This window comes from Lepidothrix coronata, unplaced genomic scaffold (genome assembly GCF_001604755.1).
Source record: "Lepidothrix coronata isolate B3197 unplaced genomic scaffold, Lepidothrix_coronata-1.0 Scaffold5, whole genome shotgun sequence".
NCBI lineage: Eukaryota > Metazoa > Chordata > Aves > Passeriformes > Pipridae > Lepidothrix > Lepidothrix coronata.
Genome location: NW_016690185.1, coordinates 11,735,056 through 11,807,144, shown reverse-complemented (window position 1 = coordinate 11,807,144; position 72,089 = coordinate 11,735,056). Strand labels below are relative to the sequence as shown.

General features: G+C 37.1%; 1 protein-coding gene across 2 annotated transcripts; it reads right to left on the bottom strand.

Moving 5' to 3' along the window:
• Positions 1-22,332: 22,332 nt before the first annotated feature.
• On the bottom strand, positions 22,333-66,312 carry ENPP3 (ectonucleotide pyrophosphatase/phosphodiesterase 3). Of its 2 annotated transcripts, none has more exons than XM_017830454.1 (26): positions 66,000-66,312; positions 64,180-64,258; positions 61,332-61,454; positions 60,019-60,144; positions 58,484-58,544; positions 56,243-56,340; positions 53,573-53,652; positions 52,894-53,013; positions 51,316-51,425; positions 49,796-49,861; positions 48,900-48,972; positions 47,497-47,605; positions 47,205-47,333; positions 45,794-45,825; positions 42,788-42,915; positions 41,005-41,071; positions 39,506-39,593; positions 38,589-38,758; positions 37,130-37,132; positions 30,851-30,899; positions 29,969-30,123; positions 27,926-28,055; positions 27,364-27,441; positions 25,910-26,042; positions 24,175-24,331; positions 22,333-22,685 (listed from the first exon to the last, which is right to left on the bottom strand). In XM_017830454.1, the coding sequence occupies exons 1-26, from the start codon at positions 66,114-66,116 to the stop codon at positions 22,512-22,514; spliced, it is 2,655 nt and encodes an 884-aa protein (XP_017685943.1). In that variant the 5' UTR covers positions 66,117-66,312; the 3' UTR covers positions 22,333-22,511. The 2 variants fall into 2 exon arrangements, with proteins under 2 accessions (XP_017685943.1, XP_017685934.1); XM_017830445.1 differs by lacking the exon at positions 37,130-37,132 and adding an exon at positions 38,440-38,462 and having other exon boundaries at positions 30,851-30,889; positions 38,593-38,758.
• Positions 66,313-72,089: the final 5,777 nt, after the last annotated feature.

Sequence of the window (72,089 nt, the reverse complement as noted above, 5' to 3'; positions counted from 1 at the left end):
ATCCGTGACAGAAGACATCATTGTGCAATGAATTAACTGCAGGGATTACTGAGGTTGCAAATCCAAATTCCAAAGAATTGGCTGTGGCCATTTCAACAGAGACCGAGGAAGCTTTTGAGGAAGCCAGGGCTGCTGCCAGCACAACTGCCAGCTTCAGCTGTGACTGAATCAAGCTGCCTAACCAAATGTCAAAGGAGAACAAAAGTAACACCAGCTTCATGTTTCCAGGTCTTATCTGTAAAGGGGGTCATAAGAGATTATCTGTAAAGGGGGTCATAAGAGATTATCAATTTTAATTTGCTGTTCAGTTGTTAGTGGCTACAGTGAAGACAAATGAATGTAAATGAGGTAGTAGGAGAAAAAGGTAAACATAGGAAATTTTCCATGCTGCTGCATGTCAGAGCTTGTAATGCTTTCTACTTGCATTTTTTACCTCGACAAAATCTCCATCAAATATCTGTTTCTTCTGGAGCAAATACTCTCATCTGGCCCCAGTTTGTGAAGTGGCTATGGCCCAAATGGGAACTATGGGCTAGTGACAGGGCTTGTAAATTGCACCAGGTTGCATAAGTGGACTATCCACTCACTCCAGACGGAGTGGGGAGACCTTTGCTGCTGTCACAGCAGGGGCACAGACTGAGCTTGTAGGCAGAGGAGTACCATCCTTCAAGGTTGCCTGTGATCACTCCAGGCTGGCTGAGTCCTGACCCTTAAACTGCAATATTAACCTTCTCCCAGTAGTTGTGGGAACTATTTCATGTTGCATTATCTATAATCCACAGTAAAATTTCTGTAGCCATAAAAAAGACAAGGAGCCCCAGAAAAGCCTGAAGCTGCTTGTTAAAGACCATTGCTGCCTAGTGTTAACACTGGACTCTTTACCTACTTGAAGCTCTGTTTCTCAGCTCCTGCTATGACGACTTCTCTGGCATTGTTGCATAAGATCTGCATTGTAAACTACTCTAAAAATCACTGAAAAACTGGTAATTATCTTAGTTTCTGAAATATCCTTATTCTAGGATATTCTTTGAGTTCTATTTAACACTCAAAGTATGTCTCAAACTTTAAAAAATGCGAGGAATCCTTAGTGAAAGAAACAAATTGAAGCTGGAGGTATATCTCAAAACTGTTATATTATGTCTGGGAGTAATGCCTAAGATGAAGTCAGAAATCCCGTGGCATTTATGGCCATTTTAAACTGTGTTTTTCAGATTTGCATCTATAAAACCAGCATCAAGGGATGATACACAACTGAGCAAAGATCCAAGATACAAGGGCAAGTTAGAGTTTCAACACACATGTTGCAAGTGTCAGGTTCTGAACTTTCCATGACAATGTCTTTTTGTGAGGAAAAACTACTTTGTGCTTTATAACTACTTGTTTCAGAATCTGTTTATTTTGCTCCTCAACATGCCCCTTTTAATAAGTACGCAAAGAAAATCGTTTTTGCAAAGAATTACCCATTTTTTAGGCTGTTTTACTGGTCTCCAAAAGAAAAAAAAAAGTAGGGGTAATAAACCTATCACTTAATATTTTTCCTGTCATTGAAAAATGGCATACTTGTGCCTGCTTTCAGTCTTAGTTTGTCATATATTATTGCAAGTTTAATAACTGTTAACCTAACAGTTGTTAGATTGCTGGCAACAGTACAAGCAAAATATGAAAAGTCTTTTAGCAACAGGAAATAATTGCTTGACAGTGTTTGCTTGTCTCCCTAGCGTATATTAAAATGCCTTTATTTGATTTTCAAAAAAATGCCTATGCACCTTTGAACTTTAAATCCTGACATGATAACATATTAGTAGTATTTGTTGGGACGCACATTATAACATGTTTGGATACTTTAATGCTACCCAAGCAGAAATTCATTATGCTGTTATCAGTGTAATCTCTCTAGCAAACACAATTTTAATAGCTGTGCTGGTTTAAAGGTAAACCAGCAGGGGAAATGAACCCAATTCAAAAGAGAGATTATAAATCAGAATAACAATTTAATAAAATAATACAATAAGTATGATTATACAGACAAACAATTGGTTTTAACCTACAAAACCCAAATGTATAACCCATCACCCTGGGGCATGAACAGAGTGGTGGTCATTGGGCCCCCTGAGTCCAAAATAAAAAGAGAGGGGAAAAACCTGTTGGTGAGAGTACTATTGCAGTCTGGTCAAGAGTGGTGGTTGTGGTCCAGTCGAGAGTGGTGGTCTGCAGTCTGGTTGAGAGTGGTGGTCTGCAGTCTTCTTCTGGATCCCATGAGTGGTTAAAAAGTCCCAAGACCCCAAGATTATATATCTTCCAGTTCAGGCAGGAATGCCCAGTACCTCCCTCAGGGCACGGAGTTCAAATATGGGTGTGAGGAGCATCCTCTTATCTCGCAGGCCTCTTAACACCCAGTTTATAGCCTGAGGAGTCAGGCCTGCCCTGGGCAGATGGTGTAAATAGTGTATTGATAACAGTTTCTGGGAAATGGCATGAAAGGCTATAGAATACACAGGTTTGGGTTACACCCATACAGTGATGAACTGGTCCTAGCTGTTCTAACTAGGACAATAGTTAATCTGCTGACCATTTCTGAGAGGTCTGCATAAGCAAGACTATTATCAGGAAGAATACTTTTGTACATGTTGGAAGAATTGTACGGTCTTCACCAACAAAAAAAACAAGGAGGGGGAAATACTGTATTTGAGTAACTACTCCAGTGGTTTCTTGAAGACTTGAAAGGTAAATTCCATGGTGCCTGTAGTGAGATTAAAAGCAGTATTTATCAATCTGAGGGGAGTCCAGAAAAAAGCAATAGTGTAGATACTGTAACATGCACTGCAGCTAGACGGTGATTTAAAGAAGATAAAACATTCTTTCACAAGTTAAATATGTTATGATTTAAACTAGATGTTCCCTTACATCTCATTGATTTTTGACAACTCAAAGTAAACAAGATTAGACAAAAAACAGCATGGGGAATAAAAGGCTTTCAAAATAGGTAGTGAGTTGAGGGCAGAGATTTGAAAAAAATGCATAAGGAATGTAGGAATGCACATACTGCAGCTCCATACAAATTTATATTCCTAAATCATATAAACAGTTTTGAAATCCACTTTTATTTCACCCCTAGAAGTACAACAACTGCTGTATTAAATTAGGATAAACAGCAGTCAGAGGTCTGCATCTAGAAGATTTTTGAGCCAAAGGGAAGGTCTCCCGCTAAGTACCGTTTGAGGTAATTTTTCATCCTGTCTAACCACTTTTTGAACACATGCACACTTTTAGGATCTACTTTATTGTGCAGTAGAAAATTTTGCATTTTAATTTTTGGTGCCTGAAGAAATACCTCTTTAAATTTTAGTATTTTTTGTCCTCATGTAAAATATGTAAGTCAATGTAATTTGAGGAAGTCCTGTGTCCTGTTTAGTAGCATTAGCATGTCTCCTTTCCAACAGCTACAGGCATTGACATTCACCACTTTTTTACTTGACTTGGAAACAAGTGCATGGAATACCAAGTTTGTATTTCACTGCTGAAACAACACCTATTTCAAATAAACATACTAAAATGTCATCAAGACAAGATTCTGGAAGAAATCTTTACTTTAGAAAAGTACCTGGAATGATGCTTTAGGTTGGGCTGCACTGAATTATCAAGGAAAAAAAAGTTTGTGATTTTCGCAATGCAAGTTGTTTCTTCCGGTGTTTCAATGAACAAACGATCCAGGAACTTGTTTCACATTTAAGGAAACATCTGGTATTGTAAAATATGAAATTACTCCATAAAATGCACACAAAATTAGAATACTGTGTTCAGGGATAATGAGAGAAGAAACATGTGTTCTTTTCAGGAAAAAAACCAAACAAACAAACAAAAGACCTAATGAAGGTATAAGACAGGATTTTAACATTATTAACATTATTATTAACATTAATATTCAAATTATTAACATTAATGTTATACTTGACAAGTATAATGTTAAGGCCCGCTGGAAAACTCAAGAGATAAAACTCAAAGATCTCCAGGAGTGAGGGAGGAAGGGACAGATGGAGAGCAGCACCTGGAAGGAAGGAGAAGGGAAGTTTTATCTTTGTTTTTTAATGGTACAGATGCTGTTTCTCATTCATCTGAATTTTAATGCCCTGTATGCAAGCATTGTAAGTTTAAGAGGTGATCTGATTAAATAGAACAACACACCTAACGAAAACATTTTGTTGTTTGAATCAAATTACCCCTCCACAGAAAGGATATCCATAAAGCCTTCAAGTAATTTGAATAGTTTGTGGTATTTCTGTGCTTCAGAGTAAAGACAACAATAAATACTTCATGTTTCTGAAATCTTGACCATCACAGCCTTCACTGGACATCTGGTTTTGTAATCCTGAGAGGTCTCTGCATGAGCACTTTTGAAAGCTTAAACACTGTTTAAGAAGAACATCTGTCTATAAATTTTAAATCAACCATGAATTTTAGAGCTAATAATAGCTAAGTGAGCTGACTAGAATCATGTTTTCTCGGGGAAACTAACTTTTCCAGTGGAAACTACCATCTAAATTAGAGTCTTACATGTTGTCACTGTTAGAAGTAAATGCCTGTCCTTGCACTGCCATGTCAGGCTATGCCTGAGTTCTTCGCTGGCACACATCTCTTGCTCATCTGTTCTGCTTCTGTTCTTTTTCTGACTTGATGCACATAAATAAAAAATCACCAAGCAGGGGAACACGGTCTCCTGGTAGGAAATGTTCACACTCTCATCTCCAAACAGTCTGAGTGAGTGTGGCCAGCACTTGAGCTCATCAGTCCTTGCTCAAAGCTGGAGTCTTCACCTCTGCCTTGTCATCCAGCTAACCTGTGCCGTTTCCTCTCAGACTCTCACAACAGCAAACTACCCAGAGAAATTCTGGGAGATTATTTTAGTATTATTCTTTTGGGCTCCATTACTTGCCTCCTCTGCATTTATGAAAATAGATATTTAGAAATATTTATAAAAATACAAGAGGATGCATAATTGCTTCTAGCAAAGCTGTTCCAGAGTGATAAAATTAAACCATTTTCTGGGATATGGCCCAGGCAAGAAGCCCACCAAGAAAGGGAAACAATGCATGCTTCAGTAAATATATTTGGAGGACCAGTATGAAGTCTCTAGCAGGATGCCTACTGCTGAATCCCTGCTATTGTATGGCCTGGGCATATTATGCCTGACCTGGGCATCATCAAAAGACTCTCTAGAGAGTCACCAGAGCTACGTGCAAGGAAGAACAGCTGTTTCTGACTGTGGAGCACACCAGGAAGTACATTCTTCCAAGTTTGAAGCAAGGTCTACGCAACAGACCATGGACATGATCTTCAGGAGCCCAGAAGATCACAAGGAAGGAGAGGGGTAAGGCAACCCCTTCCTTAAGATGAAGTAACAATGTGCTTCAACTATGCCCATGTTCTTCTTGCCATCAAAACTCAATCCACTGCTTTACTTTCAGAGCAGAATTTGAGTATGTTGTTATGAATCATAATATTGTTGGTGGACAAAGATATAGTGGACAAAGAGAACTGAAGTCTGCAGGTGAGCCTGACAGACCTCATCTAGGGAACACATGTTAAACCAGTCCTAAAGGGACACATGGTGAGTTAGTCAATACTGACTCCACAATTAGTATAAAGGAATACTAAAACCATAAGGCTTCCAATCTCTACTATTCTCCTTTCATACCTTCCTGTAGCCCATAAGAGAAATGGAAGGCAATACTCTTGCATCTATTGAGGAAGCAGAATAACAAAAGCCAGAATAAACAGAGCAGCCACTCCTCTGCTGACTACAAGCCTGTACTGGGTATTTCAGGCTGTAAGATCTCAGCCCATTCCCTACTCAATCTACTCTTCGTTCCAGCTTAATTTGCAAATGAATCTTTTGAGTAGAGTTAAGTATCCTTTATAAAATTCCCAAATAATTTATGTCAACTTTGTTAACAAACTTCTTTTTGCAGTTGTCTACATTCAACTAAATCAGCAATTCCTTATGTGGACATGCCACCACCAGATTATCTTCAGGTGTCAGAGACAGATTTGCTCATTCCATATTTGTTTCCCTTGCCAAAACTTCTTTCTCCTCAGTTTCTCAGTAGTCCATCACTTATGAGAGAGCAAATCTTGTCTAAGCATCACTCACATGTAATGCAGAGTCTGTGCAAGTGTTGCCTTCTCATATGAGGTTTTCCTACTAGGACTTAGAAACTGGAAAAAAGGAAAATATCTCAAAATGCAGGTGTATGAAATTTACCTGACAAATAACTCCTTGACAGCTAATTTTTGTATTATTTTTTCTCTTCTTATTTTTGTAAGAAGGTGTGAAGAAAAAAAAACCCAAAGAATTTTATCATCAGCTCTTTTGTAGGAATGCTTCTTTAGACTAATTAAAAACTAATTTAAAAACTAATATGTTCAACCAAACCAAACTATGTATTTGACTTGAGGGAGGTTGAATTGACTCAACCAGGATGTTGGTGATGTCTAAAAGTCATTTTATCCTTAACCCAGAAAGAAACTTAGTGTATTTTTAGTTAATGTTTATTTTTGTCTGGGGTTCCTTTTTCATGGGAAGTTCCAAGAGCTCTATTTACCAGATGTTTTGTAAACAAAGTTTACAAGTTATTGGTAAATCGATTTGTCTCTGAAGACTTGCTTGTCTCCAGAAGGTATCTTTCTATAACTCTTTTGGGGTGTTAACTAACCATGGGGTAGCTGAACTTAGTTACCCTAGTACCCTTCTTCTGAATTGCAAGATAATTTGCAGAGGAAGCATATGAACAGTAGTGATAGTGGCATTTTGAAGATGGCAAAACATTTGTGGTAAGGCACTTCTTTGTTATTTACCCTTTAGACATGCTTAGTATTGATAATCATGGTAGCATTAATTGACAGCAAGTGTGGTGGTTTGAAAAACCTTTTCTCTGAGGTAGTAATGGTTTGCCCCACTGATGATACTGGACCAATCAATAGTCCACGTGCGCCTAATGGAAATTACATGCCCACAGAAACGGAAGAGAAGGTAGTGAAGATAGGGTAGTAGGTAGGTAGCCAGGATCTGAGACACAAGGAGCAGGGGGCCAGTGAGCCCCTCTGGGGGCCAAGGGCTCCCAGCCCCAACTGAGGCCACGGGAGACCCGGTATAGTGTCAAAGCTGGACCGGGTCCCGTAATCAAGAGCTGGAAGAGTTTCCTTACTGTCAGCAGCAGCAGAAGACATTGAAAGCTGCAGCGGAGCAGTCCTGAACAGAGACAGCGATGGCTAAAAGCCAAAAGATAGCCAGTAGCAACGAGCCAGCTGAAAGACGCAGAGATGTTCCTGCAGGAGGGAGAGCTGGCAACAAAACAGAGGTAAACTCAACAGAGCTGTTTTGGGGTAAGACTGTATTATTTTCCCAAAACCAGAGGCTCTCTGAAGAGGAGATGTGGACTTCCAAACCCTTAGGGAGTCCCGAAATGCAGCAACAGCTAGAGAGAGGGAGAAAGGAGCTGAAAACCCAGAGTTTGTCCTGAGAGCTGAGCCAGGACGGAATGCGGAGGAGGTGGCCATGCCCTCTGCTGCTGCTGTTGCTGCTTCTATCGTGCTGGTGAGCTGAGACAGAGCAAAAGAGCTTTGGTAAGACTGAACTGAAAGCTGCTTTCAATGTTCTAATCCAAGAGGAGTGAAGATCTACAGGAAAATCCCCCGAAGGCTCGGGCTTGGGGTTTGGAATTTCCACAAAGTAAGAACAAAAAAATCCTGACTGCCATACTCATACTTAAATCTGCTGCCTCAGGAAAATGAAGGACACTAACCAGTGCCACAAGAAAACTGAAATGCAGGAACTGTGGCCTGAGAAGTGATAGAAAGACTTTTCTCTTTTTCTTCTTGGACTTTTATTGAAGGAAAAGAGGGATTTAATTGAATGTAGATATATATATATATATATGTGTGTGTGTGTGTATAAATAAACCTTTGTAAATATTTTCCCCTTCCCTCAATAACGAATGGTTGTGTTTTGTCTGAAAACTCTCCACATGGGGTGAAAAAGATATCAAGTCCATACCACTAAATCCTCTCGCAGGGGCAAACTGTGGGAGGGGGGCTTGAACTTAGATTCTTGGGAGTTTCAAACCAACACAGCAAGTTAACTCATAGTGATGCCTTGTGACACACAGTTAGAACCACTAATCAAAGAGCCAGACAAGATCTTATATTTTGAACTTCAAAATATGTTTTTAATCTACCTTATTTAGGGGAAGGTCAAGAGCATACTTTTAATTGCTCTCCATGGAGGAGAGGGGTAAGGCAACCAATTCCTTAAGATGAAGTAACGATGTGCTTTAATTGAGAGTAGAAGTGACTGACTGGTTTAGCAATCCACTATGCCCCATAGATTTTCAGATCATGTACAAAGAATTATGAAACAGGGAAAACTCTGGGCATAGCTCCATGTTCTTTCTGGCATTCTTAGAGAGCAATGGGAGTGTCTAAGAGGATTCTGTAAACGCAGATTAACTTTTCCATAGTAACAACACAGACTATTTCTCCATGTAGACAAACCGTGGTTTCTTTGCCTGATACCTCACAGAGACATTTCCTCTGGCTTTTTTTACAGCCCTCTTTGCTAGCACATTTTATAATACAGGAGCTGCAACCTTCTCACTTTCCACGTTTCTCATCTTTCTAACACAGGGAAATCCAGCTCAAGAACCCTGAAATCAATCAGGAAAACCAATCTCATAAGGAGGCTGACTTATACATGACCAACTCCTGGAGCTCCCACTGTGGCGTGGTCTCTTATACAACTATGAGTTCCAAAAAAAAAAGAGCTATTCAACTGGCACCAGTAATAAGGTGGGATGAATCTCAAAGCTGATGGTCAGTCCCAGCAGTGCTGCTGCCCTTGTACTCCATCCAGCCTGTACTTTGCTTACAAAAGCCTGTATGCCAGCAAGTATTATTTTTTAGATTCTCCGTTAATTACTGGGAGATAGATATTAAAGAAAGAAGTTTTGAGGATGCAAGGAAGATATTACTACACTTCTTTCTGTATGTGAGCCTAAAGTCTCAAAGTACATGCCACACATTGATCTTTTTACAAGTTTTATATAGAGAGCAGAGATAAATAAGCATTGATTGTACCCTATGAAGTACATAAATACTGAATCCTTGCAAGGCTCACATGAAAACTATTTGGAGTAAACTTTTTAAAGGTAAAAGCTACGAGGCAGTAAATTTGCTCATTATTCTCCTTTATGGTATAAAAATCTGAAGCTCCAGTCTATCAGTTTATCTCACGCATTGGCTTAAGTGTATAAACAAATTTCACTCTGATTTTCTTTCTGAGGTTGCTTATCAGCCACTGGTGTTTATCTTATGCATTGTGTGTCCCCTAGATAATTGAAAGGTGAACAGAAAGGTAGAATTTATTTTTCAACTACTCTGGAAGTCTGCAAACAATAAAACAGGCAGGTCTTTTCACTGTCTAGCATCCTAGGATAACAGCTGAGTAGTCTTCTGTCCCTAATGAAATAATGATACTGATGAATAGTGATCAACTGCTGCCCCCTGCATCCAGAACAAAAGATGCAGGGACCCAGATATTATGATATTCACATAATAGTCAGTCATCATCTCTCACATCTAGGTAATTTAATACATTTAATTGCTTTTGGTCTCTTGCATTTCTTCTCTGTCTTCCAACTGACTGCTCTCAGTGGATATAAATGGAAATGACCTGCAAGGCAGCTTCTCTGAAATTAAAGCTTCTGAGCAGACCACATCCTCCATCATGTGTCTGGTCTCCTTTTAGCCAGGCTGCCTTGCCTCAGTCTCTGTATATGTTCCAACAAAAATTCATATATTTTTCTTTTGAGAAGCTGGATTAGGATTTTGGCAAAGGAAGCAAGAACAACAGCATGAGTTTTGGATGTGCTGCAGAGGAAAGTCATGGCAGAAATGCTGTGCTGGAAAAAATTTCCTGTCCTCAGGGAATTTTTAGGACTTCAAAAACTCTCACATTCTGCACCAGGTCAGAGCAATCTTTCAGGTGTGGGGACACGTCAGACAGAAAAACAACAAAACAAGTAGCAGATTAGTTGTTAAGACACTCACTCAAGTTGTACAAAATCTGGCATCAAGCTTGTGCCTTCGAGCTGCTCCAACTATGGATTTTGTCAGCTCAGCAGGCCATGGAGCAGTGTGGCTGTCAGCCAGGATTCAATGAGTTCAGGTTGTTTGTCAGCTCAGGAGAAGTCTGAAAGAAAAAGTCATGGAGAGGATGTGTTGGCATCTAACCTTGTTCTGAAAATTGTTTGGCTGACAAGGTTGTATTGGGACACCACTGCAAGCAAATTCAGACTCTGCAAAATAATTTTAATTTGGTGATCTGACTAATTCATTAAAAAAAAAAAATCCCAAAACACCCACCTAAACCCTGACTTAGTTTTATTAAGTTTTTTCTGACCAGCTCTGTCCATGCCCTTTTCCCCTCTAATTAGTCAAAAACACTTTGTACAAATATTTTCTGACTCAGCATGACATCTCCTGATGTCATTCCAGAGAGGCTGTCTCATACATTTTTGAAGACGGTGTGCAAAACAGTTAGTAAAGTCAATACAGGAAGGACATATTGATGAATTGAATTACAACCCCAATCTTGGAATAAAGGACTCCTCCATTTCCCCACTGCCTTTTCCTTTAGTCAGTCATCCGCAAACATACTTCCCAACCTCACACACACAGCTGGAAGTAAAGCAAGTAGGGAACAATTTTCCTGTCAACGTATTCAGGAAGATGTTTCACAAGCAGCCAAAGCAGAGCGGGAGATAGGACTGGTGAAATGGTAGCATGAGCAGTGCTCGTACAAATCCTGGCAACACAGGTAGTTTTTATTTAAATTGCAATAAACCCAGGCAAGTTTCTCAAGTTCCTGGTTGTAAGAATAGAGGTATTAATTTCCATTAAAACATCCCTGAGTACTGTCTCAATCAAACAGATCTCGCATTACCTTTCTAAAGTAAAAATACCTTTTTTTCTTCATTTAATCATTATTCATTGAGGCAAAGAACACAGATCTTTTTGAGTCATCAAGGCAGTTGCCTGCTGTCATGGGTAACTGTGTAATTCAGGCTCATTCGGAGGTTGACCAAGTTCTTTACTTTAAAGTATTTTTGTTCATCCCTTGCAATTTTCGTAGAGTAGCTGTTCCAGAAGCTTACTGATGAGAATCTGTCATCACTACTATCAATCCTAGCAATACGGCTAGAAAGAGTGGTTTATCTCCTCTAAGGTTCTGAGTTTGCTCTGCTGAACAAAAACAAGATTTTAAAATCTCTTATTTTTTATGAAGTGATTCAAGTAGATAACCATATAGGGATTTAATTTTCCATGTCATATCAGAGCCTTCCTTTGCTCTGGCTCCAAATTGAAATCACCTCTTCTGTAACTGGAATTACAACGTTCCCCTATGTTTTGAAGCCCCTTTCATGTACTCAACGGCAACAAAAATGTATCATCAGTGTGCATTAGCCAGCCTTACATTAGCTCTACTCTGTCTCTACCTACAACATCACCTCTGAAGACCGTGTGGACAACTATTTGACCAGCTACTTAGCTACTGACAACTGGCAATCCAAGATGGGGAGGTGTCACCAGTGGTAGTCATACCCTTCTTCACTTTGAAGCAAGTTTTTTGTAAGGTAAGAGTCTTCTGAAGCCCTGGGTGCACTTTTTTCAGGTTTTAGGATGGCTAAGACCACTTTCTTGGAAGTTTCACTGCCACTGATGGTCATTCCAGGTCCACTCACAATCCTTGTGCCATCTAGTCTGAGCTGGCCAAACCTGTAAATAGCTATATATAAAACCACTCAGAATTAATATAGGAAGAAGAAATTATGCCATTCTTTATTTCCTCTCCTCTCCTTGGCCATTAGGGCATCACTGCAGTTGTTACTCAGTCCAGCCAAGTCCCCGTGGCTATATAAACACCAATACACATGGAACACCTCGTTTGTGTTCAAAGCAATGAGTACCAGTTGACAGCAGTTCACAAATCACACTGAGCAGTTAAAAAGCAGACAGATTATGAGAGACTAGGAGGAAATCACAGTTTTCTTCAGTCTAACCTCAAACCTCCATAAACAAGCCAAGATGTCACACAGGAAAATCCTTGAGCATAAACAAGACAGTGGTGTGTCATGTCCTGTGTGTCATTATCCCATGCTATAGTTGTCTAGAATGCTGTGCAGCTTGGTTGGAGAAGAAGTAGACTGTGGATTCAGTTATTCATAAAGCAGAAGCTTTATCCAGAACAAACTTTGTTCAGTGCTGGTTTACAGTGCAGTTATTCTGCATTAATCACAGTGCAGAAACATATAATAGAAAATACAAAATCAACTCCTATGAAGAAATATAATCTTTCTTACAGCAGGTTTCATAATGTTCCGAAGTTATTCCAGAAATCAGCTTCCCTTTTGACTTTACGTCATGCATCAAATGTGTTTCACAAGGTCCCATTTTTTTACAGCAATTAATCAGCAAATTTGTCAAGCAATACTGCAGCACTATGTCCGTGGTTATATTAGGTTATTCATAAAGGAAAAGAGGGAACTTTCCATAACTGCACTCACAGCAGGTAGCAATTTCTCCCTGCTGTTTTGAAATATGCACTGCTTATTATGCAAGATACAAAAAACTTTTATTCTATTTTTATTTCTATATGAAGTTATATAAAGCCTTCACATTTCTTTTATGCACTTTTTTTGGTAACAGTTGGTAGCTTTTAGTAGCTAGAACAGTGGGCAGTACAGCTATCAACATGTCCCCTGGATTATTTCTCTTAAACATTTTACTTCTGAGGAAGACATTAAAAGAAAAACTATATATACACTTCTGTAACCCACCATACGGTTTTTCAGCATTTCTAATGCAATGATGTTACTTAGAAGTTCTCAACAACAAGTTACTCAGACCAACAGAATTTTTCTAGCTAAGGGTCTTTTTTAGGGTACATTAAATTAAATCTGTAGCTCAGAGAACTGTTATGATGCCATACATGTTGAAAGGTTTTTGTAATTGAAAATGCTTATTTCTGAGCTTCCCATAGCTTATTCTATTTCTTTGGCAGAAGCCATCTGATTTTAATGACTAAATTAATCACTTTTATACTAAACTTTCTGAAAGTCCTGAGTTGCAGAAGTAGTAAGATTTCTGGTCAAAGAAAGTATGGGTGGCAGTGATCACAGTCCCAAAGACTGAGCATGGAGCTAGTTTACATATTGGCTTTATTCCCAATTAATCGTTTAAGGAGTATGGCTGGCATGTGAACAGTTGAGCCAAATGCTAAGGGCCAAGTTGGAGAAAGGAACAGAGACTCCTTTCCTTATAAGTAGCAACTGCTGGAGAAGCCAAAGATCACATTGAGACACAAGCGCTGAGAAGAAACATGACAGGGGCTGCGAAGAGAAGAAGACACACTGGAATAAGAGAAATGATAAGCTGGAACCATGGGAAATAGAAGATGTTAGACAGAAGATACAGCCAGTAACACATTACACAAAAAATAGAAACTTGTGTGGTTGTTTCTTCTACCCAATGTTATGGGTCTCTGCAAAGAGAGGTCACTGGGCAATCCTTGTGCCCTCCACAGCCCACAGTCTCCTAGGGAAACATTACCAGTCCTTTTAGAAACACGCCTCACTGCCATCTCCTCCTTTTTTCTCATTCCACAGCATTTCCACCAGACAGCATCCTGTTTGCTACCACTCCATCTGACAGTGCCTTCGGGAACCAGGATTATAGGGAATTATTTGCTGCCAAACCACCAAAAGCAAGTTTGATACACCAAACAGCACACAAAAATTGTTGAAAATGTTCACCAATACAAATCTACTGAAACAAATATGAGCTCCTATCATGTATGTTTCCTAAGCCTGTGCAGCTAAACTGTTTCCAAAACTGTGTACTGCTCATGAGATTAAGTCGCATACCACATAAAATGTGATCTAACTCATGACTGATTAAAAGAAATGAGGCAAGATTTCTCATTCTGTGGAAAGAATTAGAGTAAGCAACAGCTTGAACTCATTTTTCCCATGGGTTTACAGTTAAGGTCTTTGTGCTGGTTTAAGAGTTAACCAGCAGGGGAAATGAACTCAACTCAAAGGAGAGATTATAAATCAGAATAACAATTTATTAAAATAATACAGTAAGTACAATCATACAAACAAACAATTGGTCTTAACCCACAAAACCCAAATGTATAACCCAGTACCCCGGGGCATGAACAAGTGGTGTTCCTTGGGCCCCACTTGAGTCCAAAGTAAAGGGAGAGGAGAAAAACCTGCTGGTGGGAGAGCTGTTGCAGTCTGGTCAAAAGTGGTGATTGCAGTCCAGCTGAGGGTGGTGGTCTAAGTCTGGTTGAGAGCGATGAGATGCAGTCTTCCTCTGGATCCCACGAGTGGTTAAAAATGTTCCAAGGCTCCAAGATTATATATCCTCCAGTTCAGGCAGGAATGCTCAGTGCTTCCCTCAGAGCAGGGAGTTCCACAAAGGGTGTGAGGACAAGAGCATCCTCCTATCTCACAGGCCTCTTAATATAGTAATAATAATAATGGCCAGTCTTCGCGAGGTAGGTTTGTTTAGAGTGACCTTCTCTTAGATGGATGGGCCTTACAGGGCTAATGAGCTCCAGCCTTACAGGGCTAATGAGCTCCAGCCTTACGCTCCATCTGCCCGGGGGGCTGGGAATCGAGAATCGAACCTGGGTCGAAGCGGTGAGAGTCCTGCACCCTAACCACTAGACCACCAGAGGCCCCAGGCCTCTTAACACCTAGTTTATAGCCTGAGGAGTCAGGCTCTATGGGCAGAGGGTGTGAATAGTCTATTGACAACAGTTTCTGGGAAATGGCATGGAAGGCTATAGAATACACAGTTTTGGGTTACACCCATACCATGATGAACTGATCTCAGCTGTCCTAACTAGGACAGTCTTAAAAATACGAAGGAACAAAGATTTGAATATTCATTTTTTTTCTGCATTCAGACAGTGCTTTTTTTCTGCCCTTCTTCTTCCTTGTAACTGAACACTGATCTGGAATGCTTAATGGTGCTAGGGAGATATCTAGCATCTGTAATCTGAATAAAAAATTTAAAAGAATAGAAACTGGTGAGATGAAAAGATGTGAACAATGCCCCTTGGGGAAGAGAGAAAAAGTAGGCTGCAAAATAACCTCTTTGGAATATGCTACTGCATGAAAATGTGTTCCCAGATACAGAAAAGGCATCGTTTTCCCTCAAATGAAGGAGAAATTCATGAGGAGAAATTAAAACCTACTATCATTTCTGAATCCTGTTTCGCATTCTTGGCTAATGGGAATATCCTCCAAATGCTCTAGAGATGATAGAAATGGTATGCACAGCTGTAGTTTTCTTAGTTAGGCACACATCTATCAGCTTTTCCCCTGAAAACAAATAGCCATGGAGAAAAAAGGCCAAACCAGTACAGCTGAATAGAAGGAAATTATATTCACTAGCTTTCCTGCAAAGCAGGAATTTTTCTCAGTCATTCCCTGTAAGTCCTCTTTTTTCCCCTGGAGACCTGGTTGCTTTTGAGATTTGAGAGAGAATTCTGTGGATGACCTGTCTCTGATAACAAGAAGACAGAAAGATCGTTAGTTACCATAGCTGTAATGAAAATTTTTTTTGGTTGATCAAATTGAGTCTTTTATATTTACAGATGGCTGACATAGCTTCCCTCTGTGCTGATGACTGTTAAGCTGCTCATACAAAAAAGTCTGACATCTGAAATACAGGACTTTGAGAAAAAAAATCATCACAATATATAAAACCACTGCCTTCAAAAAGCATTCTAGAAAAAGCACAGAGCTTAGCCTTGAAACTTTTGAGGCGTTCCCATTGCTGAGCAGTCACTAGAGGTCTATACTGTATCCAGTAGTGTCCAACATCTGGATGATGAGGCAGAGCATACCCTCAGCAAGTTTGCTGATGATACTAAACTGGGAGGAGCGAGTGGTAACACCAGACAGCCATGCTGCATTCAGGGGGACCTCGACAGGCTGGAGAAATGGGCTGACAGGAATCTCAAGAAGTTCAACAAGGGGAAGTGCAAAGTTCTGAGCCTGGGTAGGACCAACTCCAGGTACCAGCATATGCTGGGGGCCATCCAGATGGAAAGTAGCTTGGCAGAAAAGGACCTGGGGCTCCTTGTGCACTAAGTTGAACACAGCCAGCAATGTGCTCTTAGGGCAAAGAAGACTAATGGTACCCTGGGCTGTACTAGGAGTGTTGCCAGCAGGTCAAGAGAGGTGATCCTTCATCTCTACTCTGCAGTAGTGATGCTGCATCTGGAGTTCTGCGTTCAGTTCTGGGCTCCTTGGTACAGGAGCCCAGCACAGACATACCAGAGAAAGTCCAGTGAAGAGACTATCTTTTCTGCAAGGAAAGAGACTGGGAGCCCCTGAGAGAGAGAGAGAGAGTGGTCATCCTGGAGAAGAGAAGGCCTGGAGTGGGTCTTAATCACTGTGGACAGATACCTAAACAGAGGGTGCAAAAAGGATGGAGCCAGGCTATTTTCAGAGGTGCCCAGTGACAGAACAAGAGGAAATGGGTACAGACTGAAACACAGGCGATTCAGCTTAAACATAAGAAAAAAATTCTTTCACTATGTTTGCAATGATCTATAAAATGCATCTAGACTAACCTTACAGGTCCTTTCAAGTTTTGCCTCCATCTTACCCTGTGGTGCCTTGTAGGCACCCTGCAATCCTCCTGAATTACTGTAGATATCCTTCCTGGATCTGGCTAAGAACACAGGTTACCAAAGGACAGAATGAGGGTTAAAAAGCTGGGAGTTTTAACGAAATGACAGAACTTAACTTTGGCTTATGCTCCCATCAAAATGTGGAGGCAGACCAATAGCTCATTTTTCTTTCAGCTACGTGGCACCACAGGCAGTTATGCAAATGATTAAAAAACCCTCAGTTGTCTTTTTTTGTATGCCTTGCAAGCACAGCTGGAGTTGATATGGTTGGCAAATTTGTTTGTAAACTGTTGATCTCACGGAAGTTACAAAGTGGTCAGGATTCACTTGTCCAGCTGTGGCTCTCCTGAGAGTGGTTTCTAAATAATGTCCTGCTGTCACTGTAACTGTGATTCTGGGATCTGTTGCTGAGGTATGACCAGCCAGAGAAATGTCATCCTTACTGCCAAATATCAGATTAGTTGAGCCTCTTCTTTGGTAGGAAGGAAAGCCTGTGCCCACCACCTGCCCAGATGAGGCCGCCCTGCCTCTTGGCTCTATACAGTCCCTAATCTTGTGTGAAACCACACATGCCTTTAGGGAGTTGTTCCATCTGTTAGGCAGCAATCTAACTCACTGATAAGAGCCAAGCTAGGCAGCAAAGCTCTGCAAGTTTGCCTTTCCTTGGAAAGCCTCTGGAAAACTGATGTCTTCTTCCCTCCAGCCATGTTTCTCGCACATGGAGTAAGAACTGGAGATCTGCACTTCCTTGGAAGTAGTATTGGGAAGCACTTTCTCTCCTTCCAGCTTCCAACCATTACAGGCAAAGCACACTGTGGGTGACCTTCCTGGACTGGGGGCAGGTTGGTTTATGCAACACATCGGTTGCCAGGTCTCCTTAATATACATTCATAAGCAATTGGTGTCCTTGGCACTTCTCCAACTTTGTGTCTGGTTATCTCAAACACAAAGCTGAAAGCTGTCCCAAGTCTTGACCCTGGATTTTTCATCCTTCAGAGGACAGTCCTGTTCTTTGATTCATGCTTCAGGGTCTGGGAAGGATTTCCTTCTTTCAGACTATGGTAAAGAAAGTCATTCCAGTAGTCTTCATTCCCTCCTCCCCATGGGAATTGTGATGGGACAGGGAAGTGCTGTTTGATTAAGAGGACACTTCTGAACCTAAATTTTTGCCAACACATTGGGTCCAGAGACATGACAGATTTCCCTGCCTCCCTATTGACATCTTTTTACCCAGAGATAGAAAATTCCCCATTGCAGAGAAATGGCACAGTGAGGATAGAAAACATCTGTACACAATTGCACATTTTGCATATGAAAATTCCCATCTCCTATGTACAAACTGTGGGATCAGCATAGGAGTTAATTAAAAAACCCAGGCCTTTCTATGTATGTCCATTGATACTATTTTCCTTTAAGGGAGGATGTTCAAGGTAGGAGTAAAGGGTATTCCACGACACTTCAATGTCTGCACTCAGCTTTGAGATAGCTGTCAGTGAGGTACTGACAAAAGGCAGCTTTCTCTATAATAAGTATTCAGCAAACAAAAAAAGGTTGTTTTATATGGTAACAGTCTCACAGAGCCAGGGCATGCTGTTAGAGAAACAGCAGCACGTAACAAAAAAACATCAGTTAAGCTTTTCCTTGCTTTGGTTTTTCTGGACCAGGGTAGGCTGTGGTTCCCTTGCCTGCTTTCTTTTGTTATTATTTTGCCTTGCTACAGAGAAAAGACCATATATAGGTAGTGCCAAATTTCTGTGTTTGCTTAGAGGTTTGGTTCTAATACTCTAAAACTCAAAAGGACCAAAGCATAAGAGAGGGAAAGAGCAAGGTCCTCCAGAGTTCAGATTTTCAATGTCTACAGGAGCGCTTAGTTTCTCAGCTTCAATATGGTCTATGGAAAATCATATTTTAGAGAATTTACATTTTTAATTCTCACACATCGAGTGGCTATCAGAGCTGCGACACATCAACATCTACTTTTACAGGTAGCAGATTTAATTTACATCTATTCTACTTCAGCTTCAGGAGTTTCAAAACTGCCATTTTGGGGATGCTATACCCACATCCCGTAGGAAACAGAAGTTTGAGACTTTCAGAAGCAGCATTATTTCTTAGTTTTCAGGATAAAGCAGAGTGATTATCAAAGGAAGAGTATGTTTTTAAATCAAATATGGGGGGTTATTATGTGTTATTGTCTATTTGTTGTTTCTTTATTTTAACTTTTGAATTTCTTAGCGTTTCAGATTTTAAAAAATGATCTACCTTATACGTTCAATCACTGTTCTTTTGTTCTGGTCTCCTATAGTAAGGAACATGTCCCAGGTAACTTCTTACAATGTCACGTACACTTTTACTGCCTTTGAAATGCAAGAGAGAAAGTTATTCCCCTCCTACCCTCCTCTACATACCAGAACTTCCATATATTTGGTAATGCATAAGTATTCTCTGCTTTTGAAATGCAACCTAGGACCACTGGTTGAAAATCTTGAAATACAAATGAGTGAAATGTTTTAGGTCATTGTTATTTGAATAAAATATTTTTTTTAGATTCTCAGAATCTTTTGTAGCTTTTGCATGTTTATAGCTTTTCCTCAAACATGAAATCTGTTTGAGGCAGCCGTTCATTTCTATCTGCATGCAAATTGCAGAAGTTACTCTATTTCAAAAAAGGAAAAGTTCCATATAAATGTCTTAGAGAACTGCATAAGCTTCAGGCTATATCTCTACCGGTAATGTAACTGTATGTACACAGTATTGGGTGTTTTCTTATGAACGGGAAAGATTTTTTTTATTTCTATAAATGGATACATTTATGTTCACATATAAACAAACTGTTCAAGGCTATGAACTTGTTAAAAATTTTAGATAAGGTTGCCAAAGCCCAAACACTAGTGAATTTCCCTTGCACAAATCTCCAGGGTTTGGGAGAGGAGCTCCTCCCATAAGCAGCTTTAATTATGTGATGCAAGGGTTGTACACAGATCTAAGTCTGTCCCCTAATCAACATTCTATCAACTTCACTAGTAGTTCTCCCAATCTCCAGCACAGGGACTGGCTCATGCAACTAGAGAAGGAAAAATAAGAAAACTTAGCCCACAGTTTTCCACCAAATTAGTCAGAAATTGAGATGTGTTCTAAAGCAGTCAATGACTCGACACCCTAGTTGAACTTAGTAATGATGAGAGAAAGAAAATTTTCCAGGATTGTTTGTCTAAGTAACAAAAAATTCATGAGGTTTAAGGAGGCCCAAAGCAGTTTTTATGAGAGTTTATGTTATGAGGCATGACAGAAGCTGTATGATACTGAATAGGGAAATGCCACTTGGAGACTCTGCAACATGAAGAAAGTACCCAGCCAGCAATGCCAAGGGAAGAATAAAGGTTCCTCATAGAAAAATTTCAGTGGGATATTACTGTGAAATGTCTATACTTTTACCTGTAAATGACCCACTTCACTTTTGAATGCTAGATATTATGACAGCTGAATGAATAGGGGGAAATAAACATGACTACAGCAAAATCACTTTCATATTTGCTTTCTTAGAATAACTGCAGTTTCAGACACCATTACCACAAAAGTTTGTGTAAAACCCAAATATGTGATCAAGAGCCTCTTGTGTTAGATGCTACACAAATACTGGAAATAAGTACAGTTTTTATCAGCCTGATAGGCAGGGACCTTTACACATAGCGGCTCAACTTTTATCAGCAGGATGGGGTTCTTTTGGGGAGAGGCTAGGCATTTTGATATGTAAGAATATTGAAAGAATATTGTGAAGGAGAACAAAGAATCAATTTTGCTGCTAAATCCAGTACCTGTCATGTGGGAGAACACAGATGAAATTAATATTCAGAAGTCTGCACAAAACTCAAAGATATTATTTTGTCATGCAGGTACCCAGAGATATATATAATTCAAAAATGAGTGTAACTGTTCACAAAGGCTTCTCTCACCAGAAGTTTGCTTTCATAATTGAAGTATTGTCCTGAAGCTTGTATTGCTGCCATGGTTGGTAATGTAGGGGTTAATTAAAATTTAAATATATCAAGTCACAAGAACATCACATCATTCAAGCTAGTTCAAATTGCTAATGTAGACGTACCAAATATTATACTCTTGAGAAACTCTTTCTTCTTATCTCTGAAATTCATTTTATGATTTAGACTAGTTAATGTACATGCCTAAGTAAGTATGTGTTGTGTAAATTTATTGATTAGAGTTAGGTATGATTTACTATGCAGTGAAAAATCAGTTGTAGTCTTAATTGGGGCAGTTTAGCATAAGTCTCTGATTTAGATGGGCAGACTTAGATGCTGTAGTGTTATAGGGTGGTGAAATACAATTCCATGTTCAAGGAGACAGTGTAGTGGCTTAACCAAAGATAAAAATCTTTGATCCCACATCATGATTTAAGATCAATATTGCTAAACTATGTTTGGAATGTGTGGGCGTACAATGATCAAGACCTGGGGGGAAAAAATGTCCCGGAGCGGGTTTGGATTTTTTGTGCAGACTTTAAAGTTTCCCTTTTTAAACAGATATACCTCTTCAGTACACAGTTAGGTACAGATTGAAACACTCTTTGACATGGTTCTTTAAAATGCCCCCACTGTACCTACAAATAAGACAAGTAATCAATTATCTGCTGTTATTCATACCTATATTTAGCAGCATTTTCAATGGAGTAAATCAGCTCAACACTATTAATGGGTGACATTTGTATAATAGCAGAGTCTGGGAGTTTCCACTGTCTTGTCCTACTTACCTGCCCTCAGTAATAATCTGTGTACAGCACAGTGTGAGTTAGAGTCTCTGTGTACAGTCTCTACAGAAAGGAGTACTGATTTTTTTTGTTTGTTTTTGGATGTTACTTGTAATTTTGTGCTCTAATCTCAGGTTTAACTACTTAAAAATAGACACAAACAGTTTGTCACCAGGCATTTGGAAATTACTGAAAATACAGGTAAACATCCAGACAAAATTCTTCTGGCTAGAGCATTTCTTTTACCTCTTCATGTTCAGAATGCTTTAAGATTTCTGAAGGGTACAGAGTATAGCTCATTTACTCCAACTTCACATTACCAGCATAATGAATTAACCCAAGTGGAAAACACAGAGGATGATCACAGAAGACATTTCCACAACATGCAAACTTTTTGTGACTCTGAATATGTTTTCATATGAATTAATAGGTGAGAAAGAGAACTTCAGAATATTTAAGGGAATCCTAGTATTAGATAACCATAATCTCTGTGATAAACACAAGGGAAAAACCACACATGCTCCTTTCAAACTGTTTCATTTTCCAATTCCATTATAGAAATATTTTCTATACAGTCTACAATTCTGGTATCTCTCTATTATAAAATACGTTCCTTTTGCAGGTCTGGATTTTTCCCCACGACTAATAAAATATCTATATTAATATTTTATATTGTGTATTTTATATAATGTTGTATATTAATTTTTATATAATAAAAATATAATCTGTATTTTGAAAGCCTGGCTCAACAATGATGATTCAATTCACTTTAGGTAATTTTTATTCATATTTTTTATTCAATTTCTATCGGCACAAAACCCTTGACCAAAAAACACAAATTTAAAAAAAGAAATTATCTCCTCTAAGTGTGTTTTCCTATAGGAGAGCTGGAGTCATGTTTCCCACATACTTTAGCAAGGAAAAAAGTGAAGTCACTTAAATTTTCTTTCTTCTATGTGCTGACACTTTTTTCACAGGTACTCAGTCATTTTCAGTCTCAAATATTGGCAAAAATGTCTTTAGCTTTAAGATCTCAGAGATGGGTTCATTTCTTTCCTGGTAAAAGTCAAGCCCAGTTAGCAACTCCACATCCCGAACACGTGCAGAATGAGCCTGAACTCTTTCTTCGACCCATTCGGAAAGTGTCTTATTTTCCTGTCAAAACAAACAAGAACAACGTTAAACACAAAAAAGGCACTCTGTTGTTTGGTGGTGATGCTAGGCAATTACCAGTGTTTGAACTAGTTTGACAGGCTAAAGGCCTCCAGTTGGTAAAACTTCTTTTGGGTTTTCCTAGGCATCTTTACAGCCTTGCTTTTAGGTATCTCATTTAAACAGAATCAAATGGATGCCTCCTCTTCCCACCTCCCCATTTTCAAAACCACAAAGAAGCAAATTGTGCTGAAATGGCAAGTATACCTTTAACTACTAAGTACATATGAGTCATGTTTTAAACACACAAGTAGGGATGGTTTTAGTTACAGTATAAATCAGCTGCAGTGCTCAGGCTAGTCCAACAACAGGCACCTGACAACCCGAACAAAGTCCTTACAACAGCTCAGTCTTGATTGTTGTACAGCAATAATAGTTGCTAGCTAGACGGGGAAAACAATGGAAATGTAATCACTAATCAATCAAAAATGTTACTGTTCAGCTCTTTTACTACAAAGGGGTTTTTTTTCCATTAATAATATCTGCTCCTAACACAAATGGCTCACAAAATTTATGTTACTGCAAGATGCAATGAATATGAAGTGCAACAATTTTGGGGAGTTTTGCTAAACTTTAGAAATAACAGTTAATTTCCAAAGTATAAAGGCTAACTAATTAATTCTAATTAGTTATTTTGTACAGTTAGTCAACTCTTAACTACCAAAAGGATTACACACACCACAAATGAGGAGACACGGAAGTTGTTTCCAAGTAGCACAAACTTGCACCTGTGTTGAGTTATGAGTTCAAAGTTATAAATAAACTAAAAACTGGCTTTAAGAGCCAGTTCAAGTCCATGCAGCTCTATTTTTGTGTCTGGTGACTCTGTAATACACACACTGAGTTAAGGAACCTTCTGTAATCCAGAGTTTGCAGAATAGATACTCAGCTGGCACAACAATACATATTAGACTCAGATAACTTGTTTTGTTTGCTACAAAACATGGGATTTACACTGTTAGTGCTAAACATAGATTTTATTTAATCCAAGTATGAATTTCAACTGCAGAACCATCCATCTAAATGCCTGCTGTCCAATTTCTCATAGAGATGGAACAAATGATTGAAGGAATTCTTCTAGCTACATTGAAGTCCTTTAACACCTCTGGAGTAAGTTTATGCTATAATCTTCCATAAAGCTACCTCATTACCCTGTTGCCTGTACTGCTATTCTTGGCTGTTCTAGGTGACAGTGTTTCCAAGTCAAACCTTGTCACACCTTCCTTTCTTCTTCTTTGCTTCCTATCAGCTGATTAGTTTCAGGCTACCTCTACTGGAGCTTCTTGCTCTTCCAGTCACTGTTTTTTGACTCTCAACTCACTCTCAACCCATTTGGAATGAATTAATTAAAAAGATTCTCCTGATGACTGGATTCCAATGGGAATCAGTTCACAAAGCTCATTGGCACACAGGAGCATAGAACTATACTTACAGCACAGCTTTCAGTGTTGTCAGGTCGGTGAGGAATGATAAAAGATGAAGCATCCAAGGACCCTAAACAGTTCAGTGGAGTATAGGACTTGTTCTTGCAGCTAGTCAGAACCACAAAGTAGTGGGTTGGGACAGGGATTTCTGTATTGTTTACATACCTACAAAATAAATATCAATTAAGACATTCATTGCACTATCAAGTATTAAAACCACTGATGCCATTAACAATGTATAGACTTTTTCTCAGCATAGATCTTTCAATACTACATGACTAAATTTCTTTTATAGTTGAAAAAAAATACCTGATGGGATAGGCAGCTTCACTATCTATTTCATGAACAGCATGGATTATTCCTTCTGCTACAAGCAGTCCCACTGAAACCAATAGGACTGCTTACAGGTCAATACTAATTTTTACAAAACCAGAGATATCTACATCTGGAAGAGGCGGGATAGAACATCATATTTGCCCTTCATTACACTAAGAATTTCAACTATGTGAATTGGAGAAGAGTGATGAGAAAATTAACTTCAGGTTCCTTGCCAGAAATGCCAAGAAATGCCAGAATTATGAGTTGTGGCTATGTGCTATAGAAACCAGCTTATGATAACCAATTGAAAATGTCTTTGCCACCCTTTTCTGACTATTCTGTGAACGTGGTCACTTTTGTGTATAAACTGATGAGGAGCTGAACGCTTCCCAAGCTTTCTGCATATCTTCAGTATTCAACAAAACACCATCCCTGAAATCATTATGCTGCTTTGTATGACTGACTAACCATGCTGAATAAAACATGCTTATTCCAAAATGTAGGCAACATTATGCGGTCAGCTGGGTATTACAGCATTCTGCTTGGAAGGAAGTTGTAGTTTCTCCTCCATTCCACGCTCCTACTGCGTAGCAGAGCTTATTTTCCTGTTCTCAAACCATTTTTAACAGATGTGGTATGAAGTCTAGCCTTGAATAAAACATCTCCAGTGACAGATTCAGCTGTGCAGATTTGTCAGCACCTTTCTACTCCATAAATGCTCTTACTGTCACAAGACATTTTCCTTAATTTAAGTTGTAGTTCTAATTCTGTTTTTCCTTCCCTTTGTCCTTAATCACTAACATAAATAAACAGTCTTTATCTTTTATGTGTACCTCGAACATGTCAGATGTTGAAGTGACCTGTGTAAGTCATAGCTATGCAAAAGTACCTCTCATGAATACTACATTTTGCATTCCCAGTTACACAATTCAGTGAAGGCAAACACAGAAATCTGATCTTTGATAAAACACACCAGTTAGATACAAAGGAAATAACAACAAATACATGAGCAAGCACAACATGAAAGTGAGAAAATTATGGTTAAGCATCTCTTCTGCATAATTAGATGCCATATATTCTCCTTATATTTCTGTCGCAGAGGCCCAAAATCTAAGGTATAAAACTTGGGAAACTAATTACTGGTCTGTATCTGTGCCTGTGTAGAGAGATACATATGTACCTGCAAAGCTTTTTACTCTTTACTGGAGCTTCAACTTCTACAGTAGTGTATCTGTTTGCAAGAGTATTTGCTGTTTTATGAGTAATAGTGGATGTAGGATTATAAAGAGAATATTCCATATATATTATATATAAATAATATCTCCATGATATTTGTTTATTTTTCCTTTTAAATAATAACTTGCTTAGGTGGAAATACAGTGGAAATAATACAGAATTTGACTTCTGGCTTTTTTGTGTACTTACTGCTTAATTTCATCAAGACTATCAAAATGGCCATCATTATTGTTATCAAATACTGGTCCACTGATAACATTTACACCATTCCTTTCTCTAGCATACTGCTGAAGAAGCACATTATGGAAATAGTCCCATATGTCTGTCATTAAAAGAAAATAAAAGCATAATTAATATAAATTTGAAGTCATTTCACCACAAAAAAAATATTTCTCTTTTTGCCATAGATTAATGATAAAAAATTCTGAAGTCAACTGCCTGTAAAATCAACTCTTTGTCACACAAAACTTGAATTTCATCAGAAGGGACATATTCTCACTCACCATTGAAAGAGGCACAGTAAATGCTATTATAGTTCTGCAAGGTAAATTGCACAACTGGAGATATAATGCATTCAATCTGAAATTGAGCTACAATTCTAGAGCTGAGAGATCGTTCATTTCTGCTCTATTTGTTAGTATATTACAATTGGTAGGAACTGAGATAATGGTTTTGTGAGGAAATATTCACCACCTGAGAGTCAGTTTAACTCTACAGAACTCACATCTAATATCACTAGACAAATTTGGCCTATTTCACAGATGTCATCAGAGAAAACACAGTTTGTAAGATATAAACTAGTGAGGCTAATCAAATATTTATAACTAGCATGGCAAAAAAGAACAAATGTGTTTTGAGGGTTGAGAGCATATCCTACTGATTTTCCTCTTCTTCATGGTCTAGAGAATTTCTCGTAGTTTTACTTGGAAAAATTTTTCATAATCTAAATGAGGTCTGAATGCATTAGAAAGCTAGTTACATCACTGCTTTTTCTCCAGCTTTTGCCTTACACAATTCCTCTTTTTATCTCTTTTCTAAGAAAATGAGCCTAGGCTTAAGAGTAAAACAGGATGACATGTAGTTGTAGAAAATTTCTTATCAGTGATTACAAACAAATGTGAGTCAGGCTTGATTAGAAAAGTTAATGTAGCTTATTACATTTGTATAATTGAAAGATCTATTATAGAAAAAATATTCCAAGATTAATTTTATCTGGTTTGAGTTTCTGCTTGATGAAACAGGCACATTATCAGGACACTGTTTACAAATTGTGTTCTGTCTTCTCTTGAGATTTTGCAAAAGGAAAAAGTGCCATTTTCATTCACGTTGGGCATTTTCCCAAGGGGATATTTTTATGAGAGTTTCCTAGCTATTATTTCATGTTGGTAGATGAAGAGAAAATTCAAAACTGAACAGGTACACCTAAGCAGAGATCAGACAGGACTATACACAGAAAAAAAAATAACTCGTGTAAGTGTGTTTCAAAGTTGCAAACATGTTCTTTTAAAAAGTTTTAAATGTATTTTCACAACATCTGGATATACAGCAGGCCATGCATATATGTTTTTAAGTCCTTGTGATAGCTTTATCAAATCCAGAGTTACAGAAAATTAATCATAATTAATAAAAATCTTGCAACCTACCTCTGAAAGCTCTATACATGGGAACAATATTGCTGGTAAGTAAGGCATCATACTGTTCAACAGCAGATGAATTGAAGTCTATATAAAAAGACCAAAGTATAAATGAATGGAATACTATACAAAGACAATATATCACTAAGAATTGCAGGTATATGTAATTCAATTACATTTTATATTTGAGCATGAGCATATGATCCTACTGCAAACATATCACCTTATTTGTTTGTACAATCTGTTCAATAAATAATAATTATCAACTTTGACAATAGGAAATTAATATTTATGGAGAGGAAACCCTTTACATCTTTCCAACCAGTTTTCATCACGTTCAAGTTGTTCCATTTTTTAAAGAAAAACTTAAATGTTCTAAACTGAAAATATTTGGATACAAGTAGCAGTTGTCCTGCTTTTAGTCAGTCTGCAAATACTGGAAACCTTTTTCTGCCCAACATGCTGATCCAAAAGAAGGTTTTTTTGGTGTTTGGGTATATGTTTAAACATAAACCCACATCCAGCTGATTAAGACTTTCTAAGGTCTAGCTATAAAAAGAACCATGCTCACTGGGAGGATAGAGGAAACTGCGGGTCAGCCCTTCTGGGTAGTTGGAACAATTTTGGCTCTGAGCAGCCGGGATTCTAACATCAGCCCGCAGACAGTCTGAAACAGTGGGAGGAAGAGAAGATGTGTTTTCCTGTGAAAAGGAAAAAAATAAAAAGGTATTACACCCACGGCTGTGGCTAAGCCAATGCTTTGTATGGTTTTAATTTTCTAGAATGGACTTCATTGAATCTTCTCCTATTTTCATAGTGAATCAGGTCACTGCAAGTAAGGGATACTAATGTTTTCTGGATAGTGTTTTTCCTCTACTTCTGTTTTTAGGTAATTCAGGGAAATCCTTATGCAGCATGTAAAATTGTAGTAGCAAAATAAGGTTATACCTTAGGCAAAAACAGATGACATTTGACTCATTTTTCTGGAAACACAAACTTGATGTCACATCCTCCTGGAAAGCAGCTAGTATACAAAAATGACACTATTATCTCATCTTAGCATCTGAGGATGCTGTCTCCATAAGAATCTGTGCTACTGAAGAGTTATAGCTAAAGAAATTCGTAGTAAATTTGGTACATTTTACTGGCTAGTTTCACTGAATTCACTGAGACATGTTAACATGTGTACTAGATAAGATATGGCCAAAAGTGATTCTGATGTGTTTAGTTGTTTCTATAACCTTAACTTTTGTTCCTATACCTTTTTCTACAACCTTTTTTTCAGAATTTTGCAATAGCATTAACTAAATAATCTGAATATGCTTTTCCGTGTTTAACTGCATTTCCTTTTTCATCCTGTACATGTAAATTTCATATAATTTATTTTATTTTTTGTAAGAATTGAACATATTTATTTGTTTTATACCTTTATAAACAGAATAAACATCTAAATTGATTTTCAGTAGATTGTTTATTTTGATTGGTTAAAACCAAGTAGAAATAAAGAACTAGAATGTTCTTCTTGTGCTTCTTTGTACTCCTGGATTTAAATTTTTTACTTTCTTTTGTCAAAATTCTTTCAGATGCCCATATTATGATCAGGTTGTATATTAATGGAAAACATATACATAACATGGAATGAAATATATAATACAAAAGTCTTTCTTTGCCACCTGAGCACATCACACGTCATTGTTAAGCAAATGTATATCCAAGTACAAATCTGATATCCAATTCATTTGAGCAATTTGTCCTTTATAGTGTCCAAATCAGTAAGGCAAGCTTAATGGATCAGGGTCACGGAAGAAACTAGTATTTTAAACTAAATGATTAAGCTGTGATATTAAACAATAGCTTTAACTTTTTTATGGTCTGTTATTTCCCCATATTTGTGCTGATAAAATAAGAAATCTCATAGACATCAGTAACAGACCTCTTCAGACGGGAAAATCAATGTAGAAGTTATTTCCTCAAGACAACTTAGAAAAAGGGTCAAATTATGGGGGAAAATAAGCCCATGAATGTCCACAAGTTTACTGACCCTGAAAACTCAAACCATTTATTCTGGAGCCACATATCCTTGAACCCCGAGAGGTTCATTCAACTATAATTACATTTTTCAGAAATGATATCATGTAACAGAGAGCAAATAAGCAGAACATACAGAAATATGCATTAGTACAAACTGTCTTGAAGAGTTTGGAAAAAGAAATAGGAAATTTTTTCCGAATTTTTTTCCAAATAGGAAAAAGATCACGATACTTTTAGGAAAGCTTAAAAGCTTCTGATTTTGGAAATCACAGCCTGCTTTTCCTCAGGAACTGATGGGCAAGTTGGAGCACTGTGTTGACAGCATATCCCTTTTACAGAACAGGCTGAAGGGAACCAGCTTATCAGCAGCTCTGTTCTTCTATACCTAAAAAATGGCCATTCCTACTTTTTTAAAACTATATTTTAAGGTAGCTGAAATTTAAATGATATCAAAGACACTTTTCATTTTCAGACGTAAGGGCCTTAGGCCATCAGTACTTAACCAGGATTCCTGATGAACGCACCACATTTTCAAATCATTATATCATATATTTAAGAATAGTACAGATATATGATAACCTACAGGCTTATTCACAGTGTATGCAGTCCACAGTGGCATCCAGATATCATAGCTGTATCCACTCACATACTGATGATGGGAAAGAAGGCAGTATTCATTTTTCTTCTGAAGAACTTTGGGTCTCCCATATGGCAAATGATGTGAGCTTGCCTTCTTTACTAAAATTTAAACAATAATTATTGATTTATTCTTCTCTAACATATTGGATGGCACAAAGGTTTGAGAAAAGAATTTAAATTAAAATTTTAATAAATAGAAATAAAAAACACCAGCAAACATGGATATATGTTTCTTTAAGCTTTTAGTTTATGAGTGGAATAAAAAATGTAGAAAATAGTTTTCTTATTATGTTTAATGTACAAAAGCCAATGTATCAGATTTTTAAATTCTTGTTGAAATCTCATACCAATATATATATATTTTGAACTTATCTTGCAGTGCAGTGAAAATGACATCTTATTTGGCTAGGAAGCATTACAATGTTTCCTAAAATTTCCAGAAACCACAAAAAAGCACACAGAAATATCTATGGGAATTTTTGATTAGAGAAAGACAAAGTTATGGATACAATGTAGGAAACGAGTTACAACGTATAGGCTGGAGGTACTCAGATTTTCTCCAAAGACCACTGGAACCTGTATAATTTTTTCCAAGATTTTAATGGAATTCAGATCCTATTCTCATATATATATATGTTGCTATAACAGTATCCATTGGCATTCTTTAAAGAAACACAAAGGAAAAAGGAAAAAAGGTATGCTTCTGACTTGGCTTTCCTACTTCACTTCCAACTGTAATTAACATTGCAAAAATCCCCACTGATACCAACTACATAAAATATAAACCAAGTGTAGATTTAAAAGTACTGATATACTTGTTACTTACTTTCTTCTGTAGTGAGATTTAACCTCTCATTTAGTTTTTCTTCTGGCATCTGTAAAGTATAAGAGAATCATTCAGAATTAATCCACAGTTTAGAAAAAAACAAAGAAAGCAGAACACACTTGAAAATGATACCAGAACTCCCTATTTACATGCATGCATGTGCATCCCAGTGCATCTTCAGGAATCAAACTGGAAACTTGACATGAAGAAGGAGGCGACTCTTCTTTTGGATGTGAAGGACTGTAAAAAGGTTTTCTTAAGAGGTGATTCAAGCTGCCATGTGTTCCATTGTTTGGTGCTGGTGTTATACGCAGCAAATCTGTTGGGACATTTGAAATTTGTAAACATATTTGAAGACTAAAATGGCATTTTCAAAAGTCACTCACTTTGCAATTCTACACACCTCCTATGCATTCTAAATGTAGAAGACATAGCTCTTTCCATTATCTAAACTATGATGGTAACTACTCCCATCAACCTGCAATTTTCTAGGTAGGGGGGTTCTTTGCTATCTTCCACTGCATCAAAATTTGGTAATTATAGACTTGAGTACCGTTGGTATAGTTTTATACATTTCCATAACATTCACAAGGTTAGATGATTTAATGTGGAGTACAAATGTGATTGCAACTGCGTTATACTGCGAAGCGTCCTAGCTATTGCATTTTTCTGTGAAGCTTTAATCCATATTTCCTGAGGCACATACTTCATAACTGCTCATTGCCAGGACTGCAACGATCCCTCATATGTTACAAGCTACAAGATTCTTATCCCACAATTCCGCAGGCATCATTTCAACAGCAAGCCCACATGGTAGGTATTGTTCTCTCTGATTCTTTAATGGAATTCTTCTGCAAACAGAAGAAACCTTCAAAGCAGAACAACTTTTGGCAGTTAACATTTTAGCACTGTACAGAAGGCATAAGAGCATTTCTTTAGTGTTTTGTGGGAAAAATCTAATTTCTGAATGAATTCACTGAATTTTTAGTTACTCTTCTTTTAGCACTTATAACACTGGTATTTGAAAACAGTTTATTATCTCAAGTACTGGATTGTTTCTACTCACCACACATAAGATTGTAAACCTCAATGTTTTCAAAAGCATCAACTTCTGTTTTCTCTTTAAAGCTTGGGCCATGTGCTAAGAATATAGCCTAGATTATTATTAAAAAAAAAAAAGGTCATCTAAAGGAATCAAAATTCAAAAATAATTCAGTTGCATTTTATGGAAACTGGAACAATGAAACAAAATAGTCTTTCTGCAGTCATAAAAGTTAAAAATACAGGATTGTTCTCGTAAAGAAGGCAAATTTTGGCCATTGCATATAATTTGAAGAAAACTGCAAAACATAAATTCATTTAGCAAGATACTTTGAACTATATAATGACTCTTGTTTGGGTTTGGGGGGCTTTTTTTTAAAACCCATTGCATTCTTAAGTCTTTGGGTCACTCAAGAGTCTATAGCCATGGCTAAAGCAGTCAGCAGGGAACTGTGGAGACCCATTCCAAGCTCAGCAAAAACTTACACCTGTATCACCAATGGTACAACGTAGTGCTGGATGACCCTTGCTGGAGTTTGCAAGCATTGTAGCAAAACATTGACACTACATACAATCTCACAGTAATTTCTACTACTTTATAACCCTCCTAAGCTCTCTGCCATAAGACACAGGAAACATGACTAAAATGGGCAATGACCTGTTCTAAAGCAATATTATGATTCCATAATAGAAAACGAATTTTTAAGTTATTTTAGAAAGATGACATACGCTCCTTTATAAAGAAAAAAATTGCATTGGTCATTGTGCCACCAGCATAAGGTTTTCTATGATTAATGTTTCCAGGGTAACCAGAATTTACCTTTTCTTTCCATACAAACATTCAGCGTCATTCTGATCAGTATACTGACATTTGGTTTTAAAAAAGTTGTGAAGATCTGGAAGAATTTGATTCTTGGACACAGAATATGGGACATGTAGTGGCATGCTTGATAATATTTAAAGGTTCACATCACAGAAAGTACATGAAAAATCAAAAGCTCAAAACCTCAAAATATTTTCATTGTAAACAGAAATAAAAATTAGATGAAACTACACTAACTTTTTTGTTCTGATGATATGATTAACTCTTGTAAGATAAGCACAGACAATGAGATTTGGCTTATTTAAGTATACAGGCTTTCAGATGCTTAGGTGAACATCCAGAGCCTATGGAGATTTCTCAGTCATTGTCTTGGTAGAAAAATGAAATAACAAAAGAATTCAGTGTCCCGTAGCTAAACATGGTGTACTTGATTTGCTGTAGTCTACCTGGCTCCCAGCAGCTAAGGTAAGCCCAGAGAGGTTTTACTACAGGACCCCAATGAAGCAGCTCTTGTACATACGGATGGAAGGCAACACAAATATGTGGACGTAGAATGTGTGTTAACAGTTTACATATCTTGTTGACATAGAAGAAAAAGCACACTGCAAAAACTATCATATATTCTGTATTCTGGTGGTTTACCTAGCAAACCATGATTTTGTATTTAATAAAGTGCAAGACTTGAATAGAAATCATCTTACCTCCATACTTTTAAATTCATTGTTATAGCCATGGTTACCCCCATCACAAAATGTGTAACTTTCATCCCTAAGGAGAAACCACCACAGAGTGTAAATAAAAATGGCACAAATAGAACCAGTTAATAACAGTCATTGTGACGCATTGGACACTGGATTGTGTCTTAAGAACTGACTCTGACATAATATTGCAGTACTTACTGCTCATTATAGTGTTCATTTTTATGAAGATGTCTTTCTCTTGTAACAGAAATTGCTATGGACAGAAATAAATTATCCTAGGTGGTTATAAGTGTACAGTGAAACAATGTTTTCAAAATAAATTGAAAAAATGGGTACTTTTGAAACAAGGACTTCACCTAGCTACGAGTTTCAGAACAAGTGTGATCTGCTTAGGAAGAATTCCTCAGTTATATTCTGTGGTGTTTGCATTTTAACAGAAAATTTATAAGGGGAGAACTCTGATACCAGCCTCTGCAGAATAATATAGATAAGAATGCAAGGAATTTTGCCTTACAAGACGAGGCATTTTCATCATGGATTCTGAAGGGTGAAGGTGAGATGTGGAAGTATAGGGTTGGATTATAGGATTAATAACATGTCAGAATAGTCTGACATAGTGACTAACATTTATTTTAATTTACCCGTTGCTGAGACACATGGAAAGATAACAAGATAGTCACCCCATATAAATTCAATGCACAAAGCACAAGCATCCTGTTTTCAGAGGATTGAACATTTGAGCACTGTTCAAAAAAGAGTGATTATAAGATTTTTCAGTGGACATTTCTTTTTATATGTCCAGGATGATTATCTGGTTGCATCAAAACAATCAAGTCATATATTCATTTAGATCAGGAATTTTCTACTCTTTTAGTAGTCTTGAAATTCCAAATTGGATCATGCTGCTTCTACTGCAATACTGTAACTCAGTAAATATAGTATTGCTGCAAACACCACAGATTTTGAATTGATTTTTCAAAGCCTTAGGTCTAAGGCTTGTCTGAACTGCTCTTGACTTGCTCAGAGCTATTTTTTTAATGTTTCACTCTTACAGCATTTTTTGGTAATGACCAGGTGGTTATGTCTAACTTGTTACCTTATCAACCTATCTTTGCACGATAATACAAGTACATCTGACACTTGTGGAATGCACCATATCTAGTGAACTGAGAAGTAATGTTTACTTGCAGATCAGCGAAGAATGAGCAAACTATAGTGTTAGCACACATATGGGAAGAACCTATTCGGATCACAGACTGAGGAAAAAACTCGGACACATTCCTTCTGGTGAAGGACTCATAATACTGTCATTGGCCATATCCACACATGCACCAGACTGAAGCTATCAACCTTAGAACCCAGAAGGGCAGCGGAGGGGTGACTGCAATGTCAAGAAAAGGGCTAGATACTAGAATGCTTTATATAACAATTTTAATTGCATTATTTCCAACCCAGCATATCTGTGACTCTGTGATTTTTGAGAATTTTGCTGTGAGGTAATATTCATTTCTTTACTTTCTTTTTACTTATTTTTTTTTTTGTAAAAATTTAATCTGAAATAATAATGATTCTTGTATTAGACTATTGAAGTTTGAATCACACTAATAACACATTCTTGGCTTTATGTATGAGGCATGTATCCTTTTTACACATAGTACAGATTTTAAATTTAACAAACATGGAAATGTAACAAGCCTAAAGGAAATGAGGTGTCTGTGAAGGAAATAAAAAGGATGAGAATGGGATGAAAAAAATAGGGTAACAGTCACACAAATTATGTTACCTCACAGCCAGCCACTGTCGATCCACCAAAAGATGAACTTTATCAATACGAATGTTGTTAGCATAGTGGAATCGTTTTGGCAAGTCAGGCGTCAGATAGGGCTTGAAGTGCTGAGGGGAGCTTTTGCACTGTGCAAGAGCAAAGAGTCCAGTCATGAGCTTCACTGTTTCAAAAAACCACCCATCATTCAAAATTATCACAAACATCTTAGTGACATGAATGTAATCACAGAGCCCATTATTCACAAATAGCTTCTCAGATAACCTGCAGATGTCATTTTTGGCCCAGAAAGCAATGGAAGGAAAAGTGGCCCTTTTTTGGAACTGTTCAAAAATATGGTATATATAATATGTATACCAAGTCCACAAATACTGAGGTAAAGGTACACCCAAGGCTGAAAGACATTCACTAGTAGTGTTTAGTCTATCTGTTCCTACTAATATCACTGGCATCTAGTTGGTAAGGTTACACTTTACAAGACAAAGTTCCCTGGCAGTTTGTTTCTGCCATATTCTGTTACTTCACCATTCAATAAATAACAAAGCAAGCCAAGTATACATAACATAGACTGTGGTCTAGGGTTTCAGCTGCAAGCCTGAACATGTACTCTCGTGCTATGTAAATGTCCNTTTAGGTAATTCAGGGAAATCCTTATGCAGCATGTAAAATTGTAGTAGCAAAATAAGGTTATACCTTAGGCAAAAACAGATGACATTTGACTCATATTTCTGGAAACACAAACTTGATGTCACATCCTCCTGGAAAGCAGCTAGTATACAAAAATGACACTATTATCTCATCTTAGCATCTGAGGATGCTGTCTCCATAAGAATCTGTGCTACTGAAGAGTTATAGCTAAAGAAATTCGTAGTAAATTTGGTACATTTTACTGGCTAGTTTCACTAAGTTCACTGAGACATGTTAACATGTGCACTAGATAAGATATGGCCAAAAGTGATTCTGATGTGTTTAGTTGTTTCTATAACCTTAACTTTTGTTCCTATACCTTTTTCTACAACCTTTTTTTCAGAATTTTGCAATAGCATTAACTAAATAATCTGAATATGCTTTTCCGTGTTTAACTGCATTTCCTTTTTCATCCTGTACATGTAAATTTCATATAATTTATTTTATTTTTTGTAAGAATTGAACATATTTATTTGTTTTATACCTTTATAAACAGAATAAACATCTAAATTGATTTTCAGTAGATTGTTTATTTTGATTGGTTAAAACCAAGTAGAAATAAAGAACTAGAATGTTCTTCTTGTGCTTCTTTGTACTCCTGGATTTAAATTTTTTACTTTCTTTTGTCAAAATTCTTTCAGATGCCCATATTATGATCAGGTTGTATATTAATGGAAAACATATACATAACATGGAATGAAATATATAATACAAAAGTCTTTCTTTGCCACCTGAGCACATCACACGTCATTGTTAAGCAAATGTATATCCAAGTACAAATCTGATATCCAATTCATTTGAGCAATTTGTCCTTTATAGTGTCCAAATCAGTAAGGCAAGCTTAATGGATCAGGGTCACGGAAGAAACTAGTATTTTAAACTAAATGATTAAGCTGTGATATTAAACAATAGCTTTAACTTTTTTATGGTCTGTTATTTCCCCATATTTGTGCTGATAAAATAAGAAATCTCATAGACATCAGTAACAGACCTCTTCAGACGGGAAAATCAATGTAGAAGTTATTTCCTCAAGACAACTTAGAAAAAGGGTCAAATTATGGGGGAAAATAAGCCCATGAATGTCCACAAGTTTACTGACCCTGAAAACTCAAACCATTTATTCTGGAGCCACATATCCTTGAACCCCGAGAGGTTCATTCAACTATAATTACATTTTTCAGAAATGATATCATGTAACAGAGAGCAAATAAGCAGAACATACAGAAATATGCATTAGTACAAACTGTCTTGAAGAGTTTGGAAAAAGAAATAGGAAATTTTTTCCGAATTTTTTTCCAAATAGGAAAAAGATCACGATACTTTTAGGAAAGCTTAAAAGCTTCTGATTTTGGAAATCACAGCCTGCTTTTCCTCAGGAACTGATGGGCAAGTTGGAGCACTGTGTTGACAGCATATCCCTTTTACAGAACAGGCTGAAGGGAACCAGCTTATCAGCAGCTCTGTTCTTCTATACCTAAAAAATGGCCATTCCTACTTTTTTAAAACTATATTTTAAGGTAGCTGAAATTTAAATGATATCAAAGACACTTTTCATTTTCAGACGTAAGGGCCTTAGGCCATCAGTACTTAACCAGGATTCCTGATGAACGCACCACATTTTCAAACCATTATATCATATATTTAAGAATAGTACAGATATATGATAACCTACAGGCTTATTCACAGTGTATGCAGTCCACAGTGGCATCCAGATATCATAGCTGTATCCACTCACATACTGATGATGGGAAAGAAGGCAGTATTCATTTTTCTTCTGAAGAACTTTGGGTCTCCCATATGGCAAATGATGTGAGCTTGCCTTCTTTACTAAAATTTAAACAATAATTATTGATTTATTCTTCTCTAACATATTGGATGGCACAAAGGTTTGAGAAAAGAATTTAAATTAAAATTTTAATAAATAGAAATAAAAAACACCAGCAAACATGGATATATGTTTCTTTAAGCTTTTAGTTTATGAGTGGAATAAAAAATGTAGAAAATAGTTTTCTTATTATGTTTAATGTACAAAAGCCAATGTATCAGATTTTTAAATTCTTGTTGAAATCTCATACCAATATATATATATTTTGAACTTATCTTGGAGTGCAGTGAAAATGACATCTTATTTGGCTAGGAAGCATTACAATGTTTCCTAAAATTTCCAGAAACCACAAAAAAGCACACAGAAATATCTATGGGAATTTTTGATTAGAGAAAGACAAAGTTATGGATACAATGTAGGAAACGAGTTACAGCGTATAGGCTGGAGGTACTCAGATTTTCTCCAAAGACCACTGGAACCTGTATAATTTTTTCCAAGATTTTAATGGAATTCAGATCCTATTCTCATATATATATATGTTGCTATAACAGTATCCATTGGCATTCTTTAAAGAAACACAAAGGAAAAAGGAAAAAAGGTATGCTTCTGACTTGGCTTTCCTACTTCACTTCCAACTGTAATTAACATTGCAAAAATCCCCACTGATACCAACTACATAAAATATAAACCAAGTGTAGATTTAAAAGTACTGATATACTTGTTACTTACTTTCTTCTGTAGTGAGATTTAACCTCTCATTTAGTTTTTCTTCTGGCATCTGTAAAGTATAAGAGAATCATTCAGAATTAATCCACAGTTTAGAAAAAAACAAAGAAAGCAGAACACACTTGAAAATGATACCAGAACTCCCTATTTACATGCATGCATGTGCATCCCAGTGCATCTTCAGGAATCAAACTGGAAACTTGACATGAAGAAGGAGGCGACTCTTCTTTTGGATGTGAAGGACTGTAAAAAGGTTTTCTTAAGAGGTGATTCAAGCTGCCATGTGTTCCATTGTTTGGTGCTGGTGTTATACGCAGCAAATCTGTTGGGACATTTGAAATTTGTAAACATATTTGAAGACTAAAATGGCATTTTCAAAAGTCACTCACTTTGCAATTCTACACACCTCCTATGCATTCTAAATGTAGAAGACATAGCTCTTTCCATTATCTAAACTATGATGGTAACTACTCCCATCAACCTGCAATTTTCTAGGTAGGGGGGTTCTTTGCTATCTTCCACTGCATCAAAATTTGGTAATTATAGACTTGAGTACCGTTGGTATAGTTTTATACATTTCCATAACATTCACAAGGTTAGATGATTTAATGTGGAGTACAAATGTGATTGCAACTGCGTTATACTGCGAAGCGTCCTAGCTATTGCATTTTTCTGTGAAGCTTTAATCCATATTTCCTGAGGCACATACTTCATAACTGCTCATTGCCAGGACTGCAACGATCCCTCATATGTTACAAGCTACAAGATTCTTATCCCACAATTCCGCAGGCATCATTTCAACAGCAAGCCCACATGGTAGGTATTGTTCTCTCTGATTCTTTAATGGAATTCTTCTGCAAACAGAAGAAACCTTCAAAGCAGAACAACTTTTGGCAGTTAACATTTTAGCACTGTACAGAAGGCATAAGAGCATTTCTTTAGTGTTTTGTGGGAAAAATCTAATTTCTGAATGAATTCACTGAATTTTTAGTTACTCTTCTTTTAGCACTTATAACACTGGTATTTGAAAACAGTTTATTATCTCAAGTACTGGATTGTTTCTACTCACCACACATAAGATTGTAAACCTCAATGTTTTCAAAAGCATCAACTTCTGTTTTCTCTTTAAAGCTTGGGCCATGTGCTAAGAATATAGCCTAGATTATTATTAAAAAAAAAAAAGGTCATCTAAAGGAATCAAAATTCAAAAATAATTCAGTTGCATTTTATGGAAACTGGAACAATGAAACAAAATAGTCTTTCTGCAGTCATAAAAGTTAAAAATACAGGATTGTTCTCGTAAAGAAGGCAAATTTTGGCCATTGCATATAATTTGAAGAAAACTGCAAAACATAAATTCATTTAGCAAGATACTTTGAACTATATAATGACTCTTGTTTGGGTTTGGGGGGCTTTTTTTTAAAACCCATTGCATTCTTAAGTCTTTGGGTCACTCAAGAGTCTATAGCCATGGCTAAAGCAGTCAGCAGGGAACTGTGGAGACCCATTCCAAGCTCAGCAAAAACTTACACCTGTATCACCAATGGTACAACGTAGTGCTGGATGACCCTTGCTGGAGTTTGCAAGCATTGTAGCAAAACATTGACACTACATACAATCTCACAGTAATTTCTACTACTTTATAACCCTCCTAAGCTCTCTGCCATAAGACACAGGAAACATGACTAAAATGGGCAATGACCTGTTCTAAAGCAATATTATGATTCCATAATAGAAAACGAATTTTTAAGTTATTTTAGAAAGATGACATACGCTCCTTTATAAAGAAAAAAATTGCATTGGTCATTGTGCCACCAGCATAAGGTTTTCTATGATTAATGTTTCCAGGGTAACCAGAATTTACCTTTTCTTTCCATACAAACATTCAGCGTCATTCTGATCAGTATACTGACATTTGGTTTTAAAAAAGTTGTGAAGATCTGGAAGAATTTGATTCTTGGACACAGAATATGGGACATGTAGTGGCATGCTTGATAATATTTAAAGGTTCACATCACAGAAAGTACATGAAAAATCAAAAGCTCAAAACCTCAAAATATTTTCATTGTAAACAGAAATAAAAATTAGATGAAACTACACTAACTTTTTTGTTCTGATGATATGATTAACTCTTGTAAGATAAGCACAGACAATGAGATTTGGCTTATTTAAGTATACAGGCTTTCAGATGCTTAGGTGAACATCCAGAGCCTATGGAGATTTCTCAGTCATTGTCTTGGTAGAAAAATGAAATAACAAAAGAATTCAGTGTCCCGTAGCTAAACATGGTGTACTTGATTTGCTGTAGTCTACCTGGCTCCCAGCAGCTAAGGTAAGCCCAGAGAGGTTTTACTACAGGACCCCAATGAAGCAGCTCTTGTACATACGGATGGAAGGCAACACAAATATGTGGACGTAGAATGTGTGTTAACAGTTTACATATCTTGTTGACATAGAAGAAAAAGCACACTGCAAAAACTATCATATATTCTGTATTCTGGTGGTTTACCTAGCAAACCATGATTTTGTATTTAATAAAGTGCAAGACTTGAATAGAAATCATCTTACCTCCATACTTTTAAATTCATTGTTATAGCCATGGTTACCCCCATCACAAAATGTGTAACTTTCATCCCTAAGGAGAAACCACCACAGAGTGTAAATAAAAATGGCACAAATAGAACCAGTTAATAACAGTCATTGTGACGCATTGGACACTGGATTGTGTCTTAAGAACTGACTCTGACATAATATTGCAGTACTTACTGCTCATTATAGTGTTCATTTTTATGAAGATGTCTTTCTCTTGTAACAGAAATTGCTATGGACAGAAATAAATTATCCTAGGTGGTTATAAGTGTACAGTGAAACAATGTTTTCAAAATAAATTGAAAAAATGGGTACTTTTGAAACAAGGACTTCACCTAGCTACGAGTTTCAGAACAAGTGTGATCTGCTTAGGAAGAATTCCTCAGTTATATTCTGTGGTGTTTGCATTTTAACAGAAAATTTATAAGGGGAGAACTCTGATACCAGCCTCTGCAGAATAATATAGATAAGAATGCAAGGAATTTTGCCTTACAAGACGAGGCATTTTCATCATGGATTCTGAAGGGTGAAGGTGAGATGTGGAAGTATAGGGTTGGATTATAGGATTAATAACATGTCAGAATAGTCTGACATAGTGACTAACATTTATTTTAATTTACCCGTTGCTGAGACACATGGAAAGATAACAAGATAGTCACCCCATATAAATTCAATGCACAAAGCACAAGCATCCTGTTTTCAGAGGATTGAACATTTGAGCACTGTTCAAAAAAGAGTGATTATAAGATTTTTCAGTGGACATTTCTTTTTATATGTCCAGGATGATTATCTGGTTGCATCAAAACAATCAAGTCATATATTCATTTAGATCAGGAATTTTCTACTCTTTTAGTAGTCTTGAAATTCCAAATTGGATCATGCTGCTTCTACTGCAATACTGTAACTCAGTAAATATAGTATTGCTGCAAACACCACAGATTTTGAATTGATTTTTCAAAGCCTTAGGTCTAAGGCTTGTCTGAACTGCTCTTGACTTGCTCAGAGCTATTTTTTTAATGTTTCACTCTTACAGCATTTTTTGGTAATGACCAGGTGGTTATGTCTAACTTGTTACCTTATCAACCTATCTTTGCACGATAATACAAGTACATCTGACACTTGTGGAATGCACCATATCTAGTGAACTGAGAAGTAATGTTTACTTGCAGATCAGCGAAGAATGAGCAAACTATAGTGTTAGCACACATATGGGAAGAACCTATTCGGATCACAGACTGAGGAAAAAACTCGGACACATTCCTTCTGGTGAAGGACTCATAATACTGTCATTGGCCATATCCACACATGCACCAGACTGAAGCTATCAACCTTAGAACCCAGAAGGGCAGCGGAGGGGTGACTGCAATGTCAAGAAAAGGGCTAGATACTAGAATGCTTTATATAACAATTTTAATTGCATTATTTCCAACCCAGCATATCTGTGACTCTGTGATTTTTGAGAATTTTGCTGTGAGGTAATATTCATTTCTTTACTTTCTTTTTACTTATTTTTTTTTTTGTAAAAATTTAATCTGAAATAATAATGATTCTTGTATTAGACTATTGAAGTTTGAATCACACTAATAACACATTCTTGGCTTTATGTATGAGGCATGTATCCTTTTTACACATAGTACAGATTTTAAATTTAACAAACATGGAAATGTAACAAGCCTAAAGGAAATGAGGTGTCTGTGAAGGAAATAAAAAGGATGAGAATGGGATGAAAAAAATAGGGTAACAGTCACACAAATTATGTTACCTCACAGCCAGCCACTGTCGATCCACCAAAAGATGAACTTTATCAATACGAATGTTGTTAGCATAGTGGAATCGTTTTGGCAAGTCAGGCGTCAGATAGGGCTTGAAGTGCTGAGGGGAGCTTTTGCACTGTGCAAGAGCAAAGAGTCCAGTCATGAGCTTCACTGTTTCAAAAAACCACCCATCATTCAAAATTATCACAAACATCTTAGTGACATGAATGTAATCACAGAGCCCATTATTCACAAATAGCTTCTCAGATAACCTGCAGATGTCATTTTTGGCCCAGAAAGCAATGGAAGGAAAAGTGGCCCTTTTTTGGAACTGTTCAAAAATATGGTATATATAATATGTATACCAAGTCCACAAATACTGAGGTAAAGGTACACCCAAGGCTGAAAGACATTCACTAGTAGTGTTTAGTCTATCTGTTCCTACTAATATCACTGGCATCTAGTTGGTAAGGTTACACTTTACAAGACAAAGTTCCCTGGCAGTTTGTTTCTGCCATATTCTGTTACTTCACCATTCAATAAATAACAAAGCAAGCCAAGTATACATAACATAGACTGTGGTCTAGGGTTTCAGCTGCAAGCCTGAACATGTACTCTCGTGCTATGTAAATGTCCGTTGCTCAGTTGTTACCTAAAGGTCTTAGCTTTTACATCCACATTTAATGTGTTAATATCATTCAAAACTGTTGTGTTAGTAGGCATGCCATGAATGAGCTTGGAATTGAGAGCCTAATGATAACCATATGACATACTGCAAAGACTTAACTATACATGGTCATTAGAAGCCATTCCAGCTGGCTGCAAGCATCATGGCAAAGTTTCAGAAGTGTTGCTCCTGATAGGGAATCCAGCCCTGGGACTCCACAGAACATCTAAAATGCTGAGGGAAGTGCTGTTAGCAAGATAGCTAAGCCACAGAAGTGGACCTCTTTCACCACAAAGGCTGTACAAACTATAGCATGCTTAGAGTCTGATCTGACATCTTCACCTCTAAGTACTTGAGTTGTATGGTCTGCACAGAATGAGATTAACATGTGAAGTAAGTGTGCCTCAGTAGTCATCGAAGAAGCATAGAGGAATCCATGCACATGAAAAATAAGGATTCAATGTGTTTGCTAGCCCAGGAGAAGAGGTTTAATTAAAGGGAAAAATAGAGGAAATCAAAATACGACTTTAAATCTGTTGATCAGCAATTAATATACAACACACAATTCCCTTCTCTGTCCAAACCCCTCATTCTAAGAACTTGAGAGGGACAAAATACACTAACCATTTGTGAATAGAAAAGAGGACGTATCCTGATCCCAGGCTATTCCCATAAAGGAAGAGATATCACATCTCTGCAACTATTAGCAGTAACAGCTTCAACTGAGGTTGAGAACATGCATTTAGTGATATTCCCCTCAGTGCTCTTTGATACAACAGACTCCATGTCATATAGTGAGGTAAGGGATGTAGCACTGAAAAGCTCTTCTGCTATTTCCAACCATTGGTATCCTACTCCTGCATCTGCTTTGGATGCTGGTGAATAAAGGACATGCTCCTAGGCATTCAGAATCAAAAAAAAAATTAAACAGGAAGGTTCACCGCCCTTTGAACTTCAAAGGCAGGCAAAAGCTAAGTGTAATATTGCATAACTGAGCTGTTAAACAGGTTAAAGGAAGACATCTAGTGGTGCTTTATCAGAGACATGTCCAATGGGGAGCCCAGAATTTTTCCAAACAGAAAGCATTTGTTCTAAAAGTACTAGAACTTCTGTCTACTGCTTGCCCTAGGACAAGTCATACAAAAGAATGAAGAAAAGAAAGAGAATTTATGCCAGCACATAGAGAGTAAGTAGTTTAAATTATTAACTCACTGTAAATTGTAAATGCAAAGAAATACAAAAAGACAACTGTCCTACAAGTTTTTTAGTCTGTCTACCACATTCATCCCAGATGTATTAATGTATATCTTGAACACTAAAAAAAACAAGGCAGTGAATTATCTCTCTAAAACAGTGTAAGAAAAAAAACATGCACTGTGACATCATCTTTCAATAAAAGAAATAGGCTTGGACTTCCTTTGTTTGGCACTCTGTTCTGCACTCCTTTGATTGCATCCTTCAGAGCTCAGCTGTCAAAGTGTACCCACAAAGAGCCATGGGAGCAATACGGGAGACACAGACAAACTTGGATCTGCCCTTATGTGCTACATCCACACAGCATGGCAGAGACCCAAGCAGAAATACCAGTATGGGTCCCAGGGGTGGTGCAACATACATAAAAGCATTGCAAGTATTTAAGTGATACATCATAAAAATCTTAAAAGAGCCACACTGCCTCATGCTAGAGGTCCATCTCGCCTGGTACTCTGCTTCAGATCAGATCTCCAAAATTCCCAGAATCAGATACTTAGAGAAAGTGTGTAAGAACAAGTATCAAGTATCAAATTAAGCTTCTTTCTTGTACCTGCTTGGTTTCCTGTAGGTTTCAGGAATTTTTTTCAAGTCAGAGGTTCCTTGTGGATCATGTTTATAAGCCCTTACAGGGTTGTCCTGTATTAATGTGTCTAAAATCCCCCTTTCCTATTTTTATTTCCAGCCTCTACAACACTTGTGGCAACATATTCTACAATGTCATTATCTGTTGTTTGGAAAAGTTACTTTAACCTAGCCTAGCTGCAGCAGTTGTGGTCCAGTGCTAATAGATGCCTGTCATGTGAAGCATCTCTGTGCTGTACTGTGTCTTATAATGAAGATATATCCTACTTTCTCCATGTAAAGTCCACCACTCCTCTTTCAAAGTGAAGTACAGAAAAATCTTTTGCTCTGAACAGAGGTCCCCTATGGCAAACCTTGGTGCATCATCTTTGAACAACTTCCAGAACTGCCTCCTACAGTACACTGGAGTTAGTACACTATTTAAACAGGCACTGTAGTCTCATTTTTTTACAAACTGTGCTAGTTCTATTAAGAGTAGCTATGAGGAAATGTTATGAAAATATTTACTCACTGTGAGGTTTTTAACAATTCCTTCTGAGTCAACTGTTAAAAAGAAAAGATGAATTAACACACATTCAAACAGCTGAAGGTCCAAAGCCTCATGAGAAAAATTTCAACATGCTTTCTGTCTCTGAAATTGATTTTCTTTACTAGTTTGTAAAGACATATCAGGTAGGAATGTTATGTTTCCAAAGGTAACTGTCAGTAACATAGGAATGTTACACTTCCAAGGGTAACTGCCTGTAAGCGTGCCTGTGGAAGTGCCTAGCTCTTTGGGTACATCAAGACAGACTGTAGAAAACTGCCATGGTGATGATTGCCAACACCTAAAGCTGATAGATCATCAGACCCAAGGGTTTTTGTTTCATCTAACCTCTGTTTAAAGTATAAATTTTTTTACATTGAGCTGGACCTGGAGTACTCATTTTGTATTCCACTTCCAGCAACAGTCACAGAAAAAAATTTCAGTCTGTCTTAGTACTTTCACCTTTCAAATTTTCAAAGAGTGACTTTTGACCATTTGATACTAGCTTTCTAAAAGCAAATCTGAGCATTTTACAGAAGAAAAATTCCTACAGAAAAGTAAGACTGTTAAAGGAAATAAGTCAACAATTATATTGAGATTGAGACACATACGAAACATCATTATTTTCTCCTCCCCTCATTACTCTGCCTCTGTCTGACTTAGACTGTTTTCTACTTAAACCAAGGAAAGGCTTCTTTATGTTGTATAAATATTGTGCCTACACGTATAAATACAATTAGAAAGGACAAATAAAAATTGCAATAGGGTCCCAGCTCTTACTTGAGATCTGCAAGAAATATGCCTCTAAGAATACTTTAAAAATTCTATAAAGTCTATACACAGAGCACTTCCATGATCTTACCTGCATTCTATTCCCTGACACAAAAAGGTTTGGGATTTTTTTTTTCCAGTCTGGTAGCAATGGTACCTATTTTAAGTCAGAGTCAGCTCACATGGTTTCAATTTTCTGTTCTTTTGTGACACTAGCTAAAGGGCTCAACCAAGGCTTAGGTTCCACTGTGCTAAGGTTCAGATTCTGTAACTTTGTACACCCAGTTAGAAATATTCTCTGCTTCAAAAAGATCGACTCTGCCAATGTTGTACAAGAAATCTGTGAAGAGCAATGCACTTACAAAGGACCTGAATTCTGGTTCAAAACAATAAAACTACCTTTGCTTCATCTCTCTATGCCAAGAAAATACAAATTAGAGTCTGAAACAAGCTTTTCTAACCTTCAATTTCATCTAAAGAGGTCATTCTTGCAAAAAATACCCAAACGAGTTTCATGGATGATTAGGTTCACTCTGTTGTTTATTACTGATTATCCATTTTCCTTATTTATATATTTATTTCCTGCTGTATTGATTATGCAATCCCAGGATTTATCCCCACTTACAGGTAAAATAGTCCTTTGGAACATTTTGTGCTCGAATGCGGGCTGCAGGCCCACCATACATGAAGAAATCAACCTGATTGAAGTAATTAGTCATATATTCTAACTGTTTGCAGTAGGTCTTCTCCATCCCTAAAGGACAATATAGAAACAGTTATTTTTTATGTGCAATATATGGCAAGGAAGATAAAGTTATTATAAAATAGATTAAAACTAGTAAGCACATATATTACACAGAGGAAGAAAACAGTTACTCTGTAAAATTCAGATTGAAAAAAAGAAGTATATATATTACCATGATCAGCTAAAACAATGAGGTTTACACAGTTGTGGAGGTTTCTTTGTTTAAGTCCATCCATAAGCATCCCCAGTGCTTGATCTGCTACCTGTAAGGCTTTAATTATCTGTGAGATAAACCAGTTACATTAGAATTTTTCTTTCTGATTTCAAGTTTTCACTTAAATGCAATCATCAAAGTCCAAAAAAGTGAGCTTTTCTATTAGTTTTCTAGTTCTTAATATTGCTTCCTCTTTTCTCTTTCCATTACCACTAGAGTATAGATGTGCAGAATTCCACTACTTTACCACAGTATATTCAACTTAAAAAGACTCACAAATAATTTTTTCTGCTACTCCAGAAAAACTAAGTGTTAAAACGTGTTTATTGAAAGGAATAAAGGAACACATTCAGATCGAATTTGTTCCTCACTCCCAAATTTATATAAAAATATCATATTTATAACATTAAATACTATTTTTGTTCTACTATGAACATGTCATCATACTAACAATAAGTGGTGCTTCAAAGATATTAACACACATGTATTATCTGTAAGGCCAGTATAACATCCAAGAAGGCACAGTGCCTTTGTCTCACACATACAGTCCCTTTAAACTTCCTACAAGAAACCACTGACCCCCACTGACGTAAAAGGAAAGAAATCCAGCACAGCCCACGCTGCAGCTGTTCACAGAGGATGCCTCTTCCTACTTGGCACAGCTGACTTATATTTCTTCTCTAAGTCCTACAGTAAGAGTGATACTCAATTGAGTCTGAGAGCTCCACGTCTGAGCACTGGCACCCTACTTGTTCTCCTAACTGCTGCACTCTTAAATGTCTTGTGTGCCTGGACAATGTGCACATATGCAATTACACATACAATAAGCCCTTTATGTACAAAAAAACCCTGAGCCTTTTGCTGAAAACCATTTTCAAATATATTAAAGAAGGCCATTCCAGGAAGGAGCTGATATCAAAAGTCCTAAGATCCTTAAAGGCTGAACGTTATGCCTGCATGCAAGTAGAAATATAATATTTTTGGGTAACAAATTAAGAAACATTGAAGTACAGTGTTAGGAATAAATAAAAGACAATTCTAAGGATTTGTCTGGCCACATGCTTCCAAGTATCACTTGGCAATATAATTAAAGTTCAGTCTGAACTTAATCATTAATATTATTTCTAATAGTATGATCTTAAATTGTTTTCTGCTAGTCTGTTTGGATACAGCTCTTTTGATTCACACACAGTGTTGGAATCATAACAGTGGGCTCAACCACAAGTAAAAGTTCTTAGTAAAAATTCATAAAACAGTCATGGCAATTTTTAATCTATTATCCAGGTATATAAATTGTTTAAATGCATAGTACAACACCATTTTTAGTGTGATTTAGTCTAAGAAAAGTATAAGCTACTTACACCACCACTAACTGGTCCAAATGAATGTCCAGAAGAATCTGGTTCTTCGATATATAAAGTGTAGAAATCAGGCCTCAAGTTAGAAATAAATAAGAATAGCATATTAAGAGGACTTGGAGGCAACATTTGAAAAGAACACTTTTACTTGAAAAATAAATATTAAATGAAACTTGAAAAGTCCATACAGCAAACCTTAAAAGCCCATACAGCAAATATAATCATTCAACTTCCTTTGAGTTTTGTAATTAAACAACACAGGCTATTACCATTTCCAAAACAGTACCTAGTGTCTTCAATGGTATCCAGAAATCACTCTGAAAAAATTCAAGACATCAGACACCAGAACAAGCTGTTCCTTTTTGAGATGTAAATGGAACTACCATCTAAAGGATCTCTTCCCGACTGAGCAGTGAGGCTCTAGAGAGCGTCTCCTAACTGCACATTAGGATTTTGTATATTATCATATAAAAGATTTCACTTTCTTACATGTCACAGAATTAACACCACAATCGGTACAGATATACAATTTCCATCTTGAATTACTTCCTGCAATTACTATCAAATATTTAACCTTTGTTGTGCAATATCTTTCATATGAAATCTTTTATCCATAGACCAGAAACTGAATGTTCCATGTTTCCTCTAGGCCATGCATCAAGAAAAAGGACACAACAATAAAATAAAACTTTTACAACAGTTCACCCCATTCAGAAATAAGTTCATTTTTTCATCTTTTGTATGTACAGCCTGATCCTGAAAATTATTAGCTGTTCTTATAGAACAGATTTAAGTTCTGCAAATTATCATTTGAGATGATGATTCATCTACAGAAATTTCAATTGTTAAGCATTAAAACCTTTCTAATCTATAGTCTCTTGGACATCACTAAGCATTACCTCTCAGATTTGTTATTATCAAGCCATTTCAATATTCCTGAAATTCTCTGTTCATATATAACTGAACTGGAAAAAAAAAAAAAAAGTTTATGTTAACAAGACTTTCTGATAAGTGCTTCTAATTCCAAGATACAGAGAAAGTGTCCAGACTCTAGTCATGTAATAAAGTCACAGATTTGGAACTCAAAAATTACGCATTTTAACAACATACCAGTCATTAGTTTTATTATTCTCATTTTTGCTTGACTGTTACTCACTTCTAATGGTAAATTAGACACATCCTGATTTTGCCAACACAAACGTGAAGTTGATGGGATTACTCATATGTTTATAAATATATGCAAGCAAAAGAAAGAGATTTCAAATTCAGGAAATAAATCTAAAGTATAAGTCAGAATAATTTTTATTCTTTCCAGCATGCATAAACCTTAGACTTTCATATTTTAAAAGTAAGTAATATCCCCATCAAAATCTTTGTGAGATCATGCTTTCTCTCCTGTGAAAGAAGTTACCCATTAATAGCTCTGCTTTACCTCAAAGTTGTGCACAAGCTTTATGTTACAGTACTCAAGTGTTTTCTGAGTACCAATCCTACACATCACTGCAAAGCCTGTTATCTATAGAGACTTACAGTTATGTGTTTGCTTTAGATTATCTTTGTAAATGCAAAGAATCAGGGAAATGTCCTGAAATCATCACGAAAATTTAGAAATAATTTACTAATAACAATGCCTTCCATAACAAAAAAAACCCCCAAAACAAACAAACAAACAAACAAAAAAAACCACACCAAAAAAACTCCACAAAACCCCAAACAACCAACCACTACCAACAAATAAAAACCAACAAAAAACCCCATAAAAAAACTATGAAGGTAATTGTTACTTCACATGTGGAACCTATGAGTTAGCTAAAAAAAAACCATAGAGAACTATGATTCAGCAGCAGAGTGCACATTATTAAACATGCAAGCAAGACTAGAGGGAGTTGATCTAGAACTCATCTTCCTTTAGTAACTTCCCTATCCAGCATCCTCTCTTCAATTACTTTCTGTCTCTCATAGCCTCTTGCCATGGCTTCCAAGTTTGTGTTCATTTTGTTAGGTTATAGGTTATCTGAAAGCTTATTCTCAAGTGCAAGTATTTTTAAAGACCTGTATAATATGTGTAGATTTTATGCATGGAAATATGGCAGTCATTGGAGCAGCTTAGCAGTGGCTACTAATCGGTTCCAGGATGCTTTCCTAGTGTTTTGCAGTTGGCTGAAACTTTCAAAACCATCTAGGAGAGCAGAATACACAGTACCCTTTGACTTTCTCATTGTGAATCCCCCGAATTGTTTTGAAAATTTCAACTATTTTTGGTAGTTCCATGGCAAAACCTAGATGATGTGACATGGCATTTATCTGTCAGACTTGTTTAAAAATCTTGTACTTAACTTCCTTCCTTCAACTGTCAAATAGCAATCTGGATTTTTGGAGTAATTTGCAGGAATTTAGTACAAGCCCTATTAAATCTTACCTGTTGAATATGGTGTACAAGTTCGGGTATGTTCCATTAATTTGAACATCAGAGCCTGGCCAAAAGAAAGTGCCTGCTTTCAAATTTTGGTACATTGCTGTCAGCCAGATCTATGGGTAAAGATACAAACAAATTATTTTATGTAATTTACATCACTGGAGGACCTCAGATCACTAAAGTAGAAATACATAATTGGATCAGAAATATGTGCTACAAGCATGCATTTTTCTTTTTTCATTCACACATCACACAGTTGCCTAACGACTATATCTGATTTGAAGTTTGTTTTTTATGTGCACATTCTGAAGAAAAATTAGTAGCATGGAAGAAACAGTGTTGTCATTTCTTCGATATTGTCAGCAAAGAAAAAAATCATACAAGTACTTCCATAATTGGCAATAGGCAATGATCCTTCTTCCTCTGGCAAACACCAGTGGAATGGATCATGAAGATGATGAAGAGTGGTTCAAAGCTGCCTCAGGGATATTCAGACTTGACAGCAGGAAACATTTCTTTTCAGATACAGTGGTCAAACACTGGAACAGGCTTCCTAGAGTGGTGGTTGGTGCCCTATGCCTGTCAGTTTTTAAGAGACATTTGGACAATGTACTTAACAACGTGCTTTAACTTTTGCTCAGCCCTGAACTGGTCAGGTAGTGGACTAGAAGATCATTGTAAGTCCTTTCTAATTGAAATTATTCTATCCTATTCTATTCTATTCCTATTTTTATTCTAAATATGGTCTAATTATATTATTTGATTATAAGAGAGAATATTTCTATTAATTCTAAAAAGTGCAGCTATGGTTCTGTTACAAACTTGATGTAATCCTTCAAGAATCAATAGCACCAAAATCCATGTATCTGAGTATATTATAAACATGACTACACAGATACACACACACACACACACACACACACACACACATACACATATCAATGTATATTAGTAGATGATATTAGTAGATGTACTATATACTGCTTATGTAATTTTTTTTTATTTTTAGTACCATTATTACAGCTTGATATCTCTGCTAAACTAATAATAGTAACCATAGCCATAGGTACAACTGGGGAGTGTTAGGAAATGTGCCATATGTTATACATAATTGTTAATTTTTCTAGAAATCAAGCTTTTTGCTATTCCCTTCCTTGCTTTTATATGCCTGAACATTTTAAGTGTATTTGTAAATTGATATAATTTGGAATTAGATTTTCAGATTTCATTTTGTAGTTAGTTGCCAAAAGACTAACAAAAAAATACCCCAAAATCAAATGATACCAAAAATTTACTGTGGCTCCTTGTGGCAAGAAATCCATTCCAATACTAGTCAAAATATTTAAACGGTTTTTTTTACTAATACCACTTTCAGTGAAAATGTTGTCTCAGAATTAATCTTTTAAGATTCTTTTACTTTCATAAAAAGCAAGCAATTTTGTAGGCAGTCTACAGGTTATTTAGTACTTACTGCAAATATATTGCACAGTTTTGCATTTTATTCCCTTTTTATGTGGTTTTATTGTATGACACATGAGTCACTCTGGACTTAAGAAAATGCTATAGGAGAAAGAAACCTACTGGTTGCCCTTTCCACCATGAAGGATTGAATTTTTCCATCCCTGAAAGTGAGAAATGCTCATTCAAGACTACATCATACATGCTGTTATCAATGATACCATGAGATTCTGGATACAATCCCTGCAAAATGAAAATAAACAAAATAAAATACTTAGTCTTGAAATCAAATGGAGCCTAAACTATGTTTCAAAGCAATGCTACAACACTGCAGGTTTTTTTGGACTTTATTATCAGAGAAACAGAACAAACTTTCCTAATTCACACAGATCATCAACTTCCTGCCAATGAATTTAGTGCGTCTGCCAAGTTTCCTTGAATTTCCATATTTTCTTCCCAGCCCCATTAAAACATGAGGTGCTATAGATTAAGTACCCCATATGTCACATGGCTGTGTATTAGCTGCTAGACTCATCCTAACACATACTGTCATCCACAGACTGTGTCTGCACCCATATTCACCCGTATCCACTTAGACTGACAAAGATCAAGACTAACGGGCTCACAGGCAGGGTCAGATAGCATACATATATAGCCACATGGATCATGCCTGCTTCAGCATCTCTGTCTCTCTTCTATACCTACAGCTTGAGTTCCCACGTCCCACAGAAAGACTGGCACCACAAAATCCTTTCTCTGTCATCCAGATAATGAAAAGGAAAAACAGCAAATTCTCACTTACTGTGACAATAGTATAGTGGTTTGGAAAGGTTTTTGTGGGGTAAACAGCTCTCATGTATTTTGAATGTGTGCCACATGTTTCTGCAACAGATCATGGTAGTAATATAAATTTTTTTATAATTTGTTTAATTGAAAACTAACAGTCTTAAAAACAAACAAACAGACAAACAAACAAAAAATCACCACAGGCAGCTGCTGTAGTAATAGATGGAGAAATATGACCCCAAAATAAGATGCCTGCATTCCTGGTGTCTCCTTGTGAGCTAAGCCTACTGTCCCATTGTACTCAGTGGACCTGGATGCTTAATTCAGCTGCCTAAATCCTAGAGGCCTAGGGTTGTTTGAAAAGTCTTTTATGATCCTGCCTGGCCTTAGATGCTGCTCCTACATCCTGTCTGCCAACCCAAATAAGTTTCTCAGATACTTCTGAGGTCCAAAATATCCTAGACATACATCTTTATGCAATGAGATTGAAGCCTGACATCAGGCCAAGCAAGATATTCTGCAGAGCTGATTGGTGACCAGTAGGGAAGGACCAGTTGCTTAAGCACTGGAGCTGAGTGCCTTTTCCAGATATCCTCTAATGTCCAAGGCATCTGCATGAAAGTTGGTAGATCTGTGTTCCTCTGATATGGTTGCTGAAGGCCATGGCACTCGGAAGAATACTAAATACATAGGTTAAGGCAAGAATTTGTCCTGTGGCACCCTTTGTCTGTCGGTTGAGCTGCCTTGTTCTCTAGGCTCTTGCACTGCACTATACAGACTGTACTAACCATGAAGGCACTGACTTCAATGAGCATTTCAACATCTTACGTGCAGACACCTCCAAGAATATGTCCAAATGTAGACATATGTAGACATGTAGGTGTCCTGCTATATAGCAAATCCCACGCCAGGTGTCCTACCTGTATTTCCAAACGTTGCATTACTTTTCATGAATCCAAGGTATGTAGCACCTGAGCATCTCTAATGTCTAAATCCACTGTAGTATCCAACTTATTTAACCACAAAAGAAAGATGTGAAGACTGGAAGATGTCTTAATGCCATTTTTAAATCTAAGTCTTAACTATATTAAGCTGTAGCCAGATGATTATTTCATTCATACTCAAATAATTTACTCTTTGATGTACAGAATTTCAGTCAAAGAATGGAAGCTGATTTCAACTAAACAATGCAAATAATGAAAGTCTGAAAGTTTTCAACAAAACTGTGCCAGTAGGTACTAAACAAAAAGGCTTTTAGAGTGTTTGAAGAAGGGCTGAATAATTGACAAATACATGAGAAAATCAGCATAATTTTTTATGGATTTCTCTTGAACAGTAAAGGGGATATATTCATAGTGTACATATTTTGTAACAACTAGCTTGGAAGCTCTATGGAAAGTTCTAGGTTAATGGAGTTAATAAAGAGAAAATATTTTATGCTACAAATCAACATTACATTTTCTCTTTTGCAAAGAAAGGAATTTCCATTTCCTGTAGATTTATGAGAAATATAAGCATGAATGTCCATAAGTAATTGACCACAAAGATGAGTAATGCTGAATAATATCTGTTCTTTTTTGAAAGTATTTTTTGGAAACATACTCATTGCATCGTATTCGTTCCTTTTGTCAATTTGGCATTTCCTTTTCACCTGTTTCAAAAGACCGGAACTGAGCACTACTTCAGCATGCATGATTTCTTCAATGATTCAGGTTCCTTCAAGTCAGAACGACATCAAAGAATAAACCATTTGCACAAGAAGTCAGGTTTGCACATTGCTTCAAGCTCAGGCTTCTGGATACTGTCATTATCCACAAAGAAGATTGTTAACTATTTAGTAAAATTTAGTACTTTGTAACATTCAGGCGAAGTTTTCAAATGAGCACTATAGAAATGTAATATGACATATTCAGAAGAGATACAAATACTGTCAATTTAGAATATTACTGCTGAGAAGAAATGAATAAATATGAAGACATTTTGTCCATGTACAAAGTGTCTTGAGAGCTCTATAAAGTGAGGAAATTTTAACCAAGTGTACACTAATGGCTCTCATTTTTAGAGCTCTTTAGAGCACAAGCTGAAGAACTTCAACTTACTCTTCCTCCCAATATTGAGTAATACTGGAAAATAGCTACTTGAGCCTTACTGCAATAATATCAAGATATTAAATTATACCAATATTTAATTTATATTTCATTTAAGTCTAATATAATCATATTCACTGTCAGACTTTTAAACATGGAGCTTCTCTTTAACATCTTAAAATATCTGACTTGAAAAAATCAATCTTTGAGGAAAATTTCCCAATAATCCAATGCATTTTCTCTTAGTATTATACTTTAATGTTGATCTCCTTAACAGCTATTCAACTGGTTTTCAATGCAGAACAGAGAATGCAGGAAATTCTTCCCCATAATTTTTTCTCAGTGTTAAACAACTTATTTAATAAAAAGGTGCTGACCAGTACTAAAGGCCTTGTTAAAAAAAAGTCATATTTGCTCTGCAGTCAAATATAAGAATTAATGTAGAATATATAATAATGAAAATATACAACAGATGAGGGAAACCTGATTTCTGATTTTTTTATTGCTGAGCAACACATATGCGTGACAGGAGCAAAAGGGACTGGAGAGGTTGCATGCAGATTTTAAAGAATGTCATCAAAGCACTCTTGGTAACTTACTGAGTTTTTCAATATTTGGCAGCAAAGAACTCCAAGTTTGCAAGTATTCTGCTCTAAACCCATCCATTGAAAAAAGAATAAGTGGTGGCAGATCAAAACTACAAGAAAATAGGAGTTTATCACGATAAAGAAGTTTGGAGTGTTGGTTACTTTTTAAGCCTGGAAAAAGAAACTGGGTTTTGTTAATATTTTAATTAAAGATATTTAATTACAAGTATGAATAAACAGAAATTCTGCAGACTAGCATCCAAATACAAACCCAGATTAAAGAACAGCTAAAGTACATATGTACATAGAAATGGGATAAATTCTGTCTCCTGAGTCTTAATGCATTTTAAAAAATTTTTCAGGGCAGCCACACAAGGACTGCAAAAGTACAGCAGTCTCCCAGCAAGCAGTTATGGTCAATTAGCCTCAGTGCTGAGAAATGTCATGTATTTGCAATGTCAGGTTTGGCTAACCCCTTACCTTACCACATTTCCTTTATGAAGACATCACTAAGCAGCCTGTGCTCTTTGTGGATTATATCTTTCAAGTTTCCCAACTCTCATGGAGCTGGAGAACACTTCTTTGCCTCCAGGCCCCTGACAAACTAAACTTAAAGCTACAAAAGAAAAGCAGCAGCTGCTAATGGGCTTAGGGTAAGATTTTAGGTAAAGAAACAAGGATAACAGACTCAGATCTGAATTCACACTGTAAGTACAATAAAACAGACACAAACTGCAGCTGATTTCTAGAACAATATTTAAATACCTGCTATAAAAATTCAAACTAGGAGGTGAAATAAACTTCAAAGTTATTAAGGATGCTTTCTTTTAACCAATGTAAAAGGACTACTAAAGAAAAATGGTTAGAAAAGTGGAAAAAAGTGGTTATGAAGTGCTGGTGCTATAGCACCTCTTTTCTTAATATCGAGTGACAAAATCAGTAAGATAAGTCATCTAGTTCTGCAAACTCAGTCTATTTTAACATCATTATATATTCTGCAGTCTCCTCAGAAACATATAAAGAAACATAAAAATTATGACCATGTAGTAAATGTAGTTTTGTAAAAATGTAGTTTGAAGCAGGCTTCACTACACATAGTATCTTTAAAAAGAATTAAAATCCCTATTTGTAATTTATAGGAATGGTTCTTTAAATAAGTCTGGAAAATATTAGAAGATAAAATGATTGATAAAATGCAGTTACTGATAACTGACTCCAAACCAGTTTTTTGAGTAATACTTTGAGTCATAACTATTAAAAAAAAGTTACATATTGACATCAGGGAGTAATCACTACCCTAGTTTGTTTTTCACTCACAGTGGTCTTTCCAAAAGAGAGAACTACACTGGCATCAATAGTTTGCATAAATACAGTTTGTATTTGAATCTGAAATTAAAGTAAGCTTTATATCGTAATGGTGTAAAGAAACCCTCCTCTCCTAGTTTATAAGCTTTAGCCTATGAAACTGTGTTAACTCAGCAAGTTATTTGTTAACCTAAAAAGTATATTTTTATACCTATGTCGGGAGGTGCATGCAGGAACCCATGAAGAAGCCACAATACTAATGGTCTTACTGCTATAATTAAACTAAATTGGCAGTAAAATACAATAATGGATAACATCACAAATACCATAACTGAACCAGAAATTTAGTCATTTGTCTTTGAGGACAACTTTAAAATTATGTTTCTGTCTATTCTCTACCTATGATTCTGCAACACAGCAAAAATAGCAAAATTGTTTTAGCATTTCTAGATATAAAGCTACTTTCATAGTTTTCTTTTTCACACACCTTTCTTCCCACAAATAATTGAAGCAAAAAAATCCCCAAACAACCCTGCTGCTTAAAGAATTGCAATCACAGATTCTAACACTTATTATTGATTGCATAAGGTGATTTATCTGAATTGCCACAGATACGATACGGTAACATAAAATGGACTATGAACAATTTGTGATAAATGAACCTTGAGATAAGTCTAATAATATTTCCAGGTCTTTGCAGACTGACTTTTAATCTGGATTTGAACTCCTGTACTCTGCTCTAAACTGTAAATGATCAATGAATGTACAACAAAATGACAAAGGTTTTAGAAAGAAAAAGCATTCCTAGCCACAACCACTTCTGTAGAATATTCCTCAGAGCAGGAACCTTACTCTCAGTAAATATGAAAATCTACTTCAGAACACTGCAGTATTTCTGACCATCACAAGGATTTTATTTGCTCAGAAGACAAAATTTTTTTATCTTACCCAGCTGGACACTGAGGAGTTTCAAGGGACACACATGGTTCTTCTGCCCAAGATATTTCACCTAAAAGAAAAAGAAAATACTGAGTTAGCATTGAAAAAAAAAAAACCACACCAAAAGAACAAAGAATTTTACTGAATGATCGTTTTAGAGTACTTCCTGGAATTTTTTCTGCTTTGATACAGAAATGTAGTGCTAAAGATGCCTTTGGAAATCAATTTATTAAGCCCTCAAATCCTGGAAGGGCTAATTGCTTATAATTATAAAAACAAAACACATATACTACAGAGTGAAGCAAACAAACAAAACGGAGAAGAAAGCACTATGAAAGCTTAGCTTAGTTTTTTTCTGGTTTTAAATGAAAAATATTTAAACTGTATCTTGTCCACACTGGATTACTGCATTTATCTTTTGCAGATACCACTTACACACTTAGGGCTCCCTTTAGCATTCTTTTTCTTTCTGTATGTCATGGTTTAACCCTAGCTGGAAGCTAAACCCCAGGTTGGCCAAAATCAGCACACTGTAAAGCACCCAAATTCCTTCAATCTTTCCTTGTTGACCACAGCTTTCAAATTTCAAGTAATTCTTTCTGTTCTCCTTTGAACGTTTTCCATGTACTTCACAGTTATACTTCTGAACTTTGCCCATCTCTTTGTAAGAAATAAGGGAGGTCCATAAGATACGAAAAAAATAAAGCATCTTAAAAGGAAAGATTATGAAGAAAATAGAAGAAGCAATGTCTGTTGAAGTTCTCAGTTCACCACAGAAAGCTGGTAATTTCTTTCTTGATAAGCAGCCAATGGCAGGGATGTACAGTAAACTTAAGTACATCAGCTCAATCAATTTAGCACCTACTCACACACCTGACTGCGTTTAGCTTCAGTTTGTGTTTAGATAACAAATATAATTTGGCTGGGTTGCCTTAAATCTCTGCCACTTCACAATATAACAGAATTCTGATAACAGATACCATGTCATCAGTATACTCCTCAGATATGGTTCCTGTAATCGAAATATACCAGTGCTATCCTTTATGTGTTTAGCTAGAACCTGTATGAAACTATTAGCCATAAACAAAGATATTCAGAAATAAGTAAAACATAAGAAATACAATCTGAAAATAGAGTTCTAAAAAAAGGATGGGAAATTTTAAATTAGGGATGATTACTACAATATGTACTTTGGATTGCATGAAGTTTGAAGCAGAAAAATGTCTCCATCTGTTCTTGGAAAAAAAATTAAAAAAAAAGAAAAAGGAAACAACCCAAAGCCCCCACACTTGGTATACTTCCGCAATATTCAAATCATTCTGTCTTTTTATGAGTGACACACATTCACATTGTGCTTGAGAAACTGTTTTTCACAGTTAAAAATACCAAAAGCTTTATCTCAAAACACCTTAATTTTCCAAAATGTCACTGTCAGACTCTAGTCTTGAGGAAAAAATGCATTAACATTTATATTTTCCATGTTTGCCCATCTATCTATTTCATGGGATAATTTATAATGAAAATTTTTTTGCATTTTTATTTACCTTTGCAAACGCTGTTGTAATTTACACAGCAGTCTTTTTTCTGCAAGCAATCATCAGAACAAGAACAGTAGCTTCCAGCTATCCTTGTCTCACCACAACGGAAATTAGTGCACCTCCAAGATCGAGCTGAAAACAGGAAGAAAAATATTATGGTTCAGGTCACAGAACCTTATGTAAACTCCTTTGTGTGGAAATCCCCCAGACAGGTAAAGAAAAAAAATTACAATTTGCATATACTGCTTGAGTAGCTTTACAAATTTTCTTTGAAAGGAAAACTCAACATTACACTTAACACATAAAGCCTATTTCTTTGGCCATTGAATTCTGTAATAGAGTTACAGAATAATTATTTTACAAAGGTGTCCCCAAAGTCATCCTCCTCAATGCCTTCCATCGTTCCAGGAAGATCTCAACCACTTCATATTCTCCTACAGAGAAGTAAGAGAAGGAAACTGATCTTTTTCCAGCTCTTGCACATGATTCCTGGCAGAGTGGAAAAAGGGAAGTAAGGGCTGAAGCCCACAGAAAAAGTAATAAAGATGAAGAAATATCTGACCAGCTGCTGGGAAAGCAGAGTCAGTAACTGGAGAGGAGCCTTGTCTTGATGCAGAGCTGGGCTGGTCCCCTGCAAGATAAATGGACTCCTCCAATCCCAGGCCCTCACCAAGGTCTGCATGCGGCTGGAGAGCATAACTGACCAGGAAACAATCATTTTCAAAAGCACAAATCGTTTCAAGGGTTCTGTTTAAAGATAATGTATGTTTTCTGCTCATGCTCATCTACAGCTTTATATGTGCCAGGAAATATGCACAACAAATGCTTTGTTTATCCATAGGGGACAAAAATACAGGAATCTGATTTGAGAAAGACATGAGAAGATTTTGTGTCCTGTCAGGTCACCAAGTTATGGCCTTCTAGCAATATGACTGCAGAGGCAGCTTGACACTGCCACATCCACCTGAACATGAGGAAAAACTTTACGTGAGGATGACAGAGCAGTGGAACAGGTTGCCCAAAGAGGTTGTGGAATCTCCTTTCCTAGAGACATTCACAAGCCATCTGGACACAATTCTCAGCAGTGTGCTCTAGGGGACCTGGCTTGAGCAGGGAGGTTGGACTAGATGACCTCCAGTGGTCTTTTCCAACATAAACCATTGTGTTATTTTGTGATTCTATCCCCTGAGGGAATATGACATAACTTCTGTAATAACTGCATAAATACAAGAATTACCCTTTTCCTTTTACAGTCACGTGAAAAAAACAAACTCAAAATAAAATGGACACCAGTGAGCACTCCTTGTAGGGGAACATACTTGGCTCCACGCAGGTGTCGTCATAGTCCCAGCAGCAGTCCCGACGCTCCTTGCAGCCACTGTCACACTGGCAGCCAGGCACGTCTTTCCTGCGTGGGTCATGGCACTTGTGCCTGCAGCTGACTGTAAGGAGAAGGCAGCAAAACCGAGTGTTCGGATAACCCTGTCCCAGGTAGGTCAATTAAATGGGTCATGGACATAGGCTGCGAGGAGAAACGTGCTGAATAATTTCCCAAATCCAATTCCCAAGTCATTTTCCAATGCAGCCACTAGCACACAAGCCAACGAGGCAAAATGGAAGCTGTAGAAATTCCTCTGAGTGCTGAAGGTCCTGACAACTGTTGGGACCATGCTGGCCCACAGCCTGTGGCAGGGCTGCTTCTGCAACAAGTCTCTCCAGGAGCAGTGGCACAGGAGGCAATGCCTGGGTGTTCCACACTCCCAGCATGAGCAAGGGGAGACTGGCATCTCCCTTGCTCATTTCTGGGTCTGAGACAAAACAGGAAAAGTGAGTCCCACTTTGGACGTTCCCTAATTTACCTGCCAAAAAGCTTCATGGGATGGGGGCTCCCTCAGGGCTGGGCACCCAGAGCCATGAGGGTTCCCCAGGGGCAGCTGGGCAGGGACCAGCAGCCAGGGCCCACCCCAGCACCATAGCCAGGACAGGGCACCTGGGGGACACCAGGGCAAAGGTCCAAACATCACCTGCAGGTCCACACTAGCCTCCACACGGACAAACCTTGCGTCCACATTCTCTGTACTGCAGAAATACTGTTTGAACCATGCTGAGCACCTGCATTTCCAGTTTTCTTCTCCACTCACAGTGTTAGACAGGGATAGGTATAAGTAACTACTCCGGTTTGCCAGTACAATTCTAACTCCCACAAGGTTTGTGCTTTTGCAGGGTGCACTGCCTACAAAATTTGGGCTTTCATATCCACTGTGTAGAAACCACACAGAGCTAAAAAGACTTTTTTCAAGCTAGACAGCTTGTTTCACATGTAGAAAGTTCTCATGTTGTACCTTGCACTTGAAGTGCTTAAATCAACAACTACTGTTCAACACAAGAAAGCCTTGCAAATAATTACAATAATAATAAAAAATATATTTAATGGTCATAAATGGACATGTCAAAAGTAGGGATGGTAAGAAGTAATTGACAGTTAAGTGTGTTATGACTGGAGTCTGTTCTGTCAAGAAGGAGTTAGAATTTTTCACAAATATACATAAGTATATGCTGTGCTTTTTTGGCTAAAGTTTAGAGTACTTAATTTTATTTTTTCTCTATCCAGTGGCTTTAGAACAACACAGAGTTGTTCAGGTGGTCTACGTGATTTAAAATGATACAGAATCATGAGTCTGAGTCAGAAAAAAATAAATACAAAAATATGAACCTTTTCCTCTGTTTGTAACGGAACTGTTCATACCTCTCATAATTTTTAGACCATGTTTCTAATTCTTCACAATATTTACACAACTGTGCAAGGTCAGGAATTTAGTACTTCATTAACTTTTATTTGATATAGTCAATACTATTACAGGAGCTATAAGGCAATTAACCTTGAGTATATAAACTCAAGCATATAAAAACAATTTTATTATCACCATACACAATCTCTGTGCTAATTTTTAAACATAGAGAATGACAGATAATCCTGATTCCTTTCTAGGCCCATTCTCCCAAGATCACAATCCCCCAGCACCCACCTCGACTGTAACTCCTTTTGTTCCTTAACTGCAACACTCTTTCCCACTGCACTCATAGCAAACGCAGCTGCACAAAGGTGCATGATGCTCAGGGCTGAGGTTGCACCTCCCAGTCTGCACTGCAATACCATGGGTTGCTAATTCATCTTTCCCAAGTAAGTCTGGTTATGAAAATTGCAAATAAAGTTAGTCAGTCCCTACTTAGGGTTGCTCTATAACACCTGCATACAGAGGCACCAAAATCATAACATGCTGATTTGGTGCCATTACTTACTTCAGCTATGAGCAAGTTCTTCAAGTAAATATCAGTGAAGACTCAACCAGTGAGTGTCTACACATTTTACACAGAAAGTTGTAATACAACACACGCATCATCAAAAAACAATTACAGTTCTACTTCACCTTATTTGCTAGGCCTATAGCATTGAAAGACTTCAGAAGGAGCTAAGACTTGATAAACTACTAGGTAAACAACTACAATGTGTTGGTTAGGAATGAGAAACAGACTGTGCTTCCTCAAACTCATCCAATGTGAGATTACTGTTGTTCTGATTCTAAAGAAAGTGTTTTATTTAATTCACTGTGTGCTGTGTTTGTTTGTTCTCATCTGGCTCATCAAAACACTACTTTGTTTTTCTAACTAAAAAATAACATTTCATCAATTCAAACCATTATGCCTTTTTTACCATAGCTTTACAGAAATTTAAGTTTTTAGAGAAAATTGGTGATCACTATAAGCATCAACCACCTGCACTAATATACTCAAAGTATGAGTCCTGAAGATGGTCCAATAAAATTTTTTCTACAAAATATTGAAAGACGTCATATGTAATAAGACAATGCATATCTCAAATTTCCCAAAAGTATCAATGTAATAAAACTTTCAAATCTGTTGTGAACTAGGTTTCACATTTCTGGAAAGATCAGCAAGGCACTCGGAGGTTTAGAATAGGTTTTTCGAGTATAGACTGTGAGTGTTCAGTTTTTACAGTCCAACTTGAAAAATGCAAGAGCTTTATTTTCACAGGTGGTGAGTTTCCACAGATCATTTACATTACACTATAAAAGAGCCTTTGCTGAAAGCCTTTACCAGATCCATCTTCATTGGTAACTATGCTGAAAGTATCATAAACATACATACCTTGCTCCTGGTTACCACGGTTCAGTCCTAGTCCTAAACCTAGTCCCAGGGATACAGCCACCAAAGCACACAGCAGAACCTGTTTCATAGACACAGGAAAACCAAAGTTCACAACTGTGATAAACTGTTAAGTTTATTAGAAATTACCTGTATGATTAATATTTCTATGAAAATGTGATTTCTTTTGAACTTATCCCTTCTCTGAACTTGTCAACCAAAAAAACGGAGACATTCTGAGCCTGAAGACAAGAGAAGCACAAGAATTCAGTTCACCTTGTGAACTGCTTACAAGTCAAGGACTTTTAACCTGTGGCTAGTCCCGTGTTGTAACTGGGGAGATTACATTTGTAATTGAAATTAATAATAAATAATGCCATAACTAGATGATACTAAATTGAAAGTACAGCTATTACAGCAGCAAGTAATTCAACTGCTACAAGTAATAAGACAGCTGAAGTTAATCCCCAAAACTTGTATTTGGTATACAGAGAAGATGCTGCATTTATTATAACATTTACACAAAGACTCTTGATTTTGGGACATTAATTCTTAAGGTGTAATAGCATTGATAGCACCTATTCAAATCTTCAAGATTTCCACAGCTAACTTCTATGTCTAAATTCAAGATTACAGCTACTTATGGATAGAAAAGTTGTTCCTAATGCATATACTCTGTTCTCTGGAGGATTTATTAGGCAATGCGATTACTGTTAGTGAGCATACAATTCTCTGCCTAAGCTTTCAGAAAAAAGTTGCCAAGGAAGTACTTCATGCATATAGTTTATCAAAAACATAGATAAACAGTGTAGAATATTAACAGTTTACACCTCCAGTATTTAGATTTTGGGTTTCGTATAAGTAGGCATTTGAAAACAAGTGCACGAATATGCACTTTACTCTTCTAAGTAGCGCTTTAAAGCATAATTTACTTTCCTTCACAGTCATGCATTTTTCCTACATTGTTTCTCATGATTCATTGCTTTTTACTGGAGACTTAAGGAAAAAAAGTCATATTTTTCTTCTTTATTTTTTTTCACAATTTCCAATATTTGCCTAATGTTTTATGCAATCCTTGAACAATGCAGCATTAAATAGGAAATCGTATCATATGAAATTGTTCTGATGACACAGAGCTGAAAAATATAGTATCTTGATTCTCTTTTTCATTGAGCTGTTTTCAAAATTAAGTCTTGAGTCTTTCTAAAATATATATATCTCTCTAATGTTTGTTTCTTGTGTGGTCACAAACAGAAGTTACAACAAAAGGTTTTAAAGCCATAACAAAACACATTATTATTTATAAGGCAACTGCATGACTCTTAAAACCTTGGGAAAGAGGGAAAGTTGACACCATATTTGAGATGTGGGACTGACAATACTGAACGAAATGGTTAATTAGGCTTTTCCCGTGCCTTGCTTTCTGAGTGTTTTTTGCCAACGTGTTGCCTACATGATCTGTTTTGTTAACGACAAATCGAAAGACAAAAAAGTAAGCAAAAGGAACTGCGGCTGTTTTGGCCACAAACGCATCTGTCTTAACTGAATGTCTAAAAATATTGAAGCAATGTCTTTGCTGAGCAATAAAGCTGTCAGGTTAACGAGGTAAAACAAAAACTGCCGGAAAAAAAAATAAATTGCTTGATAGGTATCAGAAGAACTTTAGAAATTTGCCAGTGAAGCTAGTGCAGTCATGCAGTAAAATTTTAACCACCGATTATCAAGGTACCCTGAATGATTATATTAATAGCATTAAACTTCTAAAAATCCTGCAGATTTGAGAATTGTTATACTAGCAGCACTGAAGAGCAGCACCTACTTACCGCACAGATGACTTTGTATTTCAGGACGTTTTTTTTCTTCACGTACTCTGTTGTTTTTAAAGATACTTCCTCCAAAGATCCTCTGTGATCCTTGGTGATATCATCCTCAAGCTCCATTTTGCCGAGATCTGCCCCTCAGCTGGGCGTCTTCTGCCTTCCCCAGCTGGGTTAGCTGCGAGTGAGATGGTACTCCTGCTTCAAGAGTTCTTAGTACTTTGCTCGTAAGTTTTTTTTATGAGATCTTAGCTTTTGCATCAGTGTCAGTTTTGCAGAAAGCCAAAGTAAGCAGGAAAACGACTCTGAAAGGTCAAAGGCTGAAAAGAATTAATTGTGTTCAGGGAACTCTTCAAGATAAGAATGGTACTGGGCAAACTCTTAAACGGAGATTAGGAGTTGCTAAGCGATAAAATGCAAACTCAAGTACTCAGCTATTTGGTTAAAATTCCAGAGAATTGTTATCTTTAAAGAACGTGTTGAATATACGAAACCAACATGAAAGGAGACAGTTTCTTACTTCGTGTTCTGTGTCACGCCTATGTTTTCAGATCCCTTCCCTTATTTAGCACCAGGGGATTCCTCCCGTTTAGTTTCAATCCATCTTTGTCTCACTCTTCTTTCAGCTTCTTATATGGGGTTTTTTTCAGTAGCTGTGGAGGTACTGACTAAAAATGAATGGTATACAGCCAAATCAAAGCCAATAAAAAAATAAAAAGTTTTGTGTAATCTATTTGTTTTTCAACTTGCTGGTTAATGGAAGGATTGGTTGTTATGAAAATGTACCTCTATAGTGTACTAGGGCTACACATATGTAACTATTCAGATGTTGATCTAATTCTAAAGTTGAGCACCACATGAACTGCAACTTTTAAGTAAATTTATAATTACAAAAAAAAAAAAAATCCCAAACATGATACTATGCAAACTGGTATGAAGAAAATTAACTCCATTGTAGCCCAAACCAGTACAATCTCTACTACATATTCTATATCATTTGTGTAATGCTCTAGTCCTACATTATCCAGTACATCTCCATTAATCATACACACGCACGCCATGTCCTTTAATTTATAGACAGATATTACTTCTTTAATCTATGGTCCACCCCTGTAAAATGTCTATGAAATGCCCATTGAGTTCCCTCCTTCCATGACTGGGGTTCCATCTGTTATGGTGATTGCTCAGGACAGGAGAGGCAGTGTGTTATGTGGAGCTACTGTTTGCCAAAACCTGTTCAATTTGGGTCACACTTGCAGGTATTCTTGTGAGGCTTGCCCTCTGTTCAGGTGGTTTCTGCTGTAGTACTTCCTATAACTCAACTCAAACAATGGGTTACAACAGTTTAAAGTTATATCCATTACAATCTCCACGCTTGGTCCCTTTGAACCAGGCTATAAGTTTTAATATTGCATTTAAATCTTCCCCTTGCCATGCTGGTATGGACTTATCCACAGGCTGCAGACTTTCCCTTGGTTGGAAAGCTACTTCGCAGAAAAGTACGTGGGACTGCTGGTTGACAGCCGGCTAAACATGAGCCAGCGGTGTGCCCAGGTGGCCAAGAAGGCCAAGGGCACCCTGGCTTGTATCAGCAGTAGTGTGGCCAGCAGAACCACGGCAGTCCCTCTGTACTCAGCACTGGTGAGGCTGCACCTTGAATCTGTATTCAGTTCTGGGCCCCTCACTACGAGACACACGTTGAGGTGCTGGAGCATGTTCAGAGAAGGGCAATGAAGCTGGTGAAGGGTCTGAACCACAAATCTTATGAGGAGCAGCTGAGGGAGCTGGAGTTGTTTAACCTGGAGAAAAGGAGGCTCAGGAAGGAACTTTATCACTCTCTACAACTACCTGAAAAGAGGTTATAGCCAGGTGAGGATTGGCCTCTTCTCCCAGGTAACAAGTGACAGGAGAAGAGGAAATAGCCTCAAATTGCACCAGGGGAGGTTTAGATTGGGTCTTAGGAAAAATTTCTTCCCCAAAAGGATTGTCAAGCATTGGGACAGGCTGCTCAGGGATATTGTTGAGTCACCATCCCTGGAGGTATTCAAAAGACATGTAGATGTGGTGCTTAGGGACATGATTTAGTGGTGGACTTAGCAGTCTTTTCCAACCTAAATGATTTTATGATTCTGTGATTCAGGGGTGTGCCTGCTTCACTATGGACCTATCCACATCCACAGACACTTTGAGGTCTATCTGCTCCAGCATGGAGTTATTAACAGGTCACAGACCCTTTAACCAGATTTCAGACTGTAATTACAGCATGCCTACCACAGCAGTATAGAAACACCAGCAGTGTCCAGCCCAGACACGAAGCCAGTGCTGTTATCAAAACGTTCCTAAGCACAGGAAGGTAAAATGAAAAGCACTACAGCAAAGGACAGCCAAGACCAATTGCTGCACTCCAATATAGAGTAAAGCAAGAAAGTCCTGTGGTGAGAGCAACAGCCTATCAATTAATAGCTAAACAGATGTACCAGCTATAAATCCAGTAGAGCATATTCCTATCAAATCTGTCATTATCTTGAATCCCTCTGGCCCCACACTGGGTGCCAAAAAGCACATTTGTTGGTTAATCTGAGCAGGCAGCTCAGCCTCACACATCCTCTCACACTCTGCTGTGGGAAGGGGGGAAGAACAGGAAGGGTAAAGTGAGAAAAAAAAGTGACTTCACATAAAGACAGTTAATAGATAAAGCAAACAAACAAAGCAAAATCCGGAGCTCATCGATACTTCTCATCAGCAGGGGGGTGTTCAGCCACTTCCAGGAAGGCAGTGTTCCACCGCATGTAATGGTTACTTAGGAAGGCAAACACCATCATTCCTTCCTTTTCCGCCTCCAAAGTTTTATTGTTGAGCACTCTTTCATATGATGTGAGGTATCCCTTTGGTCAGCTAGGGTCAGAACTCCCATGTGTAACCCCTCCCAACTTCTTGTGCACCCCCAGGCTATTCAGAGAGAAGGCTTTGAGGGTGTTTAAGCACTGCTGAGTAATAGCTAAAATGAACAGGATGTGATCTCATACATTCGATTTTGCTACTTTTACACAATCATTGCTCTAATTTCACATACTTTACTACCCATGTGATGAATTTCTATGACATTTCTCACCAATAAGATTATAAAACTTAATAAACATTAACCAAACCCCGAAACTTTTCTATTTAAAGATCAAGGGCCTCACACATTTAAAAATACTTCTTTTCCTCCCAGCAAAAGAAAATTCACATTAAAAAAAAAAGCAATCAATATGATCGATACTTAAGAGTAAAGAAAACAACAGGGAAGAAGGAAATAATTATCTATTATCCTTTCTTTTTTCAGTTACTAAATCATAAATTTAAGTGACCATTCTGCATACAGACTGATACTATGCAAAGGCAGGGTTAGGGTACAAACAAACCTACACCCCTATAGTTAAATTGCAGTCCTCTATTCATCTGGCACTTTCAAAAACCAGAAGATATTTTCAAAGAACTCAGGCAGGACATTTCTGACATATGCATGTCAGCAAGCATGTCAGGAAAATAGGGAGAGTAATTTCTAAAGAGCATTGTGTTGTAGACCCTTTCAATTTTCACTACTACAGCTAAGTTCTCTAAGGCAATGAAGAAATAGACAAGCTTTACATACTATGAATTCAAAGACACCTTTATACTCATCATCCACCTTCTAAAATGAATGGCATTCAGGAAAAAGAACTCCAAAGCTTAACCATTTTTCTCATAAATGTTTCCATCCATAAACAAATGGTCATTTTGATGAAGGCATTTTTGCCAGAGTAGTATATTTACAGTTATTTTAAAAAGTGCGTCTCTTTTTCTGTGTTTGGATGAAGAGGGTCATTTCATCTTCACGCAAATGCTGCTTTTCTTCCTTGTTTGGTGGGGTGTGCAGCTCTGTGTTACCTAACACAGAGTCTGATAGTAGTTCATGCCTTGGCAGTCACCTGGGTGCAATCTCATCACAGAAGGGCAGTACTCTTTCTCCTCATGGACACTTGGCTCCCTTAGGCAAAGCAGGATGCCTGTTCTGCTGTGGCTTTCCTGGCCCTCAGCTCCACCCCAATACCTAGATTCTCTGCCAAAGTGTGACTGAGATAGGATAGCCAGGTCTTTGAATGTGCCCTTCCCCACACATGCACACCCATTCCTTTGCAATTGTCTCTGATGAGAAATATGATTTTACTAAGATAAGAACACCCAGTGGGCACTACAGGAGGAACTGTCTGGATGCTCGCATAATGATGCATTCCAGAGACCAGGAGCTGTGATGATTTTGATTGACTTTGGTATACAATGGTTTGCAAAAGTGTTTAAAATACTGCTGGAGACTGAGCCAACTGGGTCAACTGGTCTCCCAAGATCGCAGGCAACTTCCAGGCAGTTCCCCCTGTCCTGGTAGGGACACCTGCAGAGGATGTCCAGCCCAAAGAACACTCACTTTTCAATGGGTGAGTAAAAGCACCAAAATCTGGTGATAAAATCTTGAAATGGTTCCATAGGTCCTTTGATGCTTTGCGATTGTGCATTCTGTAAGGACAAAGAATGTAAACCTGTACGTTCCTAGCTGCTTATATGATAACCCTTTCAACATGCTTATATTGTATACTGTATTGGCGATATTTAGATACTGTATTAGCAATAAATCTAATCATAATAATCCACATAACCAGTGTCATACTTCTTGTGTCTGACCAAGAGTCTTCTCTCTACTACTCTGCTACACAAATATAGGATCACAGGTAGTTCAGTTTTGTTAAAATGAGATCTGGTTAGATGAGGTGTTCATTTAGGAGATAAATCACCATTTGGACCTCTTTGGGGGTTCAAGGCTATTATGGTTGAGTGGTTGAGTTTTTAAACTCAAAATTCTATGGTATAGTATTTGGGACAAGTAGTGGATCAGGACTCTAGTTAAGATTAGACCAAGTCTGTCTAATAACGGTGACCAGTTAGATTTGGGCTGGTATGGTAAGTACCATTTAGAATGCCTCTTGGTTAATGATCTAAAATCAAGGTAAAGTTGCATTAGGCACAAAGTAGTGGACAGATTGTATCGTGGTACATAATAAGGTTGGATAGAAATGGCTGTTAGCCAGTGAGTGTGACAGAGCAATAAGGCAGAAAAACAGTAAAAATAGTAGACTGGTCCTCAAAATAAGAATAAGGTATTAGCATGAGTAAAACAACTTCTTTGGGGCTGCATTTCCAGTTGTCTTCTGGGTCACTATGGGAATGGATTAGGAGCTTGGCATAGAATTTGAGTACACATTTATCCTGGGCATTGCCATTTTGATAAAATACGAGTCCATCTGCCCAGGATGGACAAGTACTGACGCTAGATGTTGGCAGGACATACATGGGTATGTCAGATTGTTCTGCAACATACTTTGAATAAGCATACAGTGAAGAGTATTATGAACATTTCTTACAGAATAAAGAACCTCTTTTTAAGACGGAAGGCAACCCAATTTTAAGAGCAATACAAGCAAGTATAAGCAGACCTTCAATTATATTCCTTCTGTTTTCATTGGTTATCCATTACATGCATATGTAGGTAAACAATACACAGGTAAGCATTGTTTGTTTCCTAACCAGATATTTCCCAGTACTGACAAGGAAGCACTGCCTTCAACGTGTACTGTGCCTGTTGGCTGCAACACATCTCTGCTAGGTATGCAAGCACTGGTGCCCCATATATCACAATTTCCCATGGTACTTCTTAAATTTATTTATAGCATTTCTCGTTGTTTATATTATGTATTCTTCTATGACTATTTACACAAAAGCTGTTTACATTTAGAACAAATAATTATTTATCCAATTCCATGTAAGCTTTTCCCCTATGAGTACACTGCTATTTTTCACTCAGTTCTGAGTCTGGAAATGTTAACTTCACACTGCTCTGAGGCCTTCAGTTATCAGCTTGATAGTTGATCAAACAGAGAGACAATCAACTTTATTTTTCTGCTGAAAACATAAGTTTGCACCTGATTACCAGCACTAGCTGAATTTAGGTTTGCAGCTAAACAGCCACAGACAGCTCAGAAAATACAGTGTCAACATCAGAGACCCACAAAATGTTAAAACTGT

Excerpts from the sequence above, each read along its gene's own strand:
- ENPP3 (XM_017830445.1), bottom strand. The coding sequence starts at position 66,116 with ATGGAGCTTGAGGATGATATCACCAAGGATCACAGAGGATCTTTGGAG. Across the intron at positions 58,545-60,018 it reads TTACAACAGCGTTTGCAAAG|GTGAAATATCTTGGGCAGAA; the intron begins GTAAATAAAAAT and ends TTTTTCTTTTAG. Across the intron at positions 47,334-47,496 it reads CATTGTTTTAGCTGATCATG|GGATGGAGAAGACCTACTGC; the intron begins GTAATATATATA and ends ATTGTCCTTTAG.